A 67,456-nucleotide genomic window follows, 5' to 3' on the forward strand; every position below is an offset into this window, starting at 1 on the left:
GTGTGTAGTTATTGCTTTCTCTAAATGAAATTCTTGAATCAGATGTTTATTATTTACCTTCTTTCTCTTTTCCATCCCCTAGCAACATTCCTTAAATAAACGATGTGAATTTCCAAACGAAAATAATAGCACATAGGTTGTACTATTAGAGTATGTTTTATAATAATTAATAGCCGACCCCTATGCACTTCGCAGCTCCAAAACAAAAATGCAATAAAAATCATATAATTTTTCCTAGATTATTATTTATTTTTTTCCAAATTCTTTATTATCAATCCAACACATTTGGGTAAACAATATTCTTTGTTTGGGGCATACACAAATAAGCAATTTGGAGTGCCAACTCTTGAACAGGCCACGTATAGTTGCCCGTGCGAAAAACACGGCTTCTCCAAATTCAAACCACATACGTGGAGCGTTTGTCCTTGTGCCTTATTAATGGACATGGCGAATGATAGGCGCATGGGGAATTACAATCGTTTAAATTCAAATGGCATGTGTGTTGGTATTAAAGGAATATGTGGGATGTGTGAATATGTGGAATATGTGGGATGAGTTCAATTTCCCCCTTCACTTTGCCAGTCAATATTGTCGCTTCGATTAAATTCGACATCAATCTTTTTACAGTCAATCTTGGTACCTTTGCACAGTTTTGGTGCATTCAAATTTCGTAGTAAAATAATTGATGAGCCGATCTTCAAATTCAAGAAATGCGGCGGCATACCGGGCAGGTCCAACGAATTCAAAAATTCAACTAGATAGATGACTGCATCATCTTCATTCAATGCGCTATCAACAGATTTGTATGATGTCACTGCATCAGGCAATTTTTCTTAGACGAGATAATAGATAGCATTGACATGCACATTTTTTGGTGCAAGAATTGTGCGTTCACTCAATTAATTGTAATTTTTGTGATTCTGGAAAATATTCGGAAACACTCGTTCAATCAATCTTTCTTTTAATTGGAGGATTTTACAAAAATTGTTTGGCAAACTAATTAACAATTTGAGTTATTGATTCGAACTTTGCCATTTCCGATTTCCAATAATTTTTTCGAAAACCGATCTGCAGATTAATCATTGTGCAACTGAACACGCATGTTTATGTTTAACGTTAATTTTCGTACATATCTTCACAGAAAAGAAGACTTTAGGCACGCATTGATCTTATCTGCCGGTGTTGAGTATGGAATTACGGGCAGTGTTTGCATAAAATCACCTGACAATAATATCAATGCACCAAAAATGTTTTGGTTGTCACGTAGATCTTGCATTGTGCGGTGTATTGCTTCAAGTGATTTTTTATACGTCATCGTACATTCATCCAATAAAATAATTGCTGTTTGCTGCAAAACTTTCGCCAACGCAGAATTTTTTTCTCTCTCAATTCTACATATTTTTGAGTTATTGCTGTCTTGAACTGAGGCGTCGAAATCTCAATAATAGTTTTTTTAAGTTATTGCAGTCTTGAACTGAGGCAACGATAGGTATGTGCAGTTGTATGTATGTGGTTTTTGGCCAAGTCGCCAGGTATGCACTTAAGAGTCCATAACTCCGGAACCACTTATCGCATAGTGTTTAAACTTCACAGAAAATATCTACATATCAATCTTAAAATTCCCTAAAATTTTAATCGAAATCGGTTTGGTGGATCTGAAGTTATAAAATTTATTCAAAATATTCACTTACTTTATATACATAGATTTTAAAGAAATATACTTCTTTCTATATTTAAGTGCACTAAGCAAATTGTATTTTTAAACGTCGAAACAGTAATGGGCTCTAAGCTAGAAATATATATTTTTTTTCATTTTTTGGCTACTTAGAAAATATTTTATTTTTTAAAGGTATGTTTATTTTGATAATTACTAGTTGAGGTTATACAAGTATATATGTCAATTAAAAGAGTATACATTAATAAAATTAAATACCATTAGAATATATTGTGAGCTATATCAATCTAAATATTTGTATATATTGAAATAAATAATGATTGCTTGAATCTAAAATAGCAAAATATATCTCGATCGAAGGCGAGTAATTCAGTTAGTGAATATAAAAATAGTGTACAAATTATGATATACATAAACCAGCGACAAATAATTTACGCGTAAGTTCGATGTACGAGTATATGGTTTGTGACAAAAAAATGATGAATTATTGCATTACGAGAATACTGAATTAAGTACAATTATTACATTTACTTAACATAAAAATAATTTTTACATCGCAAGCAATAACTCAGCCAGATCTAATAGTAACAGGTATTACATTAAACGGAACGATTATTTCGTCTTCGTGAATAAATCACGACCAGATTATCTCAGATTGATAATATGAACTTTTGGCTGTGAACGGCGTATGCATTGGTAAATTGCCAACATATTATATTCTCCAAGTACGTATCATTTTGGCGATGTGACGTTTGAACGATAATACACGTAGAGAACTTTGAGGATTTTTTTTCTTCAAGCGGTCCCTTTAAGATCCATCTTCGTAGCTTCCACCTCGGGTGCCCGAGTAACCGCAAGAACACGTGGTTTACGAAGAAACATGTTACGTTTGATTACAACAATAAGATAGGTCCTGTTATACCGAATAAATATGTGTAGATCAAAGATTAATATTTAATAATTTTCTACGGTAACTACTATTAAATATAATATAACTAATTAACGCAAAACCACTTTGAGTGATGCCTATGAACAGAACTTCCACTACTGATTGTACGTTTTGGCGCGTCATTTACGTTGATTTGACATATCAATCAGAGTACTTAGAATCTAAAATCTATAAGACTAGAAAAGAAAAACTTTCGTTTTAATTTTTTTTTTTTTTTAAACCTTACAACTAAAATATCAAAGTATAGCTCAAAACAAAAATATCAAATTCTTACAGTGATACTTTAGTAGCGCTAAGTTGGACCAAATAGATATCGAGCATATTTTAAACAATTGGCAATTTTTTTTTTTTTTTCTAAAAATAAATTTACCATTATCTTTAAGAAATTGAAGATTTTAATATCAAAAATAAATGTTTAGTCTAAAAAATAAATACATCAAAGTAATTACTTATTTTGTTTTTTTTAATTACTGGTATTTTCAATAATTTATTTTACACATGATGTATAAAAAATACATGCAATTTATAGTTTCAAAACATAGCAATAAAACTTGAGCTTTAAAAAGAATAAACTATACTAGTACTTTAAGTACCATTTAGCGAATGTAGGTGAAAAACTAAATGATTATAGCAATATTTCAATAATATCATATTACATTTTTTTACAATACCATTTTACTATCAAACAACTTTTCAAAACTATTTATTTCTTTAAAAATCAGTTCAAATTGTAAAATGTATAATATAATCTTGCCGGCATATAAATCATAAAATTATTTAAATTTCAAAATATATTCATCAAATATATAATGTTATGAATACTACCAATTATTATCACAGACATATAATAACTACTAAATACAACTATAAGCTAAGTGAATTAAAAAGCGTACTTTCTCTGTTAAACGAAATAAAATCAGTCTTCAAATAAAAAAAAATGATGTACCCATTTGAAAAATATGAGTTGAAATTACCACTGGATACTTCATAAAAGATACAAATATTATATGTAATGGAAAATATTGATATATATAATTACATCATATTAAATGACTATGTAAAACAATCGGTTTCGCGGTATTATTGATCAAACGTTTAATAAAAAAATAATTATTAAAGAAGATAAATTGTATACACCCAGGGCCGTCCCGAAGATGAAAATCAAGGAGGGGGAGGGAGTGAATAATATGAAAAATGTCGACTACAATTTTTTTACCCAATGAATGTAATATAATTAACTTTATGTAATCCTATTTTTACTTTTCAACATGTATATATGTGTCAGAGTCGCACGTTCTTAAAATTGACAATTTAATTATATATATAACAATAATATTTTATATTGTATAATATAAATTTTATTATTCGTGTATACACTGTATTACGAAATATGTAATATTTGTTTTCCGTAAGTAAAATTAGGTCCTTCTAGGCTATAATGAAACAAGTCCGACTGCCGACTGGTGTTTTCGTTGGGGGGGGTGAGACACCCCTCCAATACTACTCTACCCAATACCTCCCTTCGGGATGGCCCTATATACACCACACTAGTTGAACGTTAAATGTGAACAACATTTATAGGAATTTTGTGTATAAATATGTACAGAGTAGTTCATTTAACATGCGACACTTATAATGTATTTATATAAACGATGGGTGACTTGCGTCAGACAAATCACTCTGTATGTAAAAAAAAAAAATGCCTACCACAGTATAACACACACGTCCAGTGTAGTGGCCATTTGCTGGGTATAGTGTTGACGACTACAAAAAAAAAACGTATTTTATTTACGAATATTTATATTTCAACAACAGATAATATACACGAAAAAAAGTTTTAAACAACTCTATTACAAGGGTACCTTACCGTTATCATCATCATTATAATCGTAGTTGTAGCCTTTGCGTCGACAAATCATCAATACCAAACCTTTGCGGCTTTTATCGACGGTCTGACAGCGGCAGAATAAATGTTTGATCTGATTTACTTGCCACTTGCTGATGATGGTGCTCGATCTAAGTAAACGGCGCTGAGTTGAAATAATTGCGGTTAAGTTGCTCGGTTGATTATATAACTTCTCGAAACCCCAACGACTCGAGCTGCGAACAATACACCGCGTGTTATAACTGTGCATAATCGTTTTTCGGCGGAAAGAGCTTTTGTAATGAAGCAAATGTTTCGGTTTTTCCCCTTCCGTCGCGTTCCAATACGAAAACTCTGTAAGTTTAAGAAAAGTACATCGTTCAAAGTAAATATTTCCAAGAGAAAACAGTTTAAAGTTTAATGATGTGACGAGGAGTTAATTCAAAATCAAAAACCAAAGAACCATTATAATGCCGAATACTCAACATTTTAATTAGCTACACACATACACATACGAGAAATTATATGCATAGTAAATACGAACGTGTAATATCAAGCTCAATTAATTTTTAATTATATAACAATGTTTGGTTTTATTGCCTTTGAACAATCTCTTGTTTGTCGAGTTTCGATTAAAAGCAAATAACGAGAATATCGTGTTTGGTCATTATTTGATCTGTCCAATATTATCTAAATATCATGACTATTCAAATATTACAGTCAAAGTTTTAGATAAACAAAAGTCAGTCTGGTTTGGTTCGATATAAATAAACGTGATCGAATCTAGCACGAATCGATTATTACTGCAACATAAATGTCCATCCTTTGTTCGTGCATCAAACACAAAGTGTTAATTGAAAAGTTGTCATTAACTCGTTTGGTTTGTTTTCAATTATTTGATCGATGCAGCTCACTAATACCGTAAATTTTGCAAACAATTTTTAAATACTGTTCACTCTCGTTCTAATCTATTAAATAATCATGACCGAATTAATATGTATGTATATATTTGTAATTAATTATCGTTTCACTTTTGCGAATTTTTGGTATAATAAAATACTTATAAATAAGTAATAAGTAATAAAATAATGTATAATATAATAACAGGTTCCATAGATTAAGTGAATATACCTACAACCGCTCTTTCACAGTAGTGTTACTACGTCATAGTAAAATCTATTATTACAATATATATAACTATATATAGTATATATATATAGTATATTATAACTTACTATTACGAATCAGTATTATTAATATATTACTTCATCGATCTACAACCACTAAGTACTAAGGTCTCCCCCCTCCCAAAAAAAAATAACTTATCAGGGACCCGTGAGAGATATCACCCCTCACACTCCTAATAAATCACAAAATACTCTACCAAATCTTAAAAAAAAATATATATATTATATTTAACATGGAATTATAATTGAATAAAATACAAAAATATGTTATGAGTAATATTCGTGAAAATAAAAACTTACCTAATTATAAATTATAATAAATACATGCACTGCCGTAGCAACCAAACATTGCGCTCGGGGCAAAACTTCTAAATGAGCCCTTATGTATTTTTAATTTAAAAATATTATGCTTATTAGATATTATTTTCAATGATTGCTTTAATTAATATGAAGGAAGTTAAAGATTTTGTAAACAAAATATATGACATTGACCTATGTAATTTTTAATATTAAATGCAAGATTTTAATTTTTGCGCTCTCGTAGGAATTGCGCCCAGGGCGTAGGCACCTCTCGCCACCTTCTTGTTACGTTCCTAGATACATGATAAAATAGAAACTTTTCCCGTAGTGTAATTAATGTGAGTTAAAACTATTTAAACAGGACATTTTTTCTGTGTATAAAATATATATGTAGTTATAATAGTATATTATAAGTATTAGTTAAATAGTATATTATAGTATTAGTTATATAGTATGAGTCTATTTATTTTTTTTTTTTAAATTATTTCAAAAGAACTTCAGTTCCTACTTTTAGGTAATTTTCTATAAAAATAATGGCTAAATCAATTAATTTATTGTGCCCCACAATAATTTTCTTTAAAGTCTTAATACGGCATATGGTTGAAAAACTATGCTCACACAAAAAAAAAAAAATAAAATAGCCAAACTAATGCAACTTTAAACAATGTGTAGAAATGTAGATAAATATCTTTTTCAATGATTTGTATTAAATATTCCAAGCGTTCTTAGCAACAATCATTTCAGAGAATAATGCATTCTTGTCAATTGAAAATAGAGTCAAAATATATGTACATAAAACAATTTAATAATCACCATCATTCACTAAAAAAAAAAATAATCAATAAGAAAATTACCTCATAAATGTTAATGATATGTAATGATTTTTCATAATTTAGATATAAAAGCTTTCTATTGCTAACGCGAGTACTTAAAATTATTCAGAAAACTCTTTTATAATTACTGTACCAATAATTCTGGCATATCTATTGTTCTAATTCATCGTTTATACTTGATGAACTATCAGTACCAGAATTACTAAAAATAGCAAACGTAAATAATAATTTAAAGCGTTTTAAGTATTAAAAACGATATAATATATTATGAATTATAATATTTATTCATAGAATATATTGGAGGGTGATAATTTTGTTAAGCACACTAAGTACTCCCGAGATTTGTGACTATGTCTACAACATAATCCTAAAACTCAACAAGTATGAAATAGGTATTTTCGTAATCTGTCATACACCTTCACTGTAATATATTGAGTAGTTGCAATAGTGTTATCTGTAAATTACCGTACCACAATGCAATTTCCTTTTTTTGTCTCTACAGTATTAAGAACTATTCTAATTGACGATAACTGACTGTAACGACCATCAAACACGAATAATCTCCAACATCGAATTGAACGTTGGTATAGCAACAAAACTTCGACAACCCATTTATATCAAGGACCGCAGTGTAAGTTTATTAATACTTTCCTAATATATTTCTATAATTAAGAACTATAATGTTGTAACTACCCGAGCTGATTAAAAATCGAATCGTTTGGCGATCCTTAATTGTTTGGTGTTAAATTAATTTGTGATTTACATACTCCAGTATTATTCAATGTTTAAATTTAATTCGCATTTTTGTCATCAATGTTAAACCAATTTTAAGCAAACATATTAACTTAACGACAAATATAAAATTGGTGCACACAATAAAAACCATTTTATTTATTATTTCACTGAGGCACAACAAAAATGATAGTTGCATTTTATTTCAATCGTCTATATTCAAAGTGAAGTTGTATTTAATTACCACAATTTTGTTCCTTGGAGTAACATAGAAGTAGCTTGAAAAAAAGGTTATCGAAGAATAATTTAATACATTTTTCATATATAAATCAATGAATTTCCATTTTCTAATTTGGATGGATTTATACGGGAAAATGGTGAAATCGTTCATCATAAAACTCTAGAGAAAAAAACGAGAGAAAAAAGAGATTTTTGTGAGGAAAGTATAGACATAATTTACATAATAATACTCAAGAATAACAACCCTTGCAATTTAATAAAAAGATCAATACGAGTCAAATTTTAAGTCTTAAAGCTAGCTCTTGAGATATAACTAAGAAAGTCATATTTAAAAATCTATCCTATATACTTTGAAGGAAATTTGTCTTTTTAAACAAAATAATTGTAACAATTTTATTGAAATATTCGTGATCTGTAAATAGAGTGAACGATGAACAATGGTACTGCAGGGTTGTACTAATTTGAAAAAATATCGCCCATCAAATCATAATCGCATTATTTCGCTAAAGTGAAGTATATCAACAGGGATTCAAATTTTCATGAAAGTCATAATTTATGGGCATATAATAAACATATATTATAAGTTACTATAAACTCAACGAGTATTACTATATGTGTATATTATATATATATATATATAACTCTAATATGCATTTTTAATTATAAATGAATTCGGTGATCATAGAGTTAATATACGCGAAAATACAAAGAGACCGGTTTAACATTACCCGTCTACACAATGTCATAGTTGGAGCTGAAGAGGAATTATAAGTGATAAAATCTTTTATAAGCTTCCTTTTTTTTTTTCAAAAAAATTATTTTTCAAGCAGAAGATTTGTGTTGTATTTTATAGTTGTTTCAAAATTCTAAAAGTATGACAGAAGTAAGTAAATATTTTATTTTTATTTCATTTGTCTTGATAGAAATCTGTTCGATAATACAACCAAATATGTAAGTTTTGTTAGATATAGTGATTAATAATTAAATATCCTATCCCAAGAATAAATATTAAAAGATCATCACTATCTATACTACAATGTGTTGATATATTTAGGTATTTTCGTACACGAATGCTAAACATGAACGCAATTTCGTGAGGATCGTTGAAACGTTTGAACAGAAAATTAACAAGGCATATTGAAATTATATGATAGAATTATCATCACACTATCTATAGCCGTCTCAAGGGAGAGGTGACAAAAGGGCAAGTTCTTTAGTTCATCCAAAGTATTATGAATTCAGGTGGCGTTATAAAAATTAACCACAGAAAGAAAAATTCAGTGTTTTATTTTAGATAGGTATTAAAATTTTCATTTTATTCTGAAATATATCAGTAGGGAGAGGGTGTCAAATTTTATTTTCCAAAGGCATAATTGTCACTAACGTCACAAATCAGTAAACCCATAATGTGTTTCGAAGAACGTTCGTGGATCTCCTTGGTCCATCTGATGTTTTCCTCGCAGTATGAATCAAGCGAAAAATGTGCTTGACATTTTTATTTATTTACCATCCACCTGCACATTCAGTTCTCGTCAACAAAAATAAAAATAATGATGACTCAAACTAGAAAAGCTTTTAGGACCAAGTGGTCAGAAACAAAATCATCGTGCCATTAATTTTCCACTTTAGGAACTCCGTGTCAAGGGGATGCAACTATAAGAAGTACGCCGACTGTGCATTAGTTTGTACGACAAACGTTGTTGGATTGTTTCGATGAAACAGGGAACATCACAAATTGCATTTTATAAGTATATGAATAACATCATTGGAACCGTATTTGTACCGTAATTATGTCACTTATAAGACATCTATTTAACATACCATAGCTACATATATACAAAAGTCAAACTTGACGATTCACACAACTTAAAATATTTTAAAATTACTCCATGCATATCTCAATCGTATGTCATTATAAACAACGCCTTGGTGTCTCAAATAATCGATCTATTATATAGAATCATAACTTCTTGAGAAATTTCAATAAAATAATAAAATACCGATAATACTGTATAATTTATAAATAAATTGTATAATATAGACGTATTTAACAAATATATTAATAATGCAATAACAATCTAAAAGCTTAAAATAAAAAAAATATAATTGCTCTAGCTTAAAAAAAATAAATAAAATATAATAATATAAGTACAATCAAGACTTTCACCCATTCTAACATTTTCACCTATGATGAACAGTCTATCTCCCATCAATGTCAATTGAACATCTTACACATAGGCATACGTAAATCTGTCTTTAAGGAATGTTCCTACAATACTTTTGGGCTATATTTTAACAAAACGTGTTGGTATACTTAATAAATTACACTGAATAAATAATTAAATATTTTTTAATTATATTGTGGTATATTAATTCCAATAAATATTTTTTCCTTGTATCTCGTATATTTTTCTTAAATAGTTTCAATTTATTTTACTACTACTATTATATCAATATGTGTTTATATATGTATATACAGTATTAAACGCTGTAAAAACGAGAAAAACTTATATCTAAGATATATTTTATGGTCAGTTACGATAAAAGAGCTTCAGGATAATTTTGAAACATCAAGTTGTATCATTTTGCAAAATGAGATCTTAACCAATCAAAAATAACTTCAAAATAATTAAATCTCTATTAAATTACTTTAAATAGAGACAAATTGCATCTAAGATTTGCATTGTGTAATAACAGGGTTACGCTGTTATTTTTATTAAAGAAATCAGACTTCAAAGACATCAAACTATTTGAGTGTCAACTGCAGTAATTTTTTTAAATATCAAACATAATTATTTTTCACTAGTTATTTCGCTTCAAAACTACGACGATGATATAAAGTCATAATATTCAAATATAATAAGATTTTATAATATATTGTTTTATATTATTAATAGCTATAACTAAATACTATTCAATATTTGTGATAAAGATTTCAAGAATACACATAAGTAACTAGTTAGTTTTATGTATAATGTTTAAGATAATAATAATAAAAATGTACAAAAACAAATATTTATAAACTGTATTTTCACTGGTCGTACGATAACACGAAACACGGGCACACACGCACCGGTTGTTTGTTCGTTTTTCGATACTTTTCCGGCCGTCCGTACAGTCCCAGAAAACTTCATCAACTGCGCAACTCGACCTTCCCGGTAAACTGGATCGTGTATGCTAGCTTAACGACATTTCACGCAATGCGCAAGTACTCAACATAAAAGATAAAAGTAGGAACACTGGTTGTTTATTTTTCGAATAAAATACAAACGTTTTACATTATTTTAAACCGAAAACGGTATTTCTCAGACAGTTTTCACTGCATATTAGAGAGTACTGACGATGTGACAGCTTTCAAATTGCATTCGTCGTTAAATCTCCGTCAGTGTTTTGGTTTGAACATTTAGCAAATGCAAATTTAATTTTAAGTTTTAGACGCGTAATTCAAAAACAATTTCGACGATGACGCAAATGTTTAGTAAAATTTAAACTGTACATTGTGTTACATATGAAAACGTCAAAATACATGATAATATTACGCACGTATACGAATGTATACATGGCTCTAATATCAGAATCGAGTGAAATTTTGAAAAAATTTTGAAAAAAAATATGAAAAAAAAGTCGAACGGAAAAAAACGAAGAAAAAAAAAAATCAAAAATAATAAAAATGATCCGCGCCGTCTACCATATGACCACGGAAGATAGGTCGCACAGCATGTGCTCACGGTGCACCATGTCCCGGACGCCGTGCACGCGCCTGTGCGACCGCAATCGCTTCGGGTCGCGGCACCGTTCGCCGCACAAGTCGCACCGCAAACCGTGCCCCGTCGCCATCGTGTCCCGGCGGTGGACGTGGCGCACGTGAAGCGTCAGCGACTCCGCGTCGCCCATGTACACGGCGCAGATGCCGCACAGCGCGGACATCGCGGCCGGATGGGCAGCGGCCACGTGGGCGGCCAACGAGTTGCGGCCGTGGCGGTAGGTCCCGCACAGCTCGCACGTGTACGCAACGCGGCCGTTGCCGCGGGCGGCGGATCGCGCATGGTGCACCCGTTCGTGCACGAGCCTTGCGTAAGAGTTCGTGAACCGCCGGCCACAAGCGAAGTCATGGCACGTCAGGCGCGAGTCGCCACGGTGCTCGCGGTGTACGTGCCTCCACTTGCCGATCTTGGTTAGGGTGCGCACGTCGCACACCTCGCAACGATCCGCTTCCAGAAAGGGCGGTCGGGTCCTCTGACCGGGGCCAGCAGCCGGTTGACGTCCACGGCTCGGAGCAGACGCACGCGCAGCAGTCGAACTCATGCCCGTCACGTTCATACCGTGCTCAGCGGATCGCGAAACGTACGGCGTCAGTGAAAACGAATCTGTACGTCGTGATAATGTTACATAGTATTCATAGTATTCGTAGCGTCCGTTTGTGCGGTATATTTATTGTTAAAACCGTCAAGGATCACCACTTATGAGAAAAGAAATTGGAAATTCGACAGAACTTACTGCCGTCCGAAAGACGAATTGAACCTCCGCGGTTTTCTCCTCGAACCACCGACTCGAAGCCTGTTTTACTGGGTCCGAAATTCAATTTTACTGTTCAACAAGAAAATGTAAACCGCATCGAAAAGTAATCGAAAAAACGAGACGAAGAAGTGATCGATTCTTGTTTTCCAATAACCAAGAAACCATCGTATTAATAATCATAGCAACGAAGATTTGCGTAACAACGCGAAGAGATCATAATAATATTGTGACTTTTGTAAATAAAACAATTGAGAAAAGCCAACTCCCCGCGAAAGTGCCAAGGTCCCGGCTTTTAAACGTATTTTATACAATTAATTGAAATTCCATATGCCTATGCGTTATAATCATAATTCACACGTTTTCGTATAGTTTATCTAGCAAACTGTTAAATCATTACATTAGATTTTAGGCATTAATGATTATTATCTGCACATCTACTAATATTAAAGCTAACGTTTATATTGAAATACGAATTGTTCTCGAAATAGTTGTAATATATGTAAAATATATATAGTTACATATGCAGTGAAATCTTTAAATACCAGACGCTCTCGATCGTCGTAATTTTGTCCATTATTAAGAAGTGTCCACTATTGAGAGGGGGAGGGGGGAGTTATCAAAAATACCTCGAAGAAGTTAATAACCATAGTTATTATTATTATATATATATTATATATATATATATATTATATATCATATATACATACTTGTACATATGAACAACATTTATTATTTACATAATATTTATAATAATGATATTTGTATACTTGTGTTATTTTAATGCAAATATTAACTGTGCATATTATTAATTCAAATTATGATATATTATTTATGTAAAACTTAATGAAAATATAAGTAAAAAAAATTTAAAAAATTAATTACTTTAGCTTGTTTTTTTTTTTTTGACAAAATTTGAATATTTTTCGTTTACTAGCCATTACATATTACAATGCGTTTATGAATTCGTTCGTATGTAATGGAATCACAAACACATTATTAATTATTTATTTCGCTACATTAAATAGATCTATTTGAATGGATGGAATATATTAATAATTAATAACAAATTTAATTCTTATTTAAGTTATAATTGTATTTATAGTTACTAAATAATTTAACGTATAAATTGTTCAAATATTTGTCTAAACCTATGTTAGATTCATTTAATATAGCAAAATAAATAACATACTATTTACTGTTTTTATGATATAACTTATAATTATTTTTACACAAATTTAAGTGAAAATGAACAGTAGTTAAGATAATAATAACATTTAAAATGATACATAACAACCATGTGATTTGCGATTACAAATATTTCTTGAACTAATATCACATAATATTATCTTTTTTACTAGTTAGAATTCAAAAGTAAATTCATCGAAATTTTGTAATTTTATATTTGACATAGGCTCCTAAAATCAATGCGAAATCGAACTAGCATTTATTATTTTTTAATTATTTGTATTTAATTGTTATTATTGTAAATTGAATTTGATAATGGACAGGTTTTGGTAATAAAAATTAATTAATTATTAAATTAATTATTTTTTGTTGGTAATAAAGTAAAATATATTTGAGTTATTTATTTGATTATTGATGTGAATTGATATTTATACTGCTAATCATTTATTGATTGAGAATTGGGAGTTTTACGTTAAGTAGATTACTGTAAAATTGATGTTGAACATTAAGTTCCCCATTCTACCCCGTGTTCCCCTATTTATAATAACTTTTTCAAATAATGATAATGATAAAAAATTTAAAACAAATGCATTTAAATCTCCATCAAAAAAAATTTCTTGAAATTGTAAACTGCATGCTTGGTATTTTTGAAGAAAAATTCCTCATTGTTTGAAAATTTGTAAAAACACCTTAAATTAAAATTTATGAACGTGGATTAAAAAACACCAACTTATAAAAAATTCATCTTTGAAAATAAAAAATGTGTAGATCGTATATATATTATTTAAAAAAAATTATTAATATGTAAAATATTTAAGAAGTGTAAAAATTATTCGACAATAACATGACATTTAAAACTTACAAAATTAAAAATATTAATTCATACTTAAACTTAAATATTAATTGTTTTAAATTAAATATAGGTATTATCAAATTTAAAATTTAACAAAACATTTATTCTAATTCATATTTTTACTAAATGATAATAAATATTGGAAATGTGTTCGATGTAATTCTCATAATAATTTTACTGTTAGAAGGAAAACTAATAAAACTGATACAAAAACCTTTATTAATAAATATTCCGATATTTCAGTGAATTAAAACATTAAATATATCCAAACATAGATTAATTAAATGCTTATTAAACTGGGGGAATTCAACGAATTAACTAAATCATCAAATACTGGTTTATAGAATAAAACGCTGAACTGCTGAACCTGAAGAAAGAAGGAAATTATCGTAAATTACACGGTCTACCGTTGTGCCATGTACGTACGTGTTCTGTCGTGAAGCCAAGATATTATATGGCGGTCTCGGTGGATCCACCTCAAGTCGGGGTGACTTGACCGGGGTGGTCGGAAGAGAGAAAATAAAGTATAATATATAGTAATCCTATGGCAATTTACTACGTGTTTACTCAGCACTCAGTTTGATGTTCGAAATACTGTTTACTAGTGTCGACAAGAAATATATAGAGCGTTTTTATAAGTATAATAATACAAAGAAAAAAAGCGTAGTCATCTAATATGTATTAAAATAATTAAAAACAGTATTATGCAGATAGTGAATCTGAACACCACACAAAAAATTATTTTATCCATCAAAATTATTTTTAGGTATATAAAATGCGGTTAAGGTCACGTTGATTATTGCATGTCATATAGGTTATTTTTATTGTACGAATAAATACGAATTTAAAACAAACCGAATATTACATACAGTATCTCATACAATATTTCAAGTTTTTCCTGTGTTAATAAAGACAAACGAATTGTGTTTTATTTTTTTATTCAATTAACACTCACGTTGCCGTAAATATATCATTGGTATTGCGTAACTAGATTGCAGGCTGCGATACACGAAAACTATCCCAAATCATTATATATCCTTAAGCTCAATATTCATAATACTTAAGTTTAAAAAGTACTTAAAAACAGTATTCCGTAAAAATCCTATAATAATTTACTTAAACGCTTATAAAAAAAAAAATATCCTGATTAACGATTTTTTGAATTTTTTTCATTATCGTTAGTTTACCCTATGAGTAAAGTCATATTAAATTTTCAGAAATTTCTATAAAATATTAAAAATTGTATTACATAAAAACATTCATGAATTAGGAAATTTCAAAGTTCTATATTTAGACCAAAAGTGCCCAAATCATTTTAAAAATGTAGTGATATATGAAGAAGTATGTCATTGATATATGATAAAATTTTCAAGTTCCTATCCTTATTACTTTTAGAGTTATAACTAAATGACTAAAGTGTGAAAAGTGAAAGTCCCGGTTACGGCACATTTTTACCGTATTTGCCCGTTTTTTTTCTCGGTTTTTCCCCTCTACCGGAATAAATATTCAAAAATTCCAAAAATGACCTTTCTAAAGTACTACCCTAATCCAATTTCATATCTAAAATTTGTTGGACGAAACTTTTGGACCAGGATTTCTATACAAAAAAGTGTTTACAGAATAGAAGAAGCAGAAGAAAAAAAATAAAAAAAAACATCATTGTAAAACTATAAGATCCTTCGCTTCACTCAGAATCTAAAAAAGTATGTCGTCAAGATAATCGAATAAAATGTTCTTCTTGTGGTTCAGAATTTTCAATAGCTCATGGAGGGTAAGCCGATATAAAAGATCACTTAAAATCAAGAAGACATAAAAATAGTTTGTTGGTTTCTGCTGGTTCTTCGAAATTAACTTCATATTTCAAGAGTTCTGATCCACACAACAAAGAGTTAGATTTGGCGGCCAAAAAGTCAACTTTCGCTTACCACACTGTAAACTATAATCTTAGCTTTAATTCTAATACTTGTAACTCTAAATTTTTTGAGCCTAAGTTTACCCTCTGTAAAACAAAGTGTGAGGCTATTGTTTTAAATATCCTAGCTCCTCTAACACTCGGTGAGCTTCATCAAAATTTAAAAGAATGCAACTTTATTACCGTAAGTATTGATGCTTCAAACAGAAAAAATATAAAACTTATACGTTACTTTCTACCAGAATTCGGAATAAAAGTTAAGCTTTTAGAATTTAAGTCAATCCAAGGAGAAACAGCTAAAATACTTACATACCATATAATGTTAGTTTTGAAGAAACACAACTTGGATAAAAAAATTGTTGGTTTTTTTGGGAACAACTTTGGTGGAGTCAAAAGAAGAGAGAACAATAATGTTTTTACTCGTTTAAAGAATGAATTACAGAGAAATCAATGGAACTGGTTGTAGTGCACACAAAAATTATAATTTTATTCGAACAGCAGTTGATATACTACCTATCGAAATTGAGGGCCTAGTTGTAAAAATATACAAATATTTTCACATTTATACTGTACGTGTAACTAAGCTTAAAGAGTTTTTTGAATTCGCAGAAGTGGAATACAAAAAGGTATTACTACATGGTAGCACACGATTTCTTTTCTCTTTACCAGCAATTGAAATAATAATGTTAATTTTTGAAGATCTAAAAACTTACTTCTGCAGCCAAGATTTTTGCCCAAAACTTATAATTGTAAACTTATATTGACAAGCGAGGAGAAATTTACTTATGGTTTATTCATGGTCAACTTTCTCTTTTCAATAACTCTATTCAAGCAATGGAAAAACACAATTCAAATGCAACAGATGTAGCAAATAATTCTAATAAAATTGTAGAATAATATCATAGAAAGGAAGGATGCTAAATTTGTCTCATTAGGCGCGAAAAAGATCTTGAACACTTCAACTAACAAGGAAACTAGTATTTTAAAAATAGAAGAAGACTTTAAACTTTAATTTTACGAACGATGTACAGCATATATCCGTGTGTGGTAAAATAGTTTTGTGATGCATCTACATTTTGGGTGGATGAAAATCAAATTAAATGGGATAATTTTTTAAAAGCTTCACAAATTTTAAACTTGAAACTAAAAAATTTAATTCTAAACCAAGATCAGCTTTTCGATGAATTAGTAATAGCTAAAAAGTTTTGGTTATTTAAAGTTAAAGTATGGAAAAGGGAAGAAATAAGAACTAAGAAAAAAATTACAAGTGAAGAAAAATGGGTGCAGCTATTCTGTCATTTCAAAGAAAAGATTATATTAGCTACAAATCTAAAATTAATTTTGCAGTGTATATTTTGTGTTCCAGGAACTTCTGCTCCAGTAAAAATAATTTTTTCACTTATAAATAACGTTTGGTTGGACGAAAGGGGAAGGTTAAATGAAAATACTGTACGAGATCTAATTAATTAGGGGTAAAATTAATTTTGGTCTAATTTTAATGCATTTTATGAGAAAATTAAGAATAATATTGTTGTATTGAAAAAAAAATCCATATAACAGAAAAATATCAAAATTAGCTTATAACGAATAATTGTAAATGAAATAAATGTAGTCGATGTAAAAAAAAATGTATTGGTTTATTAATTTTAAATAAAATAAAAGATATTTATTATTAATCATAATAACTATAGTAAAAAAAAAGGTTATTTAATAATATGTTACCGGATTGGTGATTTTAAAATCTGGCAATCCTTACGATACCGGCATAGATCGGGGATACGTGATAAGCATAATGTGGACTGTAATCAATATCATAAACATGTAATCAAAATCGCTAAATACTGAACAACGTCTACCTTATAAATTCAATACTTTATTTTTACAGAAGAGATTTATAAAACAAACAAGACAAAAAAAAACGTTTTTATACAAAGCTTTGTTATGCCATGGTCAGCATATTGTTTTTTTTTTCAGCGTTTAATAAAAACTAAATTTTGTTGAATCGGATGGTAAATGGAAATTCAAAAAATCGAGCCGACACTGCGTAAAACAGTTTGGTTTTGGACGAACATGGTGTTCAAAAATTTTTCTTAAAAAAAATCTACTAAAATACCCTCAAGTTTCTATTTTATTATGTAAGATATCATGACAAAATGGTTAGTTAAATATTTAGTTTGTGGTTAATATATTTAAAAGTATTGTTTATATTTCTAAAACATTCGTATAGAGATAATCACGTTACATAAATTGTTATATGTGTTTGTATAAATACATCAAATAATTAGGTTTATAAATACACAATTGTTCAAAAATATTCACAACATATATTCTCAAAACTAAGTTTACTAAAAAAAAAAAAAACCCTTACTTAATTAGATAATTTATGAACTGCTGTAGTCTCGTTGAAAAATCCAATTCGAAATCACTACGCACCCGTGTAGTAATGCGTACTATGGTAATAATTTAATTTCATAATTAAGACGCGGCAAAGTGTAAAGAACGCGAAAAAATAACTTCTAAATAAACTTGATAACTTTTGCGCTACTACCTCGTCTGCATTAAATATACGCATTAATTTCCGGTCACTGCAACGCGTACATAGACTCGCCGCAAGGTCAGCTTTGAAAAACCCAATCGTCGTCTGCAGAAGCGTCTTTCTGCAGTACTTATACAAGGAAATTCAATATAAAACGTACTAAACAAAATTCAAAACTACATCATGTGACCCGGTGACGACATAAGGCACTAAGCCGGGTGAGGTCCTTTCGGGACTAACTATTATCCCTTTTCGCATGTTAGCGGTACTATATCTGTTAATTTCGGAGCAGTACTTTTCATTGTAATTAAAACGGTCTGATAAATATATACTCACATTAGGACACTTAAATTTTAAATAACGTGTTGATGACGATCCCAGAAACCATGCACTCGAAAACATGGTGATAAAATATTATAATTTATGCACAGTTGCATGGCTCAACCAGAATTCGTTTTTGAGAGGTTATGAATTTAAGGAGAAAAAAATTTGGATTATAATTTAGTTTATAATGTGTTTCAAGATATTGAAAATGCATTGATTAAAGCCGTTAAAGGTGGTACAGGAAGTGAAACTTTTCAATGAACTAGATATAGTGATTCTGATTTGTTAATTTTCAAAAAACAAAGAAGACTAACTAATGCATTGCACTTTGGAATAAACAAAATTGGTCTACAAATTCAGGAGATATTGTAAAAAAATACTTGGGTATTTAACTAAAAACTCCTAATCAAACAAAGTGGAACTCTCTTTTAGACTCAACCAAACATTTATTGTTAAATTTTAAAAAAATCCTGATGTTTTTTTAAGAATATGTGATGATTTAAATGTCAGTCGTTTGAACAAATTAGACACAGAATGGTTAGAAGATTATGTTTTTATTATGGAACCTCTAGCTATTTGTCTAGATATTTTACAGGGTGACAAAAGTATGTATTTTGGATTTTTAGTTCCTTCAATTTCACAACTTATTACTAAGTACTCAAACATGAAACAAAGTAGGAATTTAACGTTAATGGTCTTTTAATAGACATTATTAAAAATAGTTTAATTAAAAGATTTTCTGTAATGCTTAGTGATCCATTCTTAGTAGTTGCAACAGTTTCTCATCCTTTCTTTAAAACGCAATGGTGTTATGAAACAAATAAAGATTTAGCAATAAAAACATTTTGAGATGCTGTAGTAGAAATGCATACAAATTTATCTAATGTTAAAAATACCATATCTAGTGCAACTACTGAATATGATGAAAAACAATGAGATCAGTGAAAATAATTTTTTTCCCATGGTCAAATAAAAATTCATAAAATGTTCCCATTGAAAATGAAATACCTACATGCTTATCAAAAAGTCCGAATAATTTACTTTTATCATTAAACGAAACGCCATCAATTAAAAGTATTTTCTAAAAATATAACACTCCTTTTCCAAGTAGTGCCTTGGTAAAAAGGGTTTTCAGTGTTGGTAGTGTTGTGTTAACAAAAAAAACTTGGTCGTATGAGCGACAAAAATTTTAAAAAAATGATGTTATTAAAATGTAACAACAATTTATTTATATAACTATTAAAACTACTTAAAATATATTAAAAATTATATATTTAAACTATTAAAAAAAAATAAAATATTAATAAAATTAAATTAAAATATTATGTTTTTTAACATAACAAATATTAATAACAAATATTATTTGTTTCATAAACTATTATAAAAGAAGTGTTTTTTGATTTTATAAAACCATTTTTATTTTCTTAATATAATGTGCGGTGTATTTTACTATTTTATTAATAAAAATATTAAAATCAAGGAGAATTTAAATGAAAACATGCATTTTTTAATACAATTGATATCTAAAATTCAATAATAACTATATTTGAATAATTGGTATATTATATATTAACTGATATAAAATATTTAATATTTAGTATTTAATTGATTCGTTTACTTTATATATTATATAGTAAAATTTGTCATCTAACATTAACTTCCAAACTATTCCAAAATTAACATAAATTGGCAAAAAAAAAAGTAATAGTTTAAAAGTATTCAAATACTTCTTTAAGTACTCGAATAATTTTTTAAGTATTCGAATATATATTCTGAATACATTTTTTTAAAATTATTCTTTACAAGACTGTGTAATACACAGTAATAATGTTCCTTCTTCTAGTTGCGCCATTTGTATGTACTCGAAACTACATGTTACAATAATAATTCCAAGAAACGTATTTGATTGGTTTAATATTTCATATACAGTAATTTGATCGTGTATCACAATTTCAATTACAATCATAATTGGTATATTTGTATATAAATATATTATTTTTGATATTCAATTTGTTACATTTGATTTTTATACTCGTCTACGACGTCCATATAAAAAATATAAAAAATTTAAAATAAAAAACTGGGTTCTATTATAAATACTAGTGTGTTCAAATTTTAAGATAAACAAATATATAAATAAACAGCTTATATATAGAAATAAATAAATAAATAAATGCTTAGCCTGAAGTATTATTATATATGTAATAAATAACAGGTTTCGAATTAAAAGTTCATCATTACGTATATACAAAGTCAATAAAATCGCGACCGAATAAAAAAAAATAAAGGGAGGAATATAATGAGAAAAATTGGTTATGTAACATAGAGATAATTTATTTTAATAGGAAAGATTATTTAAAATGAATTCTTATTAGACATTGAGAAAATTTAAAGAATATAAATACTTTGGTTATTATTATTTATTATTATCTAAATTGTATTTATATAATACCTATATTATTTTTAAAATCGTTTTGTACATTTAAAATATTATTTAAACTATTTTACTTTATGTCTTTGTGTATGTGTAACTTTTCTTGATGATACTTTTGTTTTATTACGTATACTAGAATGAGCAATGATACTTGATCATGAATTGATCACATATTTAGTAGAAATATTAACCTTATTCCTGCAATAATTTAAAACCAGTATAACAGACAATTACACAATTATAGGTAGTTTGAAAAACGTACACGTTAATAATAAACCCATAGATAATTACTCAAATACAATATTATATATTGATTACAATTAAAGCTAGTAAAATTGTTACCCTGTATCGAATGGACTGGATTATTTGAATCCAATAATACTAATACTGTATTAGATATTTTTAATAGAATTACCCTACACACTATCAATAATTGCATTGTATTTAAAACACAATTTTAAACGATCGAAATAGATTTACGATATATGTATGGCTGGATGAAAAAAAAAATCAATTATCACTTAATATAAATAAATGGGTCTGCATACCAATAATTACAACTCGTTCAGAGCTTCCTATTGAATACAGCTTTATAATATATAATTGTGGAACTGGTACAAAAAATGTCAGTTGTAAACCATTTATAATGGTTCTATCATTCTAATATTAAGAATAACAATATATTTTAATTTAAAATAGTCAGAACATATACAGTATTAAAAATAAAATAAGGAGCTTAACTGTTTTATTCTACAAATTTTGATTTCTTAATAAATCAACTTGAAGAAAAATATAAATGGCATTATGTAATTTAATACTACTATACGGTATAACATATTGGGGGGCTCTAATAAAACAGACATAAATACATTACATATAACCTAAACAATTATTATAAAAATAGCGTACTCCTAACCATTAAAATACCCATCAGAAGAATTATTCAGAAATACAAATATATTATCTATCTTTAAATTATACATTAGAAAAATATTAATAATATCCATACAAAACCACACACTAAAAGCTATAGAAATAATGGACAGAAAACAGGTAAATACATTAAACCGTCATATACGTTTTTAACAAATTCAAAAAACTTTTGTATTTACATTGTTGTAAAATATTATCAATTTATCACGGGTTGCTAGGAATTGTTTCGTCGATTGTCTTTTGTCGATTGTCGATACTCGATTGTCTTAGGCTGATCGCACACTAAAAGAGTAAAACTGCGTTAGACAATATTAATCATTTTCGTATTAGGCAACTAAAAACAATTTGTTTTTATAAAGTGTACACTACCTAGGAAAAACACTATTAGTAGTTAATTTTGATATCTTTGTTTCTTTTTTTCTTGTTTTTCTTATTTTTTTTTTTTTTAATGTTCAGTATATTTAATAAAAAGAAAAAGCCTGACAAGAAAATATAACCACCAACTAGGAACAACGAAGACTTTGCAGTGGATGATCCAAGTCCAATAAATAGTAAAATTAAAATTAATAATTCATCAATACCTGATGATCTTAACAATATTCAACAATATTCATTCTGAAATTGCATTAAATTACTCATTTCTGCTAGACTTAAGGAACTTGGAAACAAGACCAACTCAAATTAAACTAAACGTAAGTACTTGAAGTGGTCAAAGAACATAGATGTTTTTAAAACACCAAGGTTTATGTTCGATACACCGATGTTTAGTCTTTGATATATCGAAGAAAACATCGATGTTTCATTCGATGTTTACCGATGCTTTGAAATTTTTTATATTAATTTTTTCTTAAAACTATGTGTTACAATTTTACATCGCACCAAAAGTTGTCAGTTGTCACAAATGTTTGTATGTTTATTCAGTGCATTTTTTAACGTGTTAACTAGACGAAACAAATGTCGCCTAGTGACAATGTTTTGTCGCTTAGTTGAGTATTTTGAAAAATTGGGCAAAATTATTTCTGCAAATTTATTTTATTGTAGACCCAGATAATACCCATGCGGAGCCAGGGCGCGTCGCTAGTTAAATAAATAAAATAACTAATTCGTAATTTCATAGGTTATTTAAGTTATTTTTATTTTTTATATCTTATGAATTAAATTATATATAATTTTATATTAGTGTATTACCCATAATATTTATAACAGTAATTTCAAAAGAAACACCTTGGATTTACTGAGGGTTCTTCAACCCAAATAGGAAGTGAAAATGAACAGCATTAAACAACATAACTGTTGAAAACATAGTCAGAGAACAATAATCCACAATCGTTTGGACATGTACTTATAAATTATATTAAATTGACAAAAACAGATTCAACTTTATCACATGGAAGAAATAGTAAGCCAAAAAAATTGTTTCAACCATTTCCTAAGTTTATTTTCATTAATGCAGACTTCTCTTAACAATTTTTCGCATTGGATTTATAATTAAAATTAAAATAACTTATGTAGTTAAATTATTTGAACGCAATGTTAGTATAATTAGTTTTCTGTGCCATGCTTAATCTAAATTAAATCTGCATACCTTTATATTAACATCAGAGAAAACAATAATTGCTGATTGGTGTACAGCTAATTCAAAGTCTGCATGAAAGGTCTTCACATTAGAAATGCAAGAATTCATTGCAAAACAAATTTCTTTCAAAAATTCCCATATTTCGATGTAGATATTTTTGCTTTTGTAATTTAAAGAATATATATTATTGAAATATAGAATTTGTTTTTGAATCCTTGTATTGTGTATAACTGCAGAAAATATTTAGTACAATATTCAAATGTACCATCACCAAATATTTCCGTACAATTTTTTTTAAATATTAATAAATAAAAATTATATACCGAATATATATTTATTACATTAACTGACCATCAGTTTTTTAAGCAGATTTCAATAGTAAGAACAAATGTATTAATATTAATCGCAGTACCATGCTCGCATGATTGAAGCGTTAAATTCTTAGGTCTATATTGATTCGTAGCAGACTGTATTCTTGGTTCCCCTCTCCAACATAACCAACGGAAAAAAAATTATTTACAGATATCCGTGAATTAATCGTAAAAAAATATTCGTGTATAAAATTTATTGCTAAGTTAATCAGTTAACCTAACCACACAAAAACAATATCAAAATATATTATCAATATATTAATATTTATTAATAATAATAAATTAATAAAAAAAGATAGTTATATTTATATTAATAGTGAAGTTGAAAATAATGAGAAATTCTTTTTAAAAAGTTACCTTACTTTAATTTAATAGTTATAGTCATCAAATTATCGAAAAATTGTTCAGTTTATAATAAATATACTCGTAAATATTAAATGTCCACTAAATATTCAACATTGATGGAAAAATCTAAAATTTTAAAAATATGAATGAATATGATTTATGAATTAAATTGCTTAAAAAAAGCTTTTATTTGGCAAACAATTAACCAGATGACTAATTTTAGCCCCAAATAATTCATCAGCGATCAATTGTTCGCGACTTATTCATAAAATATCATTATTTACAAAACCATAAATATATGCACGATGTATATGATCAGCTCATACAATTTTAAATACATTTACTCATAAATCCGTTCACTGTCCAATTTAGTCGTCGATATATACTACTCAATGGATTCACTCAATCGCAATATAAAATATATTCATACATAAATGCATATAGATAATCGAGGTTTGTATAAAATCTCGACCACTATTGTTATAACTGTTCTGTCTGCACGTCACGTTTTGAATCCTTGTCGTATTTGTTGATATATATATTTGCTGAAGGATCCTCAATAAGTTTGTGACGATCGACCGTCATCGTCCATTCGGTTAAAATTATCATAAGTGTCCGTCGTCGTTAATACTATTATTACTACAACTCATGCAGATTTACGTGGTGTGTTTACAAATCAAATACATATTTAATAGATCAAACATTTTCAGAGTACAATAAATGTCCGCTAAATTATAACGCTTCTATTTAGTATTGACCTACGTAAGCATTTGTTTAAACTATTTCGTTTTATTTCAAAAAGGACACGTCATTTTTGTAATATATCATTTTAACACGACTCTAAATAAATCGAAAACAATATAATTTTAATTTATTATTATGAATGTTCTACATAATTAAGAAAAGTATTAATTTTCTAAGATAGTAAATAATAAGTAATATATTATAAAATATAAAAGACAAAAATCATCAAATAATAGTTGTTTTATCATATTTAATATTTATTAACGTCTCACGTTTTATTATTATTATTTTTATTTTTTTTTTGTAACAATGTTTTTATACATGTACTCGTATAAACTTAAATTAAAATTCGTTTTTCTAAAAACAATTTATTTATTATTTAAAATAAAAAATTATTACAATCATTTAAATAACTCACATTAAAACTAAAGTAATGGCAATTTTGTTTTTACAATGTTTAATTGAGAATAAAATATATTACATAGATATAGACACATAGTACATGAAAAATATAATCTACTTAATGATATTAGTACAAACTTCTACTTCAACGGCGAAATAGTTATTTTTTCTGAAAAATACATCCATGTTCTTTTTTTCTCAATCTGTCGGGCAACGTATTTAATATCTTTATCGTCTGTTTGATTGCACGATAAAATGCCAAGTGTCCAAATCACAGCCAATAAAAGTCTATCAAAACTTAAATAATAAAATATTCAAATTCAAATAAAATGTTATGATTTTAATAAGACTTACCTCATTACTTTTTGAGCCCACAAAATAATTATGATACACGAAGATCCTGGTAATCCTATATTTAACAAAAATGTATCGAATTGTTGGGATTTAAATGAACATCGACTACCGCTTGTTATATTATAGTATAAAATCTATTTGAAATTAACAAATAAATAAAAATACAATTATTAAAAAAAAATTTGCGAAAAAATATAATAATAACGAATGTACGTAGTTTTGTCAATAATATTAAATCATAACGAATTAATTATTTTTTATGCATATAAAAATGTATCGAAAACTATAATAATTTTTGTTTGCTTATGTTAAGTTCTAATGTCTTTAATTAAAAACCGATCATAGTTTCATTTTTATCAATAAATAGATATTAAGATAGTACAAAATTTAACATTATGCTAAATAATTAAAAAAACTGAAAATAATTATAAATTAAAATTATTAAAAACAATAATATAACAATATTATGAACATTTTGAGTCCTTTGTCTATAAAAACACCATTTTTATTATTGAAAATATATTTTTAATTTATGCTATGTTCACATATGCAAACTTTATTTATTAAAAAACAAAATTTAATAAACTAACAGAAAAAGCATCTTCTGATTAAATCCTATAAACTGTTATGGGTATTATTGTTAACAAGCTGTATATTATGAGATACAGCCCATTTGAACCCCGAGAGATGTGGACGGTTGCGCCCAAAATATAAGGTACAACCTGTCGATTTATAGTCCATATGTGCTAATTTTGCATACAATGTTGCCATTTAATATTATGATTATAATTATAATATCCTCAAAAATCTCCACCCGATCAACCACCGCTGGCAATATTACTTCTGCAATGTCTGGGTTTGGGTCTGGGTCTAACCTCTGGCAAGTCTTCTAAATCAGCCTCGTCTACTTCCAATCTGCTGACCCTTGATGTTTTTAACAACACTATGGCTAAACATCAAAAAACACAAAAATAAACCCTGGCCCAGTGTAAACGGTTGTGTGAATCTCAAAATGCTCAATTTTCTGAACTCAATGAAAGCTTAGGTCATCTGTCCTCACAGGTTGTTGAATTAAAATCTGAGAACGACAAACTTCAAAAAATCATCTCTAGTCTCAGCAAACGAGTCCAAGACCTTGAATCTTCAAACAGTAGTTGTCGTACCTCCTTGGCTGATACTATTCCTAGCATTTTCCAAAAGATCACTGAACGTAAACGTTCTTCTCGAAACGTCATTATTCGTGGTGCTCAAGAATCTTCATCTTCTATATTAGAAGATAGAGTCTCTAATGACGTTCAAAAAATAACTGAGACTATCAAACCGTACTTTCCCGAACTACCATCTGACTTCAAAGTAATAAGGCTAGGTTAACCCAGTGATCGAGGTCCCCGACCACTCAAGGTTTTCTTCCAATCTAAAGAAATAGCCCAGAAACTTGTCTCTGTCTATAATACAAATATTATATCTACTCATACTGACAATATGCGCCATTTCATCTCGGTTACTCGTGATCGCACTCCGAGTGAGCGTGAAGTAATTCGTTTTGTATACGCTGATTTGGAAAATCGCAAAAAGAACGGTGAATCTGACCTGGTAATCAAATACACAGATGGATTCCCTTATATTATACCGGCCCGCAGATTATCCCAGGACTGACGCCATCAAGCATCGAACTCTGCCCTTAATCAAAAAACTAACAGTACTCGACTTGTGGCTGACTAGGCAAGCACTCCCTAGCCTAAAAAAAACTAGGAAAAATGACTCATGCTACTACTCCTACTTAACTGATCCACTTTGCAATTGTATGTCTAACATTAAACTTCGTTCTTCAAACTGCTCACGCTGCTACACTGCTGAACTAACTTTAGATTCTTTCTTACAAGTCTTAACTAGCTTTAAAGCCTCATTTTGTAAACCTATTAATTTTTCTAATATTTGTAATTTATGGCGTCGGGAAAGTGGCGTCCCCATCACTCAGGGCACTTTTGTTCAGTGCTCTGCAGTAGCCCTCCCCTGACCTTATTTGGTTGGGGTAGTTTGGCCCTCCAGGTTGGGGGTTAAGCGACGGGCCGACGACCCGTTCTTGTAAAAAAAATACTGTTAAGAAACCAAAAACCACTAAACCTTGGAAATCGATTGATAATTTGGATAACAGATTTGGAAATTGGACTGGAAATGTTGGTATTCTAAGATTTGAAACATAGAATATCAGGACTCTATATAAACCAGGTTCTTTACAATGCATAATAAAGGAAATTAGTCGTTGCAATGTTGATATAGTGGGATTGCAGGAGATTAGATGGCCAGGATCGGGCAATCTTAAATCAGAAAATATGACAGTGTTCTTTAGTGGAAAGAGCAATGGAAAACACAAGAATGGGGTTGGTTTTATAATTAAGGCATCCGTGTCGAAATTAGGTAAAGAAATTTGAACCGATCAACGACCGAATATGCTACATGGTATCGACTGGGAAAACATTTGATACAGTGTTCGTCAATTGTTATGCCCCTACGGAAACAGCAGATTGTGAACTAAAGAATCAATTTTATGATGACCTTGAGAGAGTACTTGACAATATCCCTAGAGAAAGAATAAAAATAATTGTAGAATATTTTAATGCTCAAGTAGGGCAGGAGAATATTTTCGAACCAATTGTGGGCAAAGAAAATTTACACCAAGAAAGCAACAATAATGGTATGAGATTAATTAGTCTTTGCACAGATAAAGGTATGGTAATAAGCAGTACGCAGTTCCGACGAAGAGATATATATAAACATACTTGGATAGCTCCAGATAGCCAATATAAAAGTCAGATAGATCATGTAGTGATTGATAAAAGATTTAAATCTAGTTTAAATTCTGTAAGAAGCTATAGAGGAGCGGATGGCAACACTGACCACTACCTGGTTATTAATTCTTTAAAAGTGAAACTGTCAAGACAATGGAATATGAACCAGAAAGGAATAAAGAAAAATGCCCGATTAGATATGGATAAAATAAAAAACCAAGAAGAAATAACTGCCTACCATAATAATCTTAACAATATCCTTGAGTTAAACAAACTGGATACGGAACCTGGTAGTGAAAAAGGGTAGAATATCATCAAGGAAGCTGTTAATAAGGCGGCTTCTTTGTTTAAAAAAAAAAAAAAAAACAAACTAGAGAGAAGCCATGATTTAATGATGAATGTAGAGACGTTACAGAAAAGCGAAGTAAAGCTAGACAAGAAATTATTCAGGATCCAACGCCTGAGAATGTGGAAAGATATCAGGAACTCAGAAAAATAGCAAGTAAGAAAATAAGAAACGTAAAGAGAGATTATGAAAAACAAAAAATAAGAAACATAGAAGAATACAGAAGGAATCCACTGCTATTTTTCGGTATATGCAGATCTTTCAAAGAGGGTTTTAAAACTAAAACCTGCATAGTTAAAGATGCTCATGGCTGCCTGATTACAGAGGAAACAAATATAGTTGAAGAATTCTGGAATTATTTCAAAGAATTACTGAGTACAACTGACGAGGATGTCCACCCAGAGGAATATCAAGAACATACCACTAACTACTCGGTACATCCAGAATTACCAGAACCAGAATATGAAGAAATTACACAGATAATTAAATTTCTAAAAAACAATAAGGCACCGGGGGAGGACAATATCAATGCGGAATTAATTAAAACAGCTAACCCAAAATTAATATCAATGATTTGGCTATTGATCAAAGAAATATGGGTTAGTGGAAAAGTCCCGAACAGCTGGAAAACAGCGATCATTTGCCCGATATATAAAAAAGGAGACCCGATGGAAACATCAAACTATAGAGGAATCTCATTTTTAGACACCTGCTATAAAGTTCTGTCGATAGCAATCCTGCGAAGGCTGGAAGTCTATGCTAAGGACATAATTGGAAACTACCAAAGCGGTTTTATGAGAGGGAAATCTACAACATACCCCATTTTTAGTATCAAACAAGTGTTAGAAAAGTACTATGAAGTATGGTAGAGGAGTGCATCTTTGCTTCGTGGACTTCAAACAGGCGTACGATAGTATTATAAGGAGAAAACTATGGACAGCACTGGAGGAATTTGATATACCAACCAAACTAATCCAGCTGATAAAAGAGTGCAATACCGAAACAAAATGTAGAGTAAAATTTGCAAATATACTGTCAGAAAGCTTTGAAGTTAGGGCTGGTTTAAGACAGGGAGACGCACTTTCCCCAGTACTTTTCAATTTGGCTTTAGAAAAAGTAATTAGATCTCTCCCTGCAAGATAAAATATGGAAATTCTAGAACAGAACACTATCTTAGCATACGCAGACGACATTGTAATAATTGGTAACTCTCGAATTGATGTGGAAATAAGGGCTGCAAACCTAATCAAAACAGCGGAACCGATTGGATTAAAAGTCAATCAAGAAAAGACCAAATACCTAGTAGTATCAAGAGTAGAGAGAGCTTTGGATAATATGCTTGTGGATGGATATATCTTTCAACGAGTAACAAATTTCAAGTATCTAGGAACTAATATAAACAACCGTAACAATATGCACAACGAGATCAAATTGAGAATTGCATCAGGGAACAAGGGCTATTATGCACTTGCGAAATTGTTTAAATCGAAACTTTTGTCCAGGAAGTCAAAAGAATATTTATATTCCAGTTTTTTACGACCTGTCTTGACGTATGGCTGTGAAACCTGGTCGGTAACTAAGGGAGATGAAGAAAAGTTAAACATATTTGAAAGAAAAGTACTACGTCGAATCTATGGCCTTGTAATTGAGAATGGTGAATATAGAAGAACTAACCAATAATTGTACCAAATGTTCAATAAACCTATTATAAGTTCGTATCTAAAAAGTAAAAGGTTAGAATGGGCGGGCCATATTTGGAGATCGGAAGGTATTGCAAAAAATCTTTTCACTGGAAGACTATGCGGTAAAAGACCTAGGGGTCAACCAAGACAAAGATGGGAGGACAGAGTGAAAACGGATCTCACGGAAATCTCAGAAGAATTAATAAGGATTGAAGATAGCGAAGACAGAGATAGCTGGAAAGATGTGGTTGAGGCAGCGATGGTCCTAAATGGACTGTAAAAGCTTGAAGATATTTTTTTTTTTTAGCTTTTATAGCCCGTTGAGGGCCTTCGCTGCTTCCACAATTTCTTGCCACTTCTCTTGAAGATATATATGTAGATAATATTTGTAATAATAACTTTTGTGATAATACCCTAAATTGAAACTTTAAAATATTTTATCAAAATGTTCGTGGTCTTAAAACAAAATTAGTTGGCCTCAGATGTTCTTTCCCTATGTTTCACTTTTATGATATTATTATCCTCACAGAAACCTGGCTGACTCTTGACATAAGTGACAATGAACTTGGTTTCACTGGCTTTCAAGTAATAAGACTTGATAGAAACCATAATAACAGCACTTCTATCCAAGGTGGAGGAGTTCTAATTACTATCAAGAATACCCGTTCCTTTCAACCCATTTCACTAACCGTATCTAATGTTGAACAAGTATTTGTATTATTGTCCCTAAATTCTTACCACTTATTGGTAGGAGGTGTATACTTACCCCCTCGCTCCCCCTTTATGTAGTTGAATCCCATACTACTTCTGTTGAACACATCATATCCTCTTATAAACCAAACTCCCTAGTCATATGTGGTGACTACAATCTCCCAAAAATCAACGGGTCTTCTGATGAATTAGGATTAATCGGGACTAATGATCCCAGTATAATTTCCACAACTATTATTGATTCCTTTTCTTACCTCAATTTTTTCCAGCATAATTTCTTTCACAATAATCATGGCAGTATCTTAGATATTGTCTTTTCCAACTGCAATAGAATTACAATCAATTTAGCAACGGAATATTTGGTTATTCCTGATCCTTACCACCCACCTCTTCACGTGGTCTTACCTACACAATCTGACAAATCAGTAGTTAATACCCATACATATAAAGATTTTAAGGCTGCAAACTACACTTCCATAATGCAATTTATTAACTCCTTTAATTGGAAGTTAACATTCTCACAGTACACAATCGAAGATGCAGCCTCTGTTTTTAATGAAGCCCTGCTTCATGCTATCGATTTGTTTGTTCCTACTAAAACATTTAAATTTCCAAAATTCCCTGCTTGGACATCTCTCTTTCTATTTCTATCCTACCTCTCATTTCTAAACTGTTTGAGTCCATCGTCTACTCCTCTATCAAAAAAAGTCTTAACCATATTCTAATGGATGAGCAGCATGGTTTCCGTAATAGTAAATCTACTGTCACTTGCAGCCTGTTTTTCACATCATATATATTAAAAAGCTTTGAATCTGATTGTCAAGTTAATGCTGTGTTCACAAACTTTAATAAAGCAATCGACACCGTCATTCATAGGCGCCTTATCTCTGAATTGGATTCACTTAGTATCGGTAATCCTTTACTCTCATGGCTCCAATCTTATTTAAGTCAAAGAAAACAATTCATAAGAGTCCACGGCGTTGACTCTGACTTATTTATAACTCCCTCTGGGGTCTCCCAAGGAGGACATCTCAGTCCTCTTCTGTTCATCCTTTTCGTTAACTCAATTAAAAGGTACATCTCATCCTCTAGAGTTCTTTTATTTGCCAATGATATTAAATTTTTTTCTAAAATTACATCTCCGTCTGATTGTCTTCAACTTCAATCAGATCTCAATACTTTCTCTCTCTGAGCCCAGCATATTGGCCTAACGTTCAACCTCAACAAATGTCATGTTATTTCATTTCATAGAAAACGAACTTGCATAATCCATTCTTACTCACTTAATGGCTCCACTCTCGAACGTGTATCCACTGTCAAAGACCTCGGGTTCTTTCTAACTCCTTCTCTCTCTTTTGAACACCATATCGATATTACTGTTGATACAGCGTTAACAATTCTGGGGTTCTTAAAGCGCAACACTAGCCTTTTCCCGTCCGCTACTTTTCTTCGCTCCCTCTATTTTTCCCTTATCCACTCTGTCCTAGAATATGGCTCGGTTTTATGGTACCTATATCTAGCCAAGGACCAGCTACGTTTAGAGCGTGTCCAAAACCGCTTCCTTTCCGCTTTTATACTCAATATTGATCACCCACCCCATGATTACCTATTAGTTAGAACTTCCTCAAATATCCTTACTCTTGCCTCTCACCGTGTAGATGCTGACCTCTCATTCATCACCTCTCTCCTTAATGGCTCAATAGATGCCCCGAACCTTCTGTCCTCTATCTCTTTCCGCGTTCCTGTGCATTTCACTATAAATCACTCTCTATACCTTGTCTCCCCTCACCGTACTAATTACTCCCATAATAATCCATTAGATAGAATGCTCCGCCTACTTAATAGCTCATGATCTGTAGCTGACATGTTATTACTTATCTCTACTGAATGTTTTGGTTTAGTTTTATCTCACCTTAGCATGTACTTTTTTAACTAACACTGTTTAATATAAATTTGAACTTAAGTCATAATTATAAATATGTTTTCCATGTATATTATTTCATTATTATCATTTCTTGTTTATCTACTAATTATTACTATATATCTATAAATTGCCGTTTGGCGTTAAATAAATAAATAAAAAAAAATGATTGTCTCACTTGTCTCAATATTATGATCTACTTTAGTGAAATAACACTAAAAAAATAACAATAAATAACACTAAAATAACACTGTTATTAAGTTACAAAAAATTAAGCACTCATAGTTTTTAGTAGTATTTGTTATTTTAAAATCTATTTTGGCTTATTTATGTTATACTGCAACATAAAAAATAAGTATTATATAGTTTCACTATGAGGTTCACAGAGAGAAGTGAGCATTGTCATGAACTGCTTTTAAAGTAAATTTAACCGACATTTGATAGTATCGATAAGGATGTTACGTAAAAATTAAAAATAGTTTAATTGGTGAATAATACACGAATGCCCAATCATGAAATAATAGAGTTTGGCAACAATTAACGGTTTTTATTAAAAATATTTCAGACGCGAATAGGCTATAAAAATGGTGTAAAGGATGCAAGTGGGCTGGTCCGACCCATATCAACTAGATGGACTGACCTAGGGTTAGGTTACTTATTTCACCTAACCTAAGGTGCCAACATTTGATAGGAAGTTTTCCATATTTGTATTTCAGCTGTTTCTGGTCCTATAGATCAAACACGTAAGTATAACAAAGATGGACATAAAAAGCAAAAAATAAAAACGTACAACGATTTTTCTTTGATCGTCCAATTTATTTTCGACCGTAATAATTATTTTTCTCTAAGAGCCTGAAAATCTAATTGATGACCTAAAAGTTGCTCTTCTCATTAAAGAGCGTCAAAAACGGCTGCATCCGAATTTGGTCCCAAATTTAAGATTACTACACTAGTTGTGTCCGGAATTATTTTAGTTACTAGACTAGTTGGGTTCCAAATTATTTTATTTACTACCCTAGTTGGGTCCTGAATTTTTATAGATACTACACTAGTTGGGTCCTGAATTATTTTAGGTATTACACTAGTTCCTGAATATTTTTTGATAAGTACTACATTTACTAACATTTTCCTTCCCATTTTAACAGACTTAGGACTGTCTATAATATATTTAGACCAAGAGTATGGTTAAAAATATTTTTTATAGTTTCTATTCTATTAAATATAAATTATTAGAATTATGTTGGTAAAAATATTAAAAATATTAAAATTGTATTAATATTGTTCACGCAAGTACGATCAAAATGTAATGACCGGGTTACAGTTGGTAGCGCCGTATATACAATTATGTTCGATCAGCCGAACGACCGTTATGGGCGGTTGGCAATATTTAAAAATTTCGTTGTGACGCTGTGCATCGACGAAAAACCGCCGCCGTTGTTCTGTTCTTTTTCTCATCTCCGTTAAGAACGTTGTCATTTTTGGTGTGCGTTGGTTGTTTTTCTTTACGGAGTTGTCGTGCGTTATTGGTCCACGTAGTTGACGTACCGTTGTTCCATGTATGTTGAGGCGGATGTAAGATCTATTCTTACAACGGAAGTTGCCGTCCAAACCGTCGTTCCGGTCGCCGTCGTTTCGGCCACGTTGTTTGCGAGTAGACGCTGCCATCCGTGATAGCAAGTTGTGCGCACACGTGATTCCGCCGTTTGCGGTACGCCATCGCCGTTTGCGAGTCGCCGTCGTTCCGGCCAAGTTGTGCACCCGCGAATTCGCCGTTGGTGATTCACCGTTTTTATATCGACATTGTCGGGTTTTTTTATATTATTTCCTTTATATATATATATATATATATTGATGGAATATATTTTAATTTATTATATTATTACCACGTGGTTTGTTTCTTGTTTTTTTGATATTTATTGAAATATACTTATGTTATTATTATTATTATGTAAATACCAGATTTAGCCTTATTCAATCTCCAGACACTCTAGTCACAGGGGCCAACTGCCGAGTAAAGAGCTTGTATGGCGAACAAATATTGTATAATATTTGTATTACTTAATATTATTAATATTTTATTTTTAATACTTTTATTACTTAATAATACTTTATATTATTATATTATTATATAAATTATAGAATTTTAAAAAAAAATGTGGTCCTGTGGTCTAAATAGATCATAGACAGTCCTATGCCTGTTAAATGGGAAGGGAAATGTTAGTATAATGTAGTACTTACCAAAAAATATTCAAGAACTAGTGTAAACCTAAAATAATTCAGGACCCAACTAGTGTAGTACCTATAAAAATCCAGAACCCAACTAGTACACTACCTGCAATTAGCCCCTATTACTCGGGGCCCAATTCGGATGCTACGTCAAAAACAGTTACTCAATGTGCAGGCCATATAAAGATTAGTCCACCCTTAATCTATACGAAATTAAAATATAATTATAATAATAATTAGTGAATTGTATTCAAAAGATCACAAAACCACATCTGATTTAGTCAGTAGAATGGTGTGCTAAACAATGAAGTCTTAAAATTAATTATTAAGTAAATTGTTTATTTGCAAGTATCCATATTTTTCATATATTTGAATAATAGTAATATTAAATTTTAAATTAGAGAGATTACTTATTATGATTATTATTTTTTTTTTTATTAGCCTTTTTAAAGAAAATTTGGCTCAACAATTAAAGTATCTTACATCTAAACAAAATAAAATAAACAATAAGTATAGTGTATACAAAGTTAATGAGTTAACAAAAAACGAAAGGATATATAATATATAAATATATATAATAATACATAATAGATAAAAATAAATAAAAAAAAAATATAGAAAAAGTCAGATGACAAAGCCAGCCTCCTGGATAAAGGAAACAATTAAAATAACAACTTGTTCAGATTTAGAGTTTAAAATAGAGGGAAGATTGAAGGGAACGTTTAAGGAATTGAGAGAAGAAATTAAATGAAAACGTTTTATAGAGAGTGAGGGACAATCGAAAAAGATATGCGATAAATCACAAAGGCATTTGTCCAAGTGAAGAGTACAGAAGGGGAAATCATTTAAGTTTAATTTATAGGCATGGGAGGGTAAAAGATAATGTCCAATATGTAAACGATTGAACTGAATGATATATAATCTGGATACAGATGTATGTTTGAACTAAATTTCAGTTCCAATGTTAGGAACAACAGATTTAAATTTCGAGGCAAAGTTGGCAGGAACGTTATTCCAATAGGCGGACCAAAGGGTGGAAACATGATGTCGTAGGAGAGGAGTAAAATCTGAACAAGAAATTAAAGAAGAAGAAGGACTAATAAAGTTTGAGGAAGATTTAGCTAAGGAATCGGTGATCTCATTACCGCGAGTCCCTACATGACTAGGAATCCAAAGAAATTGTATGTCATAACTTGATTGACCAAGACCAAAAAGAATAGATTTAATACGGAGAATTAAAGGAGATAGATTGGAATTAAAAGTATGGAAATAAAGGGATTGGAGACAAAACATTGAGTCCGAGGCAATTAAAAACTTTTTATATGAAGATGTAGAAATAAAATTTAGCACTTCCACAATGGCGAATAATTCAGCTGGGAAAGAAGATGAGGAAGAGGGTAAATTACTTGTACATGAAATGTGCAGCTGAGAAATGTAGAAAGAGTAACCTGCCGATAAAGGGGAAACGGAACCATCCATGTAGATAACAATGAAATCTGGAAAATTGCATACAATAAAATCAGAAAAAATATTGTTGATACCTACAGGAGAAGAATTTCTTAAATCCAGAGAGGAGAAACCTGGGAAAATGTCAGCTATTAGAACATGCGTAGAGTAAAGAATGACATCATATCCAATCTCATACATAGGATGTTTAAAATTGGTTAGAACATATTGTTGGAATGATGAAATAGTGTTAGCAGTCAAAGCTAGAATAGGAAGAGACTTAAAAACATAACGCCAAATTAGAAACAAGGAATAAAAGGTATTAAAAATAGGACAGTTAGAGAGAGATAGGGATTTAAGGAGAAACTTGCCTGTAAGCCAACGACATCTAATATTGAAAGGAGGGCACAAGGATTCTACTTCTATTGTTGGGAGGGGAGAAAATCTAACGTAGCCCATGATGCATCTTAAGCAAGAGCTTTGAACTTTATTAAGTCTTTTCCAATTCGAAAATGATGCAGAACCAAAGAGAAAACAGCCATAGTCGAATTTGGAACGTATGATGGATTTATAGATTAACAGAAGATCCGTAGAATGAGAGCCATACCAAGTACCAGTAATGACCCTAAGAAAATTAGCCCAACGAGAGCCAAAGGAGATGAAAGATAAAATGTGCGGTAGCTAGCGTAATTTGGGATCGAGAGTAATACTTAAATAAGTGGTATAATCTACAAAAGGAATAACATTATTGTCGAAATACATATACAAGGGATTAAAATATCTACGTCTAGTAAGAATTATAGATTTATATTTCTCATAGGCGACAGAAAATAATAGGTCAGTTAAAATATCGTTAAGTTCAATGAGAGCGAGATTAAGGGACTCAATGGCAAACTCGAGAACTTTATTAGAAAAAAAGACAACAATATCATCCGCATAAATAAGGCAATTATAGCCGAGACTGGAAAGGTGATTTGGAATTGTGCTCATATAAATGTTAAAAAGTATCGGACTAAGGCAGCTACCTTGCGGAAGACCGGAAAAAGTGGTCCGTGTGCATTTTGAGCCGGAAGGGGAAGTAAAAGATAGACTCCTAATAGAAAACAGGGGGAGGATAATATTACAGAAGGTGGGAGGTAAACCAATGAAGGAAAGTTTGAAAACTAAAGTAGAAATACTAACAGATTGAAAGGCACCATGAATATCTACAAAAGTGGCAACAAAAAAATTCTTTAACATTAAAGGAGTGATAGATATTACCAATAAAAGTGGAAAGGCATTCCATGGTGCCCATGCCTTTCCTAAAAGCAAATAGATTAGGTGGTAATATGGAATAATATTCCAACCACTAATCGAGCCGAGTTATGAGAATATGTTCGAATAATTTACATAGAACAGAGGAAAGGGCAATAGGACGAAAAGCAGTAATAGAATTTGGTTTGGGAATAGGAATAATTTTGTATGAAGTTCAAGATGGTGGAATATTGTTGGTAGACAAGATGTAATTTAGCACATTCAGTAAAAAATCAAGAGCACAAGAAGGTAAATGTTTCAAAATTAACGGTGAAATATTAACAAGTCCAGAAGCTATTGAACGCCTTGAAGAAATGGCATAGTTTAATTCAGATATAGTGAAAGAATTAGTAAGAACATGAGAAAGAGGAATATGTGGATAAACAGAAGGAGAAACTTCAGATAAAGTAGGAACGTAACAAGTAGCAACCTTAGAGCAAAAATCGTGGAACCAGTTGTCGTTGATGGGCCGGTGAGATGGGGAGACGCACTTTTTAAAACGTGTAGACCACTGTAGACCATAGAACATGCGTAGGTTTTGAATGGTTTAAGCTGGAACAAAAATTTTTCCAAGCTAATCTTTTAAAATTTTTTAACGGGTAGTGACTGCACAATTTTGATAATTGAGAAAATCAATCATCGAACCCGAACGACGAAAAGTCTTAAATAGCTGGGACCCAGTCTTGATTGTGTCAGTACAAGAAGAGTTCCACCAGGGAGGAGAGGAAGAAAAAATTTTAGGATTAGATTTCTTAACTGGTATGTATTGTTTAGCAGCACTGTCGGCGATCTTCGATAAGGTAGAAAATGAATCAGATAAAAGGAGATTAGAAGGTATGGACGAGATCGAGCATTGAATTAGACGAGAATAAGAAGGCCAATCCGCCTTGTTAAGATTGAAGATACAACGTGACTCATCAATTGGATTTGGAAAAGGGTCAGTCAATTGGGTACCACGGAAACGATTCCCGGCAGTTACAGACACCAATATAGGAAAATGATCACTACCGTGAGGATCATCGAGAACGATCCAAGATAAAAACCAAATGAGATCGGGTGAGCAAAAAGATAGGTCAATAGCAGAATCCGGAGACCCTAGCCGCTCAACATGAGTAGGACAACCTTTATTAAGAATACAGAGACATAGAAAACAGATGGAGTCATAAATGAGATTACCGCGATGTGATAACGAATTCGAGCCCCAAGCGGGATGGAAAGCATCGAAGTCGCCACACAGAAAAGAATTGCGCCAGACGGGACCAAAAAGCGAATCCCAAACTGCAGCAGAGATATTTGAATTACTTGGGATATAACAAGACTATGTAGTAAAGAATGAGGATGAGTTCGGAAGGAAAACCTCAGCGCCGACGATATCTATTTTAAATTTAGAAAACTATTACGGATAGTCTCAACAATAGGAACTGGCCTTGACCTAAGGAAGTTGTGAATTAAAATAGCGGCACCGCCATAACCATCTTAGCGATCTGATCTGTAACTAGCATAATTAGGAATTTTAATTGAGCGAACGGGTAATAGCCAGGTTTCCGAAAGGAGGGCTATAGAACATTTACTGTTGGAAAGTTCATTATGTAAGGGGGGAAGACGGACAATTAAGCTTCTAATATTCCATTGAAGGATATTAATAGGATTGGTCAAATTGATAGAGCTATAGGAGTTAGACATTGGGAGAGAACTAACAATCGTTCGTGAGAAGAACGATAAGGAGAGAGTATAAGGAAGATTCAATTAAGGATTGTAGAGCGGATGGGGAAAAAGGCGAAGACAGCGTGGAAGAGTTTATAAGAGCATCTGCTAAAATATTTAAAACAAAATTTTTTCGTATGAATAAAACGGAGACAACGATTGCACTGAACTGGAGAACGGACACTCGGGGAGACTTCAAAAATCATGTTGAATACAGTAATATGTTGAGGCAGTCTGTGAGAGATAAATTTCAATTCAACCATGCGAGTGGGAGTAATACTACCATCCTTGTTGGCTGAAATACGTCTGAAGTTTTCAATTGGAAAGGGCGAAGATAAGCCTTCATGGAAATCAGCTTCGGAAAAGTCAGTATCCAGTTTTATAATACCAAAAAAAATAAATGAGGTTCGAAGAGATACTGGCACTGTAACCATAATCCGTTAGGAAAACGGAGTTCAAACATAAGTTACCATTTTCGATGGAGTTGAAAGTAATCTTGACTTTTTGAAACCAGCGGGTTTAATATTGGTGATGACCTTGAAATTAGTTGAAAAAAATTTGGCCGCTCCTACCGGGTGCCATTTACCCAGATTTTTTTCCGTAGGTTAGTTAGTTACTCTCGACAAGAATAAAGATAGGGCCAATATAATCGGACGGAAAAGATTGTAGATTGTGTCGTAATGGATTTTTAATGACATTAGAGCCGGTCGGAGTAGACATAGAAACCGATATATTAGAATAAATTGGCTCATTAGTATTATCGATGACCGTAAGATCGTCAACAACCATATCTGACGGCGTAGAAATTACGGGTAAAGATTTATCATGATTGAAGGCTGAATTCGATGTAGTTAATAATGGAGTGTTGTTAATAATCTGTTAAGAATCCGGAGAAGTAGGACTAGACGTATTATTATTCGAATTATTCAACCTACGTACATTTTTCTTACTAATAGCCGCCTGCCAGTTTGAATCTGGACCACGGTGAGAGGTTACGTGAGTTTTAACTTTTGTAGGAGCAGGTGATTTACCTAAACTTGAATCGCCGCCCGAAGACGACGACATAATAAAAACGGCTATACAATCTATAGATACAAAGTACACTGCGATAGCAAAAGACCGAAAATGCGACTGCACACTGTGACTGTTAGGCCGATAACATGATTATTATTTATGTTCACTATTTAAATGTATGCTACAACTAACTACATCATTCATTTTAAGCTAAATTTATACTTAATTACATTTAATAAAATCATAAAAAAAGACAAAAATGATACAAATTTTGTAAATTTATATAATAAGCTCATTTTAATTTTGGTTATTTATTTATAAATATATGGTAGTTAAATATACATAAATTGCATAAGTTAATATAAAAACAATTTTCATAATACTACATTTTTCTCAGTATCATAAAACACGAAAATACGAGTATACCACCGTAATTCAATGTATTATAAGAACTTAATCAATAAATGTTACTTTAAAAATAAATTGATAATTTGATTTAAAATGTTAAATAAACATTACCAAGTTATACATTTGAATAAAAATAGCTTTGAAACTTTATGTATAAGAATTTTAATTTTTTTTTTCTCAAATGCCAGAATCATTTTTTACAAATTATGTTTGACTATCTATATATTTAATTAACTTAGAGAAAATCTATCCCGCACTTTCCAATAGGCATTGATTAAATATACTTAATATTAAATAAATATTTATTCAATGGATAGGATATTAGCCTGTGCCCACTGAAAATGAGTATGACATTTCTAATCAATATTACTCGTATACAGCTGTTTCATATTTACGTTTTTTACTGAATTCGATCAAATAAACATATATTTAATTTATGTTTTTTTTGTGTTATGTATTTATTTATACTTAAAATTTAATGAGCATTAAATTATAAATTTTAATTATTTATTTGAGTTTGTAAATCTTTTTTAAATTTAAAATTTTAAAATCTTATTTTCTCAGTCCAATAAACTCTCTTAGATGTATACAAAAAATGATTTATTTAATAAGTATCGAATAGCCAAATTAAACAGACTTAGGTAATTTTCTGTTTATTTTTATTTTAAACGATATCAAATTACGTGTTTTCTTGTATATTGCTACCAATTATCTTTACCGTCTTAAGTTAAATCCATTCTAAGAGAAACAAAGTTTATACTGCCTACAATTATGTTAATTGGTACCTATCCCCCAAAACTTAAATAATTATATTTTATCCGAACGCATTACGTGCAAGTTCTAAAAATGCAATTATAATTATACCGTACAAAACCCTACCAATTATGTAAAGTGTAGGGAATTACTTGAATTTTAATTTTAGGTAAAATCAAGTACACCTACACATAAATGAACACTTCAATAACATTTAGCCTAACACTAAATTACTGTAATATATACTAATGCGTTAACCCTTTTACACGAATAAAATGTTGTACTACATTAAAAAATATAATGCACAAAAATTACATTTTTTAAATAATTAAATTATTTTTAGTTATTAAATGAGCTCGAAATTCAATAAGACCAAAAAATACAAGCACTTATCCAGGCAATCTGTATTTCAGATCTGTATTATTCTCTGTAAGTTATACTTTTATTTTCTAATATACTAGCTAAATTACCCGTCTTCACCCAGGAGATATTTTACTATTTTATTTATTTACTATTTTGATGTAAAAAAAAAAATAAAAATAAAATTATAGTTTTATATTATGAAATTATATATATTATAAAATGTTATAGTTTACACTATATTAATTTACATATACATGTACACACACGATCGTTAATTACTGAAATCAATATACTCAACAAAATAAAATATTTTTTAGAATAAACCAAAAAATGAATAAACGTATACATCAAGCTCAGATTCTAAAACTATTTTTACCCTTGTATGCGATTTTCGAAAAATTCTTAGTTTATCTATAAATAATAATAAATACATTCACTCAACATTTCAAAGAATAAGTATGGTAATTTTAACTATGAACCCGTGCTTGACTAAACAAAATTAAAGAAGGAGGACTCTGTTTACTTTAAAAAAAATAGCATCTCCAAGACTTTTTAAGCGTTATAATTATAATGTAATAATAATAGGGAGACGCTAACATTTCGAAAAATTAGTCCAGGTACTCCGTCCCCCCTGCTTCCCCTCACAAGTCAAGCACTACTATGAGCCAATCAATGAGTGAATGCGTGGTACTTGAATTAGGTATATATAAATCATATTATCATAACAAAGAGTATTTTTTGTATTTAATAACAATTAATAAGCAAAAACATAACAAAATACAATAATATGAGCGATCAATACTCACAATTACAATTATTAAGTACACGTAAAATATCAAAAACTTAATGAAAAGTTAAAAAAATTATTTACTTAATAAAGAACAACTTTTTGTGACTATTCTCGTATTAACCATCTTTATAGTATTTTTAGAGCGTTAGACAATTATAAATAGTTGAAAACAATTATTTTGTTTAGTATTATACGGTAACGTACACGACCAACTTTAAAAGTATTTTAGTAACAAATATTTATAATTTTATTTATTATTTATTATTACTATTTGAATAAATAATATTAAAGTTCTCATCTGTCAAATTTATAAGTGAAATCTAAAAAGGTTAAATAAATCTTCACATTTCGAATCATTTTTTTTTTTTGGATAAATTAACTGTTATTACATTGTTGAGTTAATAGAGTATAAGTTTTAAATATTAACATATTTATGAATTTTTTTCATCAAAATAACAATAAACATAAACAGATATCTCTATAATTACGTATAGTTATAATTTATAGGTATAGGTATAGGTTAGGTTAGGTATAGGTTAGGTTAAGTATAGGTATAAAATTTATAGGTACTTTAAATTATACCAGATTATAATCTCAAACCAAATATTTTACTTTACCGATTTAATTCCCATTATTTCTGTAATATCAATTGCTACCATGATCAGAAATGATATTATCCACAAAGAAAAATGCAAATAAAAGTGAATACTTTCAGCATAACGAATGTTTATATTCCATAAACATATCTCAGGAACATTCTGCCAATAGGCAATAATAGCCTTCAAAATAAAATTATTTAATATTAAATGTAATATATTTAAAATAGCATTATATGTATAGTAATATACTATTACATTTAAAGCAGATAAAAGTAGAACATTTTTGATAAACTTGAAATAACAATCAGGCAATCCACATAAGTTCCCAATTTTTTGAACGATACACTCAATTAGCGATGGCAAATACAAATAACAAGATGCCAGTGACCAGTTCACAATTATTCTATAATATATACCTAAAATAATAATTTATATATATAAATACAATTTTGTTTTTTTTGTTATTTGACTAAATATAAATCATGCAAAAATGTATATTATTTTAGATAATTGTTCAACACATCAATTAAAACTATATATAATAAGTAGAGAACGGATTTTTATTTAAATTAATATTTTTATGTAGTTTTAACATTGAAAAGTTTTTGACATATATGTACATATCATTTAATTGTGAATAAGCTGATGCTAATTTTATTTTAAATATTTTACAAATAAATAAATAATAATTAAATATTTTAGAAATTAATATACGTAATCTGTATTATTGTAGAATTTCCGTTTTTGTTTTACTATTTTACGATGGACGGAAAGATACGAAAAAAAAATTATTTTTAAAAGCACCGTCGTATACAAACACTTAAATATATGTATCCAAATTAAACCCTATTTCCCGAGCCTATTATAACTCAGTGGAGTACGTGGCTATCAGTTGTTTTCAATTATTCAAATAACTTTAAAAAAATTAAAAACGTTTTAAATTTAGAAACCGATGCTGCAATTACAATAATAATACTCTCATGAAATGTAAAAACTTGCAAAAAATGTAGCATTTATTTCTACTAATTTTGGATTTTAGTTGATACCATTTCAAAATAAGAAACTTCTAAAATGGCATTAACTTAGAACCTAGAAATAGTTGATAAAGCTATAAAGCAATTGAAACGTGTTCCTGAATAAATTAGAGTTTTAACCAATTCAAAATTACAAAATATATTGAGAAAAAACCCAGGATTTAACACTGTAATGTCGATAAGGGTTATACTACTAAACAAAACTCCAAAACACAATTTAGAAATATAATACAATCCAAAATAATTAACGTGTGTGAAATATACACCTATCACTTCTGTTAATGTGGAGAGGTCATTTAGCCGTTATAAAGCAATAAATTTAATAAATCAAATCGCCATAATTTTAAATTTGAAAATCTCAAATTATATGTAATTTCTAACTCTTTATCTCACGAAGACTATTTGGATGATTCACAATAAAAATTTTTAATTTATAGGCTGCATCAAAGTGGGTCCCGAATTTAAAATTACTACACTAGTAGGGTCCCGAATTATTTTAGGTACTACACTAGTTAGGTCTGAAAATAGTCCGAATTTGTATTATGTATTGTTTATAAATTATAGTGAATTCTGTGTTATTTTAATTTAAGTATTACAATATTATAAATAAATATTTATGAAGTAATAAACAAATATATATTTAAATATTTTTAATGTTGTACTAAATTAAAATCCGTTCTTTACTAATAAGTAACCTAATATTTATATCAAACCCTTTATGAAATCTAATTAAAAATCGCAATTTAATGTAAAGCATTATTTAAATATTGAAATATTGAACTATTAGGTATTTATATAAGACATAGCTTTATTTAAAAAACACATTAATTAAATAAATAGTAGACATTTAAATGCATTTAAAATTAGTTACGTATACATAAAATATTTAGATAAGATATAAAACTGTATACTGTAGTATAACTGTGTAACTGTATACTTAAGTTTAAACTGTTTTTCATAAACTTACAAAAATTATTTAAGTCGTTCAATGATTTATTTATTCGCAGATACGTAAATACATAAAAATTCAAATATTATAATATAAAACATTATTTATACTGCTTTGTATTAATATGTTTTATTTAATATTTAACAAACACTTTTAAGTTCTACAAAGAACTTAATAATAACTTAATACTGAATATTTAAATAAAATTCTTAAATTTTATTGATATCGTTAGCGATTCACATTATTTGATTAATAAAATATTTACATGGATTTTATGTAAATTTGAAATAATAATGTTGTAAAAATAAATAAACTAATATTGTCTGAAATATTGTTCAAACTTATGCAATTTCGACTATAATATATCGAGTAAATATTAAAAAGATACAAGACCAAGAAAATGTGATTAAATTTAATTTTTTTATTATAATTATTATTATAAATAATACATTATAATCAGGATTTGGGACTTATAGCATTTATAATCATCAAAAAAAGCGACTAAATTCTTCATTATACACATTCAAAAAAAGCACTTAAAAATAACCCAACAAAGACAATAAACACAATTTTTTTGAATAAAATATTATGTTAATTTTTATTTGTTATTGTAAAAATTATTTGAAAAATTGAAAAATGAAATTGATGTAATAGTTATAAATATTATTTTTAACAGTCCAGTTGTCTACTGTCCGCAGATTGGATTTGGACCAGTTTTACCGGCCGTTTTCTACAATATACTTCAAATGGGTATTTTGAAAAATAAATTTCAAACTTTTTAATTATAACTATAGAAAAAATAATTCGTTTTAACATAAGAGATTGCAATAAATAATAAAATTTCAAGTTTTCAAAAGCAAAAGTCTTTCTATTATTTGAAAATATTCTTTTATAAGCTGAAAAATAGGGATTATTAATGTCTACAGATGTGATTTAAAGTATATACGATATTTTCGCTGGAGTAGTTATCGGGAAATTCACTGAAATTGAGTAACTCACTCTCATCTTCACTGTCAACTATCCTTAAATGTTTCTAACTATCTTTCACGCGGTATATTTGTGTATTTTTGTGTTATGTGGATATATCCACCAACGACGCTTAGTATTTTATCTTTTTTTTTTTTTTTATATGAATTTTATACATTGCATAAACTAGAAAAAACACTTCTACGTCATTCAAATTATTTATGATATTTATTTTTTAATAAAAATCAAAAAACTATTCTGTGATCGTATGGTGGTATCAGTGTTTTTTTTCAAGGGGGTGACCAGAAGGTTATTACCATTCCGAAAAAATATATAAACTCCTCCTCCTGGAGATATATATTTATTTACAAATTATTTACTACTATAACATACCACATACCCTCTCTCCCAAGATAGAAGATCTGAAATAAACAAATTCTAGATTATCGTCAGAGGCCCATGTTATAATTAAGCAAAGATATGCAAAAATAATATATATTAAAATATATACATAAAATAATAAAAAACTAGGAAAAAGCTAAAAACAAAAAAAGACTTGTTTTATATTAAAGATCATAAAAACATGAAAGTTTTCATAGCACTGCTAGATTTCATATTAAATCAAAAAAATAAGCAAATGGTTGAAATCCCGAACCCTGATAATAAGTATTTTCACTGTATTAAAGATTTTTAGAGTTCTCTCAATAAAATATACATGAAATAGTAACACAAATAAACTTTACCACAGAATTTCAAATCAATCACACACTTAAAGCATTATATAATATGTACCTACATTTATTAATAATAATTAAAATAATTAATAAATATAAATAACCAAAAAATAAATGTAATGGCTATTTTATGAATTATAACAATTTAACATACGAGTATAACCAACTAAAAGCCATCTATGGTTCTTTTCGTTATAAAATGAATATTATTTCATACACTTTACGGAATAACAAACATTTTAAAATCTATTAATAACTTATAATAAAATTAATAAATTTTTAGAAAATAATAATAATAATGAATTTATTTAATTGAATAATTTTTAGTTAATTAGAAAACCGTTTATAATCTAACGTAATATTTTAAGAGATTTTGAATACCTACCATAATCTTGTACTTCGATAGTTGATTTATAATTAATGATATATGTTTAATGTTACTTTTCACAATACTCGCTCTATTACCACTGAGTAAAATTTTATTAAAACTAATTTATAGTAATATACAGTCAAAAATTATTGTCTGCCCTATACCACAAAAATTTTCATGATAATCTTATTAGTTAATTGCTGTTAGTAGCTAAAATGTAAATTTTTCGAAAATGCAGTGACACCAACTATACTATACAGGGGCATCATTGGGGTATCGCAGAACATATATTAGCAACCCTATTTTTCCCCGTATCATAATCGGCCTAACTTAATTTCATGCTGGCACCGATGCCCGATGTATCAAAATTAAATTGAATTAATTAATGTTTGAATTGGACTTAAAGATGACACTGTAATCTAGATTACATAACAAAATATTAAATACAAAAAAATTTGCTTGCTAATAACTACTGTAATCTAAAAGAAGTACAAGTTATATTGGGAGCATAGGGTTCTATTTTAATTTTGCCGTTTCTTTTGCTATCTGCTATTTTCATTTTCCAGATTTATTTTTCATCCCTAATAGTTAGGTAAAAAAGAACTCCATTTCCTACATTTAAATTTTCATTGTTTTAAAAGTGGCCTGATGGTAGAAAAATTTGGTCTGGTAAAAAATTTGGTAGCCCTATTTTAAAACTGAAATGACTCGTGAAATGGTTACTTATATATAAAATATAAATAATAGTAAATAATAAAATGTAAGGTGAAATATTATAATAATAAATTAGTAAGAAATATTAATAATAGTAAATAAATATACAAATAAAAATACATAATGATATTAATAATTATTGTTGATGCTGACAATACTTTTCTTTGGACAATTTTTTTATGTTTGGCTCAGTATTTTATAGAGAACACCTAAAGTCAGATGCGACATCTAAACGATTTCTATGTTTGTTTTTTATAACTGCCATGCTGGAGAATCCAAACTCACATAAATAAGTAGGTGAAAATTTTACAAGGACTTTTGAAGCTTCATTTGAAATTTCAGGATAATAGGTTGGAGTATTACCCAAAACTCTTCCAAAGAGCTACAGTTAAAATCAATTTTCGTGCATGAAACGTTCTTCAGCTCGATTGCCTGTTCTTGAATTATATCTAGAAATATGTCTACGTTAGTACTGAATGTAGAACTTGTTAACATATATTGCCAACTTTCGTTCGAAAAATTTGGAAAATATCGAGTAAGTTCATCAGTCAAACTGTCGAGATGTTTAATCACTATATCTTTCAACCCAGCAGGACAAAATGGTTCTTCTTGATTAGGGAGAAGTTCGTTCAGTCGACGGAAAGACGAAAAATTAGGAGTCTCTTTGTTTACTCTGCATTTCTAAAACTGTATTTTTTCTAGAAATGCATTAATAGAATCATTGGTGATTATGACGTTGGTATTCCTCCCTTGTAATTTAAGATTTAAGTTATTAATAGACTCGAAAAAATCTGTTAGGTACTTATAGTCTTTATCCGTTACTAATACCCAATAACGGATATAGAAAACCTATCAATTAATTTTTTTTTTCTGAGTTTTACAATAAAAATAATTTAATCAATAAAAATTGTATTTCGTAATAACTGCATGTGCCTCCCAGCAATGTGTACACGCCCCCAGGGGGGCGCACCTCCCGGTTTGGGAACCAGTGAACTATGCAGTGGCGTAGCCATGAGGCCATGGACCACCGGTTAAACCTTCGTTTGCCATATTGTTTATTCACATAATCAATATAAATAAATTTTCATAGTGGTGGTATTTTTATTTAATTTTTTTTAATTTTACACCCTTTTTTTTTTTGGCTTTGCTTTTTCCTCTTCATCATAATACCAAAATCTTGACTACGTCATTGAAACTATGGTATAAAATGGCTATGATATTAATTGTCCTACATTAAAACATTTGAAAGTTAGAAACTCTACCGACACCTAAATAAGATTTCTAGAAACTACTTTTTTAATTCTCTAATAAGAACCGCATTGTTTACAATATATTTTCTAATAAAATGTGTATTATGTAACTAGTAAAAAAATAAAAGCATAATGATAAATCCAAATTTAAATTTAAATTTAACAAAATATGTCAAAAAATCAATGGTCAACAATCTGGCGGAACGGCCGTTGGACGATACCATGAATCAAATGCAGATACAAGCATTCAACAAATTCACACTTACAACTTCTATATTGTAAGCTAAATTATAAGATAAATCAGTAAACTTCAAAAAGAATATTTAAGAAGAAAATGTGTATTTTTATGTTCGGATGAGATGCTACACTCGAATACCTTACGACGTAATCGAATGTACATTTCCCCCTATCCTCCCCTCAAAAACATATAAACGATATACTTGCTGTATATTATGTATCAATTTAAAACTTTAAAATTAAATAATTATTCAAAATTGATTTTTGCCATACAGATAGTTACACCACAGAGTAAATGTAATCTATTGTATGGTCACACCCCAAAAAAATTCTTATTTTAATAAACAAGAATTATTAAATAATTATGAATATAATAATAAACTACGAAAATAATTTATAAAATCACACGAAAATGTTTGAACACATAATAAGAAAATTAGGAAAACATGAAGTACAGTATAATAGAATTTTCCATAGGTATGTTTATAATTAGGGCTCGGAACTTTTAGGAATTTGCATGTTTTTAAATAATCATCAAAAACATAGCTAGGAAATATATAAATTTGTTTCATAGCAATACAAGTTTATATTTAAAATTTATAGTTTCATATTTTGCATATTTGACCATTTTTCATTTATAAGTACATATTTGACAATTTTTCATTTTATAAGTGCATATTTGACAATTATTTATACGAAGGAGTAAGTTTATAAATTTTTTAAAAAAAATTATGAATTTATTTCTTCATATATCGCTCAACTAGGAACTCAAGGTGTTTTATTGGTGCACTAACTGAATGCATTAAAATAATTAAAACTACAAAAAAACATATACATTCTTCAAAAATTGAAAGATCTGCACAAGCTAAGGCAAATTATGACAAAATTAAAAAAGTTTTAGAGAAAAAGATTGGATTTGATCAACTACAAAAAATATCGAAATTTTAAATGGAAAAAATAAATCTATGGATGGATTGCCTGTAGATATTAGTAGTAGTGACTTACCATTTTTTAAGTTTGCACCTATAAATTCCGTAGACATATAACATTCCTTTTCTAAATATAAAAATATTTTGGCTTATAACATGCAGTCATTTAAATTTCCCAACTTAAGAAAATATCTTATAATCCAATGTAATTATAAATATATAAAAAATAGAAAATGTGTTTTCGATTTAATTTATTTTTAAAACCATTTAAAATATTTTATTTTAGATAAAAACTCAATATCAAATGAAAACAAATTTGAAAAGAAGTAAGTAAGTATTTCAGGTCATCATATCTATCATATAGAAAAATATTATTATTATTTATTACTAATTACATTTTTTAATTTAATTAATTATTACAAATATAATATTTTTAAATGTATATTTTAATAGCATATTTATTGATTCTTTAGGGCATAAATGCATACATATTTTACGGTTTTTAATAGTATAAAGTCCTTAGCCTTATTTATAAAACATTCTTGCGACTACTTCGTTGTCAGTATATTTATTTAGCCATTTTGATATGGATTATAGTTATAAATAGTACAAAGTTAACTTTAACTATCAATATTTAACTGAACTTATTTAACTAGTTTAACTTCTGTAACATGAAGTCCAATATCTATAGTGTAATACATTTAGTTAAATATTGATAATTAAAGTTAATTTTATACTATTTATGACTATAATTCATATCAATATGCCTAAATAAATATGCTGACAACAAAATAATCGCAAGACTGTATTATAAACATAAATATACCCCAAATTAATACGTATTTTCCGTATACTCTATCAATTGACACTAAATGAAAAATTTAGATTTAGAATCTCTGTGCAAAGCAAAAAGGTAACGAGGATCGGTGTATTCGTATACATATTAACATTCATTATAGAATAGGTTTTATTCTATAATCAATATCACATACCTAATACATATTAGGTACTTATGTAATATGTATAAAAATATTTATGAAATAATAAGTTTACATAAATTATTATTAATCCAACTACCAACTACTGCGGCCCACAAGGCGGTATCTAGGGAGGGTCCAAGGTGTCTGCCCCCCCCCGAAATTTCTTCGATATTTTACGAATGTTTAAAATAATATTTTTTTTTAATACCAACATAAATATTTTCAGTCAAAAATGACTTAAGCTCCAATCGAGGCTCCAATTAACCATTGACTGCTTTTAGTTTTATAATATAATATCATATGAAAATATGGTATTAATTTTAATAAAAGAAGATTAAATTTTTTTCTGTCTTATTTTTAACCAAATATCGAAAGTTAAAATCTAAATTCAATAAAATTATAATACACACGTTTTGGACCCCTCCCAAAAAAAATTTCTAGATTCGGCCTTGACGGCCCATGTACTCAACCGATGCAATTAAAACCTTTCAACTGTTGAAACTATCAAACAACTTTTACTAATATACCACACACAAAAACACACATTTTAAAGTTATTAAAACATATTTTTATTTCATTAATTTTTTCGAAAATGTCAGCATAAAAATTTGAAAAACTCAAATATAGTAGTTACACCGTAATACTACTTAGCATTTTCCGATAGCTATATAAAATTATACTTACGGATATCTGATGGTAAGTTGTCGGACGGATAATAGTGGACACCGGAGAGAAAATGACTAAATTGTAAAACGGACACTACCGATACGAAAACACCCGTCGTCACGGCAATTATTGTAGCGCACAGCTTCATATATCCGCATTTTCCGAAAATCATGTCCAATCAACGACTACAATACAAAACAACATACGAAACGACAACGATTTTCTTTAAAACGATCGTCATTACACCAAGTTGACCGATTTCCGTATCGACATGTTGTTATCAAATAGATAAACGGTTATTCAATCACTGACGATTTAAAATTATCACCTCGATGGAAACAACGCCGAACCATAATAAAAATATACCGCCGAACTACCTACAATACTACTTAGGAAGGTACATATTACAACATACGAGGCTATAAACAACAAAACGCGACAAACGCCATATTACATATTAGCACGTCGTCGCAAAACTTCAGACCATTCTTGACTCATAAATTAAAATGTAGTCTATGAACATTGTAGAAGTTATGGAAACCAGCTTATTTTTTAAACAACTTTGTACAAGGTGGTTTATTGTTTATGACTCATTTATGACTTGGATTTTAGATAATAATCGAATAGTTGTGCTAATGTACGGAATAACTTTCGATAGTTGACTATATTTTAATTACGAATATTTTATTCGAAATGTCTTCGATAAGACCAAATTCCTTGATGAAAAATATTCGAATGAAATCATCCAAAATCTATATAATTTGAAAAATATGCCAAAGCCTATTTTAAAAATAAAAACCTCATTAAAATAAACTTAAATTAAAATTGTGTACACAGTGTGAAAAGTACATAATCGTTTATCATATGAGAAAACGATTTTATTTACAGAAACCACGATTATAGATAATACCATTGATTATAAATACTATATATTACATATAGTATTTATAATCAATGATAGTACTATCTTTAATCGTAACAGATACCCATTTCGGAATGGTATGTCGAAACGTACCGATCGAAAATATTGTACAATAATTGTAAGATAATTTATTATCTTGTGTAGGTGAACGGTAAATCGTTATATGAGTTTAAGCGATCAAGAGAACTTGAAAATTACTACAAGCGAATACTGATTGTTGTAATTTAATAATTTATCCGATGTTACCGTCACTAGACGACTTCAAGTAATATTTCAAGACAACACGGACCACCGGTAATAATGACCACCAATTTGATACGTAATAAGAAAAAATCAAAAATCTTACTATCGAGTATTGTATTACGCGGTAAACTTTTTATTTGGAAAATGCGCCCGCTTCAAAGGACACGACAAGTATATTTGATTGAACCTTAACTATTATAAAATAAGACCCTGGTAAATCCAGATCATTGTAAATCCTGGTCCCAATGAACGACAGCGACCATGGTTATGTACGATCCCCTAGCATGCCGTTGGAATATGACAACGTTCAATGTAATATGTATGTACTAAACCCATAGATGATAACACAAAATAGTTACCAGTCTACCGACATTGGTAACTACAGATAAAGGAGACTGTGTCTATTCATCTGTTCTCCGTGAACTGCGCAAGTCTCTTAAACATTATTCGTAATTAATTGTTTTTTAAATACGACTACGATACAACTATTACGACAACTGCGAAGATATTGACGTGTCGGAACTTCGGAACAAATAATCGGTTCCGCCCTTTTGAATTGCGTACCGTTGCTACTCGCCAACAATTCTTTGGCGTTCAGTCACAATATTGCAGCTATAACCCATTAATCGGTTCAAGACTATCGCCGGTTAACATGGATAGCTCTTCTGACATCTCTGAGTAAGCATAAAAACATTAAAAATGCAGTTGGTTGAAATTACTATGTTGATTTTATTTGGTCGCGCTCATTTAAATTTATTTCGTCACATTCATACCATACGATACGTTTTTCAACACATCGTTTGACTCTGCTAATCATGTAATACCAAACAATGAAACTTTAATTGAATTGTTTTATTCTTACCGTGGGTTCCTTTGAAATTTTTTTTTTAAAGAAACAGTATTTAAATATCAAATTGATGCACCTTACCAAATAGTTAGTATATACTGACAAATTGATTGTTTTTGTTACTTGTTATTATACTGAACTAACACAAACATTTCTATTAACAGAAATAATAACTGTTTGAAATATTCTATCTTTATTCAACAACATTTTACCTGTAAAATTTGATGAAAACCATTAAGGGATCCTTAACCTTGAGATTGTGACTTGGTTAGGTTAGTTAGAACAACGTAACTTGATTCAAGTCATTGATTCCATTTTTTATGGACTGACTGTACAATGTACTAATAATAAAGTATCTTTAGAATAGGTCACAGTTGTGTTAAACATGTACTCCAGGGAGTTCAATTGAATTATCTAGTAAATTTGAATGTTAAAAAAATATAAATTATCATTAAAAAATTTTAATTAACTTTTGTATATATTACTTGACAAATATTTTCTGTTTAAAATAGTATATTTAATAATTAAATATTATATAACATCTTTAATTTTTAAAGATGTTTAAAAAATAATGTTCTAGTATTTGAATGAGTAATAAATTGAAACAGGTAGATGGGTAAATCTAATTATTTGAACTTGCCGTTTTAATTTCATTCAGCGCCACTGATAGGTCAGATGTTTAAGCACTAACTATTGTCTAGAATCGGTTGATAGGATCCTGGCTTTATTTTCTTATGTTCATTGCTATAAAATTACTCTCATCTCATTAAACTTCATTGAATATTTTCATAGATTTCATCAATGGTGATATTTAATAACACATTTTCTGTTTTAATATCATATTAATAGTATAAATGTAACTGTTCGATATCCATCATTTTCAAAATCATTTAGTTGGTGACTATAAAAGTTAGTAGGGATTTTTAAATTTTAAGCTAATGAATGTAATTTAATATTGTTTAATAATATTTAACATTAAGCTCTGTTAAAAAAAAAGTGTTTGTAAGAAATAAATTGTATAATGAATAAATAAATTATATTTTATTACCCAATTAAAATATTTGCTTTAAAACTACTCAAATATTCCAAAATTAATTTTTTTTAATTACCAACATCAACCTAACAGTGATTTATTAATTTTTACAGCAACCTAAGTGACGTATCAGACTTTGAATTTCAATTTATTTCAGAACATTCATATCAAAGTAATGGACGTGTTGTGCGTATGTATTCGTTTTATGTATAATACAGCAAATATGAAAAAAATTTTATAACGTCTATTTAATTTAAATTATTTTTATTTTTATTAAGCGCCAATAGTAGATGGTGTAACACACTATGACCAAAATTTAACTCCAGCCCATAAGGTAAATTTTAATTTTCATTTATTCACTAATACACAATATTTTGTTTAAGTTTGTAAAAATAATCTTAAACATATGAAAACTGTATGATACTATAAACACTAAAAATATATGTTTTTAAATATTAAATATTTTGTTATATTTTAAATATTTAAAATATATAATCATGAAATTAATTTTATTACATTAAGATTATTTTAAAAAGCTGTATTTTAAACAAATATTGTGTATTATAATATAGTATAAAATTATTTTTATTAGATTAACAGTAGTAGTAACTAAATTAAACTTAAATAAATAATAAGTTAATGTATCAATAATTTTTATCATAATATTTAGTATTTAGGAGATGGACTTTGTGAAACTACTGGTCGCACAGTGTTTGAAGAAAATATTACTCACACATTACCAGTTATATTTTTGAGGCTAAATTTGATGCCAGGTCAGACTCTTCCAATCATTGCTCGCACTATAGATGTCAAATTGTTATTGAAATACGCTTTGTCCACAAACCGTGCATTCGGAGTCTCATATAAATTGTAAATAACAATCTTTAATTAGTTTTTTTTTAATAAATTATAATGTAAAATTATTATTTTTAGAAACAAAAAAGGAAAACAAACATTTGGAACAATTGCTGAGGTTTATGAACAATCCATAGATATAGAAAATTCTCAATCTTTTCAAGTCAAGGCTATGGGTCACCAACGGTATAAAATTTTAAACATAACACCATTTCCTGAGAGGTAACTTATAATCATGTTTTAAAAACCTTATTATTTATTAATAAAAATATGCCGTATTATTTTTCATTTTTTTTTATTCATCTAATATAATGCGTATGCTTTACACAAGTCTAGGTAAAAATGTTCATATACAAAAATGTCCAAGTACTATAAATGTCCTTTTGACCAATTCCTCACTTGGCATTCTTGATATTATATTTACATTTAATGAACATTTAACTTCCGCAAAGTAATTGCTTGGATTTGTTTCATTATTTTTAATATTTGCCCAAAAGAGTTAAATTTTGAATGTATAAATATTTTAATTCTTTAATTTTTTTTACTTAAAAAAATTATACATTTACATATAAAACACAAAAATTTCCAGCAAAAAAAAAATATTGAATAGCTTGTCTATATTCTAATAAATAATAATATGTTTAAAAATGTTGTCTTACTTTAAAGCTTTTACTTACTGTCTTACTTTAAATATTTTGTCACATCAACTTCAAAATAGTCTGCTAGTTCAGGGGTCTTCAACCTTTTTATGCAATAGGCCACATATTAATTTTTTTAAACCTTGCAGGCATTTGTAGTAAATACATGTATTTTATATAAAAGTTCAGTTTTATTCTTACAATTTTTAAAATTAATTGGATACATTTAAAATTACAAATTATTATTATTATTAAAACATAAATTAATAAACATTTTTTTTTTTAATTACAAATTTTTTATTTTATTTTTAATGTGAAAAAATTTAAAATGTGATTGCGGGCCGCATATTATGACAGGGTGGGTTGAAGACTCCTGTGCTAGTTGACTATGGTTTTCACTAGTTCTAGTTGTCTGGTTGTGAATAGTCCATATTAGTTTTTAAAACTTCTTAACTATTAAATAAATCATTTTTGCACAATTCCAATACATTTTTGATTTTAGCTTATGCTGAAACCATTCATACATAATTTTCAATTATTTTTATTGAACAAGATTACTTCTGTCATAATTAATTGTAATATGATTATGTTTGTATGAAGAATTTTAGACTACGACTTATTGTAAACCAGCTGGTTTTTCAAATCAATCAAAAGCATATATTATTGCAATCTTATTCTTATCAATAATATTATGCAATAGATCATATCATGATCGCCTCTCAATAAAATGCTCTAAACATCATTTATTATTATATATCCATTTTAAATAAACTAGTTTTAACTGTAACTTAAAATTTTAATTTTGTTTTAGTAATGGTCAGTCCATTGCATTAGCTCAAATAAAAATTATACCAGATACTACATTAACTCGACCATATCGACAGTTGTGTTTACATCCAAAAAACCGTAATTTGAGACATAATGATGCGTAAGTAACAAAATATTTATTTTAAGTAACTAATTTCAATGTTACTATAATATAAACTATATTTTCAATAGATGCCGTAAAAAAGATATGTGGCAAACGCTATGGCCAGATTGGGTTTATACTCAGTTTGATGTGAATCATTTAGCATCAATTCTTACCAAAAAAATCAAAATTTTATGTAAGTCTATTTTTATTATTTCACATTCTGTTACAACCATTTAACTATTCCTCGCTTCTTATTTTTATATATTTTATTAAAATGCATTTATTTTATTGAAATTATAAAATATGTAAATAATTCATATCTGCACATTACTTATTAAACATAATCATAAATTTAAAAAAAATCTCAAAACAACAACAAAAAAACGACAACATGTCACATTTTAACTGACACTGATTATGTGTTGTTAAAATATACATTAAATGTCTGATATTTCTGAGTTTTTTTTTTTTTTTTATCTAATTAATTTAAAAAAACTGAATAAAATATATTGCAGTATTTGTTAATAACTTGTGTTCTATTTTATTTTAAAGATAAAGATGTCAAGGTCTTAGATGATCCATGCTTATTATCATTCCAAGTGTTGAGACTTGGTATATTTCAACCAAAACAAGTGAGCTTCTTGTTGGGTATTGAGTCAACAAACCTAAGACTTCAATATGAAATAAGTTATTGGAATGATAATGTAAGAAATAAAATTTTAAGTCTTTGCATAAACTCACAACTGTTTTAATTTAGCAAGCCATGCAAAAATTTATTTGTAATGGTGATGATTGCAATGCTGTAATTTGTGATATGAGCAGTGTATTTCCAATGTCTCCCGAAGGACCACAGGGTACATACTGTAACTCTTGGGGACAAATTCATGATATGATTACAGTTACCGATTTAGCTAACAATTTATCAGTGATTGTAATTGGAAGGGCATCAACAGAATGTTGCTGGTTCCCCGGGTAACATATTTTTAATTATCCATTAATATTTTATTACTCAGTTTATCTATATTTTTACAGGTACAAATGGCTTATAATTTTGTGTCCATGCTGTCAAAGTCATTTAGGTTGGCAGTATGAGGCTAGTGAGAATTCATCACTAGTACCTAGAATATTTTATGGCTTGTCAATGCGTGCCATAAAACCATTTTTTGAATGGAACAACACTGCATCTCCTGAAGAACTGAATCAATGGTTATAACTTAATAAGAATATTCTATTGAATTATCATAAATTATTTATTTGTATCTTAAAATCTTATTTTAATAACATATTTAGAAACAATATACAATTTATTTATTTTTTGAATTAGTGTGTATACAACTAATATATATATATATATATATATATATATATATATATATATATATATATTTGATTACACTATTGTTATAAATTTAACTATTTTTTAAAACTTAATTTTTATTCAACTATCTGTTATATACATTAACAATAAGCTTATTTAAAGGAATAAATCAAAGTATAGAATGTTGAAAATATAAACTTAAATACTTATTAGGATTAAGGTATAATAAATATTATAAATTAAGAAACATAAATATAATTATTTAGTTCAAAACGAATTTGTTGAAAAATTAACTTAAAATATTAAAAAAGCTAATTTGTTCCTACTTATAAAGTGATTAGAAAAGCTTAGGTGTATAGTTTAAGCATAAGTTCTTTGTATCATTTTTAAGAACGAATTTTGAAGTCAAAAATAGCAATCACTGACAGGTAGTAGTTACTTCCATGTTGCCAGTCCCACCCACAGTAAAAAATCAAAAAAAAAATTATGCAATTCGCAAGACCAATTCCGGCATGACACTCCTTCCCCTTCAAAATCGAAAATCCATAAAGAGGGCCGATAACATATTTCGCCAGCCCTTCTCTCTGGTCAAAATTAACATATTAAAAAAATTTTTTTTTGCAAATATATAGTACACAATTTGCTTGAATTAATTATTAGGAGAAATTCTCATTTTGAAAGTTCAAAAAGTAGTAAAAACTATTAAATAGAAAAAAATGTTGTTTTATGAGTTTACTTAAGCATTCTATTAATATAGTTTATCATGATAAATAATATTATTTATGATCAGTAATTTCTTAACTCGATTATTTATAAATAATAGTTTGACAATGTACTGTAAAAAGAATAATATATTAAATGTTTTTATTGTAATATATTTCTAATGAAAATTAATATATGCATTTATGAATCATCCTTCATCTTGTGGTTTTGTCATATTTTTAGATTGGTATAAATTTAATTTTATTTATAAGCAACTATTGTTTATCTTTATTCAAAAACTGATCCATTCTTATTTAATGTTATCATTTGTTTTCTGATGCCGAGCCCACACAAAGATTTCTTTTATTTATTTTACCATTTTTAAAATTGCTGTTTTTAACTAATTTTACGGAAAGTGGCTGGAAGGAAATGTGGACTTTCACCGGCAACGATTGTTGAAACATTGCTTTTTTTAAAGACAGAATGATTATTTTTGAGAACCGTGAAGACGTAAGTATTTTCATATTATAATATTAATGTCTTATGTGATTAATACTCATTAATAGGGCTTGGAAAATGATGCATTTTGCATTTTTTTTTTTCTAACGTTTTAGACGATGCTCTCCTAGCCATAAATGTGTTTCATTAGCATTTGAATCCAAATAACTAATTTTTATTTTACAAATACTTACTTTTTAAGTCATTTTTTGACATTTTTAGATAATTTTCCCATATTTTTAATGATTTCACACTGTTCATACTATCGTTTTATGTCGACATTATGCCTTAAGATAACTTAAGACTTCGCCGATTACATTCGTTATTGTCGTGTTGTAGTGAATATTATTATACTTATATTATTTTATTATTTTTTCCTAATATTCGATGAGTATCCGATTTTATTTTGTCGATTATAGTCGTCGCGTCGTTGTGTTATAGTGAATAATACCTATCCATAGACGGTAAAGTAGGCGGTTGCCCCCCCCCCCTGTGAGTTCTTAGTCACCCTATAGATTTCAAATATTGATTGGTAACCCCTCATATTACATGCTTATTTATAGTCTGCATGGTTGTAAGTAATAATATTATTATCTACAACCGTGGGAGTCATTCATGTAAATATGCTGATAAGATTTTTTGCGTCAACATTTTCAATATTATTATAATTTATTTTTATCATTGACAAATCATGAACCAATATTATTACTTTATTATTATCTGTATCACAAAGGTTTTGTATGATTTTATACTTTGATTTGAAGTGTGTATTTTATTTAGAATTCTTGAGTTTTTTGGATAATATTAATTTTAATTAAAATTATGAACACAAACCGTAGTAAAAAAATAAAAACTTTATACGGCTTTTTCATACAAGAACCTTCACTATAAGTGGCTCTACGAGGTGTGCCGAATGTGCCTTGGCATACCCTAATGTAAATAATGCGAATAAAAAAATTGAATAATTACAATTGAGAATATATGTGCATACACATTAATTTAATTTTAGTTTTTTATAAGTAATATTACAAGTGTTCAGAATAAGTCTGAAATAATATTAACGTGTATATTTTACCAATCGTTATTTTAAATCATTAACGAAGCCTTTATTTTTAGAATTTAAATCATAACACGGTCTACTTGTACGTGTTTATAGCCTCCCCTTTATATTTTGAAAAAAAAACCAAAAAATGACAGGACATACTTAAATGTGTCACTCTGGGTACGCCTATGAGAACCATCACAAGTAAATTGTGGTAAGTTATTATTTTAAAATTGTATAAGATAAAATAATATAAATCTAGCTATTTGTAAGTGTATTATTAATTTTACAAAATTTTTATTTAATAACATTTTACAAATCTTATTTAAAATAAGTTAAAATAGTTATCAATAAAATACTTTTTTTATAGTATTGCTAGTCCAAAGATTTAGACAAAATAGTGTTAATATTTTAATTAAAGTATTTCCTGCCCCCCCCTGCCAAGAGGGTCTAGTACCGCCTATGATTATATCTAAATTTTATTATTTTTTCGTAATATTTTCGAAATGGCAACAATTAAATGTCGGATAGTGCTCGTCTGCGTTTTCCAATCACTTCAGTGGACTCCACTTTTTTCCAAATATAAATATTTATAAACAAATAATCATCCTTCATTAACTTTTGATAACATCAAATACCTATGTTCTAATTGTACAATGCAATGATTTTGATATTTATGTAATTTGTAAGCTTTGATAAATGTATAAAATAAATATTTGTAATTTTTTTATTTCGTATTTTAAGAATATTTGTTGTCATTATTATATCATCTTTTGATTAAGTTTTGATATATTTATATAGAATTTTATAGTAAAATAAAGTAAAATATTTAAAAAAATGCATTATTATTTATTTAAAACAAATATTTTTAAATTTTTTAGGTTATTTTTTAAAGAAATTTTTAGCCATTTTTATATCATATTTGCATATATATTTTTTAGATCATCTTTTAATGTTTTTAAGGTCATCAACTTCCGAGCCATATTTATTATGCTTCAATAAAAATGTTTAAAAATGTTGGGCAGTGATATTATCACATTTCTAAACATTTTTAAACGTCGATTATTTATCTGTGTAACCGTGTTCGATCCCTACACAGGTAAAATATTTTTTTTTTATGTAAAACTTCTTTCTTGAGGTCTGAGTGGAAAAAAATTGTCACGAAAAATGAAAGGACACGAAAAAATGAAACGACAGATATGGTGTATGAATGCGTGTGTAAAAGTGCGACAGCAATCGAATAATAATAATATTAATATTAATTAAGTAATATGACCTATATTTGCATTACTAAGTGTATATATATGTGATATGTAAAATAAGTTTTCTAGTTATTATTGTATATACCGGTCACTTTTCGGAGCATCGATACTCCATTCTTCCATTCTAAACGATCAATATCCAAAAGATAAGAAGAATAGAAGCACCCGACGGCAATTACGACGACGACTGCGGCGACAAATACGAACCTTTGATCAGTATATTATCGTATATACGTGTGTTATAAATGTCTGGTATTTAACTATTGGTCATCGGTTTCCTTAGATTGGTAATAGTACTGTGACAGCCAGATGTTTATTGATTTCACTGAAATCATAGTATTTTTGGAAATTATTTGTAAGACGTTATCGACTACACCGAATTTTTTTACATATTTATTCGGCCAGTTACCAGAAAATCATAAAATATAGAAAATTAGCAAAATTGTGGTCTTGAAATCGATAGTTGCATATGATCTGTTAATAATTATTATTTTTAGTTGATAATAGGATGGAGAAGAAAAAAATTGTATTAATAAAATAACGTTTATACCTATACCGTTATCTTTACATTAAAAAACAGATCGCTTAAAAAAATTATTTTATTTGTGCAGGTGTTTTTAGAACGTAGTTAAGTTCTAGGAATATTGTACCGGAAGGGTAAAAATATCCTAGAAAAATCATACCCCCCTCGAGGTACAATATTCCTAGTAAATTTTTACCGGAAAGTAAGATTATCCTAGGATATTCTTACCGAGGGGTAAAACTTTCCTAGAATAATCTTACCCCCTGAAGGGGGTATAATTAACCTAAGATAATTATACCGGGGGTAAAATATGCCTAAAAAAAATCTTACCCTCCCCCCCAGTAATAATTTCCGGGGGTATGATTTGACTGGAACACCGAGATGAAGCGACGTTTAACCGAGACTGACGTGAGAAGTGCAAACCGCCACCCGAGGGACCCCCTAGACGATCAGCCAACGCTACGTGAGGCTCCGAATACGGCTTAGGGGTAAATTTTGGTCGTAACCCGGCTCTGCGGCTCAAAGTACGAATGATATTTTACGCAAACGGCCAGCATCGGTGAAAGCCGCCACCCCGAACCATTCATGCGTGCAAGTTCGCTGTTCGGGCAGGCGTATTCTGAAATTATTCCGCCTGTCACCCCATGACAAGGGAGTATTTAATACCGCTATCCACAACCTGCAAACCCGATCTAGTAGCGAGAACCAGCGCCTCGAAACCCCGTCCCGTTACCGGAACGTGGTTTCACTAAAATATACCAACATATACAACACTGATTTAAAGAGTATTTATTATTAACTTATTGACTATACTCATTGGTATTCCTGACTCGCTAGTATGATGATGAAACGAGCACAAGCCCGTACAGCGGCGCTCAGTTTTATTTCATACTGCCAGCGAGGACCAAACCCCTGATCGTTTGTAAACGTGTTTATGTACTCTTCGTCAATGGAGCACCGAAAGGAACCGGGTCCAGCCAAACCGTAACAGGAGGAATCTCGTCACAGTTACAACACTCCGTAATACCGTAACAGATTGAACGTGAAGTCCCGTCGCAGCTTGCAGTCTCCGTTCGGTCCAGTTGTTCTCCGTTCAGTTAATCACTACCCATTATTATAATTCACTATAACAAAGTCAACCGTTTTAAGTAGATGTACAACTTCTCAAGCTTGTATTATTTATTTATTTGTTGTATTTTATGTACACTTTTCAGAGTACTTGTTATTGGACAATTATGTAATGTTCATATATGTATAATTTGTACTTAAAACTAATAAAACTCTGTTCAACTCAAGTCGCGTTCCGTTAAAGAATGTAAATAGAATAAGACATTATTCATTGGACATAGATTATCCACTTCATCGTTGCTACCGTCGTAGTGTGTCGCAAATAAATATTATTTAAATATCAATGTTTTTTATGTACAACAATTTATTTTAACTATAAAATACATTAACCGATAAAGTACCAAGATCTTGCAAATATGTAATAGTTTTTATACACTCTCATTGATTTTTCTGTTTCAAAGCGATTTTTACTATTAATTCTAATAGGTTTAATACTAATAATATAATATATAAAATATTTGCCATAAGTATAAGTTAAAACGTGTGAGCGAAACTTCATATTTCTGCCGGTAGTATGGGCTAATCAAAGATTTTTCCCCCTCCTATCAAAAACTGAAATGACGCCACTGGGCCAAGTTACTGTAGTTACGGCACTGATTGTGATGTCATCCGCAGGAGACTTCATGGCGCCGTATAATCCATACGTTAACTTACTTTAAATTAAAACTATTTAAAAAATATTTATTGTTGCTTTACAACAGTTAAATGTGCTAAATCAATTCATTCTTTATGTTACTATATTTATTATAACTTTAAAATTAGTAAATACTCATGAATATTTTTAATTCAACCATTGCTTTCTATTTTTTATTTAACAATGCTGAATGTTGGTTAAAATAATTAATTTTGATTAGTTATTACTGTATTACATAAGATTGAATAATAGGTTTATCTTTAAATGCTAGTTCCATTCTGTTGAATATCCTGTTTGTTAAGGATTTAACTTAGTACTCCTCTTTCTTTCTATAATAGTTATTTTTGTTTTGTAGATACTCTTTGTTCAAGTACAAATAAATAAGTGCTCATTGGGAGAGGGGAAATCGCCTTACTGAAAAATGAAGTTCCCACTTCATTGTTCAAACAAAGACATCAATCAAATTTGAAGCATGTCTAAGTAGTTGGCACCAGTGACCTTAACTTTTTGAAAAAAGAGAAGATTGGTTTCGCCTTCTTTGAAACCGTACAGAAAACATTAAGTAACCTTTGAAGAATCGCCCGAATGCTTAACGATTTTGTGAGAATTTCCAGTACCCCATATGCGAACGTTATGACGATTAACTTTCCCTTTCGGCATTTACCGATTCGATTTTATCGAATTCGATAACGCCAATTTTTGTATTAGCAAAACCATGGCAACGAGACGTTACGAACCATAATAAAAAACCTTTTTATGTTTTTTTTTGTTTTTTTCTGTATTAATGGGCACTATTGATAAACTTAAGAACTTATTATTCATAACGGTAGATAGCAGTACGCTCTACGTAGTCAAGTTTTGAAGTAACGAATTTTTTAAGTTGTGGTATTCTATTGTGTTGGTTTACGCTGTATAAATGTATATATGACTTGGTGACACACACAGTTCGGGTTGGACGGAGAAATGTATTGTCAGCTACAGACGGGTATTCGTAAAAATGCGATCAACTGTAAACGTGCCTCGAATTCCCCAAATGAAACCTAACCTTACGCATCTTTTTCGATCGTGATCGCAGTTACACGTGGATTCAAGGTCGTTTTTTTTTACAGTGAATATCCTTGGGACCCGTCTACGAGCAAGCAGGTAAATGACATACACCAACAGATAAATCTGTATTTATATATAAATAAATAGGTCTATAGTGTAAAACTACCACTGCTACGGTACAATGTGGACAGTAGGCCGCGTGCACAATGAGTCAAACATCCCTTCTTGGACGGCGCTGGGTCCTTGCACCCCGTCGAGTGTAGGCGTCGGAATACGGTGTTAGGGGCACGCATGGGCAACAGGTAACGGTATGCGTCGGTGATCGACTCTCGTTCTTTCCCTCGCCGCGTACGACATTTAACAACCCGCTGTGACCTGCTCGTAAACATTGTCCACCACAGATCGGATCATTTGCATCGTCCCCGTCGTCACGCACGGACCCTCTTGCCTACGGTAATAGCACTTCGTAGCGTGTTTTGCTGACCACTGACCGACGACTGGAAAGCATCGGAACCTGTATTAATTGTCGGTGTCGCTAAAGTTGGATCTACGTCAGAAACCGTCACAGTGAGATAAACATGGAAGCCCATTCCCGCCAAGTTGAGTGAGTGTGCTATTATTATAATTATTATTATTATTATTATTATTATTATTATTATTATAATTATTATTATTATTATTATTATTATTATTATTATTATTATTATTAT

General features: G+C 29.3%; 3 protein-coding genes across 5 annotated transcripts; 1 reads left to right on the plus strand and 2 right to left on the minus strand.

The window, feature by feature from the left end:
* Positions 1-11,464: 11,464 nt before the first annotated feature.
* Positions 11,465-12,100, minus strand: LOC112684724 (zinc finger protein 62 homolog). Its single transcript, XM_025556371.1, has one exon. It carries the CDS (start codon positions 12,098-12,100, stop codon positions 11,465-11,467), a length of 636 nt encoding a protein of 211 aa, XP_025412156.1.
* A 13,854-nt stretch (positions 12,101-25,954) lies between these two features.
* LOC112684716 (nurim) lies at positions 25,955-54,580 on the minus strand. 2 transcript variants are annotated; one of them, XM_025556364.1, is made up of 6 exons: positions 54,410-54,580; positions 53,160-53,326; positions 44,568-44,728; positions 44,331-44,492; positions 26,268-26,401; positions 25,955-26,210 (listed from the first exon to the last, which is right to left on the minus strand). In XM_025556364.1, exons 2-6 carry the CDS (start codon positions 53,311-53,313, stop codon positions 26,054-26,056), a joined length of 768 nt encoding a protein of 255 aa, XP_025412149.1. In that variant the 5' UTR covers positions 53,314-53,326; positions 54,410-54,580; the 3' UTR covers positions 25,955-26,053. The 2 variants fall into 2 exon arrangements, with proteins under 2 accessions (XP_025412149.1, XP_025412150.1); XM_025556365.1 differs by lacking the exon at positions 54,410-54,580 and having other exon boundaries at positions 25,955-26,201; positions 53,160-53,827.
* A 135-nt stretch (positions 54,581-54,715) lies between these two features.
* LOC112684715 (protein cereblon) lies at positions 54,716-59,872 on the plus strand. Of its 2 annotated transcripts, none has more exons than XM_025556363.1 (10): positions 54,716-54,984; positions 56,300-56,376; positions 56,474-56,520; positions 56,857-57,056; positions 57,120-57,263; positions 58,491-58,607; positions 58,679-58,785; positions 59,145-59,296; positions 59,350-59,564; positions 59,625-59,872. In XM_025556363.1, exons 1-10 carry the CDS (start codon positions 54,959-54,961, stop codon positions 59,803-59,805), a joined length of 1,266 nt encoding a protein of 421 aa, XP_025412148.1. In that variant the 5' UTR covers positions 54,716-54,958; the 3' UTR covers positions 59,806-59,872. The 2 variants fall into 2 exon arrangements, with proteins under 2 accessions (XP_025412148.1, XP_025412147.1); XM_025556362.1 differs by having other exon boundaries at positions 54,717-54,984; positions 56,465-56,520; positions 59,625-59,871.
* Positions 59,873-67,456: the final 7,584 nt, after the last annotated feature.

This window comes from Sipha flava, unplaced genomic scaffold (genome assembly GCF_003268045.1).
Source record: "Sipha flava isolate LNK unplaced genomic scaffold, YSA_version1 256_pilon_pilon, whole genome shotgun sequence".
NCBI classification, from domain to species: domain Eukaryota; kingdom Metazoa; phylum Arthropoda; class Insecta; order Hemiptera; family Aphididae; genus Sipha; species Sipha flava.

Excerpts from the sequence above, each read along its gene's own strand:
- LOC112684724 (XM_025556371.1), bottom strand. The coding sequence starts at position 12,100 with ATGAACGTGACGGGCATGAGTTCGACTGCTGCGCGTGCGTCTGCTCCG.
- LOC112684716 (XM_025556364.1), bottom strand. The coding sequence starts at position 53,313 with ATGATTTTCGGAAAATGCGGATATATGAAGCTGTGCGCTACAATAATT. Across the intron at positions 26,402-44,330 it reads AAATAATGGGAATTAAATCG|ATTTTATACTATAATATAAC; the intron begins GTAAAGTAAAAT and ends AATTTCAAATAG. Across the intron at positions 26,211-26,267 it reads TGGGCTCAAAAAGTAATGAG|TTTTGATAGACTTTTATTGG; the intron begins GTAAGTCTTATT and ends TTATTATTTAAG.
- LOC112684715 (XM_025556362.1), top strand. The coding sequence starts at position 54,959 with ATGGATAGCTCTTCTGACATCTCTGA. Across the intron at positions 57,264-58,490 it reads ATAACACCATTTCCTGAGAG|TAATGGTCAGTCCATTGCAT; the intron begins GTAACTTATAAT and ends ATTTTGTTTTAG. Across the intron at positions 59,565-59,624 it reads GAATGTTGCTGGTTCCCCGG|GTACAAATGGCTTATAATTT; the intron begins GTAACATATTTT and ends ATATTTTTACAG.